Source organism: Ornithorhynchus anatinus, chromosome X4, assembly GCF_004115215.2.
Source record: "Ornithorhynchus anatinus isolate Pmale09 chromosome X4, mOrnAna1.pri.v4, whole genome shotgun sequence".
Taxonomy (NCBI): domain Eukaryota; kingdom Metazoa; phylum Chordata; class Mammalia; order Monotremata; family Ornithorhynchidae; genus Ornithorhynchus; species Ornithorhynchus anatinus.
In genome coordinates, this window is record NC_041752.1 from 3,449,618 (window position 1) to 3,511,678 (window position 62,061).

Sequence of the window (62,061 nt, forward strand, 5' to 3'; positions counted from 1 at the left end):
TCCTGGAGCACAGATGATTTTCGGAGGGCTTTGAGGATACGGAAAGAGATGGTCTGCTGGATGCGAAGGGAGTTGAAGTTCCAGGAAGGATGGAAGGAATAAAACTGCAAAGAGGAATTGAGGAAGGATATAAAATGGATGTTTTGAATGGCAAATAAAAAGCAAACTGTAAACCTGAAGACTCTAAATTTATTTTGAGCAAAGACCGTGTCTACCAACTCTGTTACAGTGTAATAGTAATAGTGGTATTTGTTAAGTGCTTACTATGTGCCAGGCACTGTATTAAGCACTGAGGCGGATACAAGCAAATCGGGTTGGATACAGTCCCTGTCCCGCATAAGGCTCACCGTATTAATCTCCATTTTACAGATGAGGTCACTGAGGTACAGAGAAGTGAAGTGACTTGCCCAAGGCCACCCTGCAGACAAGTGACAGAGCCGGGATTAGAACCCAGGTCCTCTGACTCCCAGGCTCGGGCTCTGTCTGCTACACCATGTTGCTCCCCTACTGTACTCTCCCAAGTGCTTAGAACAGTGCTCTGCACACAGTAAACCCTCAGTAAATTCCAGTGATTGCTTAATCGATTAACAACCTTGTGAGGTTAATTTCTCCTCCCTCTGTTAAATGAAACACTGATTAAGGCCACTGGCAGCATTATATCTAATTGGCCACCTAGCACAACAAAACAACAATTACAAACCCCAGTTCTAACAACGATTCAGGCAAAAACCAACCACAGTCCAAACCGAGGACTGCAACATCTCTTCATTCATTCGTCTTTATTGAGCGCTTACTATATGCAGAGCACTGGTCTAAGCGTTTGGAAAGCACAATTCAGCAACAGAGACAATCCCCGCCCACAGCGGGCTCACAGTCTGGAAGGGGGAGACAGACAACAAAACAAGTAAACAGGCATCAATGGCATCAATATAAATAAATAGAATTATAGATACATACACATCATTAATATAAATAGAATTATAAAATGTACATATATACACAAGTGCTGTGGGATGGGGGGTAGAGCAAAAGGAGGGAGGCGGGGAGGAGGGGAGCAGAGGAAAAGGGGGTCTTAGCCTGGGAAGGCCTCCTGGAGGAGGTGAGCCTTCAGTAGGGCTTTGAAGGGAGGAAGTGTGATTGTTTGGCGGATTTGAGGAGGGAGGGCGTTCCAGGCCAGAGGTAGGGCGTGGGCTAGAGCTCGACGGCGGGACAGGTGAGAACGAGACACAGTGAGAACACTTTTCTAGTCCATCGACCAATCGATCACAATTTATTGAGCACCTACTGGGTGAAGAGCATTGGACTAAGCCTTTGAGAGAGTACGGCAGAGATGGTAGAAACGTTTCCGACGTGAAAATCCAGAAAGAGTATGCTTGTGTAAATGCTTGTGTAAACGAATGGGGAGCCTGAATCAGAAGAAGCTATTTCGTATGGATTAAGAGATCAGTTAGGGGTTAGGAGCAAGTGGGTTGAGCAAAAAGGTCTGTCTGTCTCCCACTCACAAAGAAGCACCTTCAGAGAGTCCAGGTGTTAAACTGGAAGCTGGAAATTTCGGAGAGTCAGTGGTGGGTGTTTTTATCCTCCTTGGTCTCTTTGTCACTTTGTGATTGCCAACCTCCCTGTGTGAACACATACACACCCACAACAGCCTCTACGGGGTGGTTGAGCTTGCTGTTTGCTGATTCTGCTGCTATTTTAGCTTTGGCCTCTTTTTTCGTTATTATTCTATGGTTCTTGTTAAGGGCTTACTATGTGCCAGACATTGTACTAAGCACTGGGGTAGATAGAAGATAATGAGGTTGGACACAGTCTCTGTCCCACCTGGGGCTCACAGTCTTGATCCCCACTTCGCAGATGAGGGAACTGAGGCATAGAGAAGTGAAATGAAATTACCCAAAATTACCGAGCGGAGAAGGGATAGAGCTGGGATTAGAACCCAGGTTCTCTGACTCCCAGGCCCTGTCTCTTTCCACTTGCAGGACTCGGTTGTCTGAAGCCCTGGCTTGCTATGTGGTGTTGATGGTAGCCCAGGGGGAGACTCCGACGAAGCTGCTCGAGGAGTCAGATGGTAAAATCACATCTCCTCCGGGATGACCCAATTTTCAGAGGCCTGTTAAATCAAAAAATCCATCCATAATGTTTGTTGACCACTTACTGACCAAGAGAGAGGCAGCACGGCCCAATGGCAAGAACACGGGCCTGGGAGTCGGAGGACGTGGGTTCTAATCCCGGTTCTGCCACGTGTCTGCTGAATGAACTTGGGCAAGTCACTTCACTTCTCTGGGCCTCAGTTTCCTCATTTGTAAAATGGGGATTAATCCTATTCCCTCTTACTTAGACCGAAAGCCCCGTACGGGACAGGGACTGTGTCCAACCTGGTTAACTTGCACCTACCCCAGTGCTTAGAACAGTGTTTGGCACATAGTAAGTGCTTAACAAGTACCAAATTATTATTATTAACATTATTACTGTGTGCCGAGCATTCTACAAAGTGCTTGGGACTGTAGACTGTAAGTTCATTATAGGCAGGGAACGTATCCGTTAATTCTTTTCTATAGTACTCTCCAAGGCATAGTACAGTGCTCTGTAAATAGTAACTGTTCAATAAATACCACTGATTCACTGATTGATGAGTCCAGTAAAAAGAGAATTAGTAGATATGATTCCTGCCTTCAGATGCTTACAGCCTACTGTGTACTTTGCACTGGGCTAAGCACTTGGGAGAGTGCAATAAAATAGAATTAGGAGATTCCATCCCTGCCTCCAAGGGCTCACAATGTGCAGAGCACTGTACTAAGCGCTTGGGAGAGTCCGATAAAATAGAATTAGTAGACACACCCTTCAAGAGTTTACAGTCTACTGCGTGCAGAGCACTGTACTAAGAACGTGGAAAAAATCAATATGGTAGAGTTGCTAAAATCACATCTCCTCCAGGAAGACTTCCCTGACTAATCACTCGCCTCCCTACTCTAATTCCCTCTCTACTGCCTCACCCACACACTTGAGTCCTCACCCACTAAGCACTTAGATACTCACCCCACCCCAGCAGCGCATATGTGTGTATTTGCATATTCGTTTGCTTCCCCTGGACATAATTTGCTTTAGTGGCTGTCTCCCTGTCTAGATTGCAAGCTCCTTCAGGGGAGAGATCATGTCTATTAACTCCTTCGCAAGCTCTCAAGTAACAGAGCTCTGCACAGAGTAAGGCTTCGCTGAACGGTATCGATTGATGACTGATGGAAGAAGGAATTATTTGGGGGTTGGGATTGGACGTCGGAGACCGACTGAGCCCTCGAGTTCAGCTTGGTGGTGCCAAGACCCTGCTCTCTGGCCCCGGGGGTGGGAAAGACGGGATCCGTGGGCTGACGAGAACGCAGACGTGGTTGGCTTCTCCTGAAACTAGAGGCCCGGGCTCGCTCTAGGCCCGGACTCGCTCTCCTTGAGTGTTTGTACGAAGCGCTGCCCTGCCCTAACTGCTCTGTTTGTGCTTTAGCACTCTGATTTCCTGGTTCAACAAGGAAAAAGAGTTGGCAAGACTTGTAATGCCAAGCCCAGAAGCAGGGCAGCTTCTAAAGACGCAGAGGAGACCAGCGCCCTTGACCAGGGCATATCGTCCAGCACAGGGCAGCCTCCTGCCGAGCTGTGACTGCCTCTCCCAGAGATAAGGGATGCCCCCGGAGGCGTTGGGGGGGGGGGGGTCATACGTAGATGCAGCGTGGCTCAGTGGAAAGAGCCTGGGTTTCGGAGTCAGAGGTCATGAGTTCGACTCCCGGCTCTGCCACTTGTCAGCTGGGTGACTGTGGGCAAGTCACTTAATTTCTCTGTGCCTCATCTGTAAAATGGGGATTAAAAGTGTGTGAGCCCCACGTGGGACAACCTGATAACCCTGTATCTCCCCCAGCGCTTAGAACAGTGCTTGGCACCTAGTAAGCGCTCAACAAATACCAACATTATTATTATTATTCCTGGGAAGAGGAACTCTGGTTGGAGGGTCCCTTCCGTCTCCCCTTCTTCCTCTTCACCCACCTCTCTATCCCCCTTCTGGACCAGGCAGGGGCAGGTGGTGGTCCCAGACTCCGCCGAGGGATAATCACTACAATAATTACAGTATTTAAGAGCTTACTGTGTGCCTGGCACTGTCCTAAGCATTGGGGTGGAAACGAGTAAATCGGGGTGGACACAATCCCCATCCCAAATGGGGCTCACGGTCTTAATCCCCATTTTCACAGATGAGGTAACTGAGGCACAAAGAATAATAATAATGATAATAGTAATAACTGTGGTATTTGTTAAGGGCTTACTATGTGCCAGGCACTGTGTTAAGCACTGAGTAGATTCAAACGAGTTGGGTTGGACAGAGTCCCTGTTCCACATGGGGCTCCCAGTCTTAATCCCCATTTTTACAGATGAGGTAACTGCGGCATAGAGAAGTGAAGTGACTTGCCCAAGGTTACAGAACAGAAAAGAGGCAAAGCTGGGATTAGAACACAGGTCCTCTGACTCCCAAACCAGGGCTCTGTCCACTAAGCCATGCTGCTTATCCCCACCAACCTTTGGAAAATTGTCCCAGACCCTCACCATCATCATCATCATCAATCGCATTTATTGAGCACTTTCTATTTGCAGAGCACTTTATTAAACACTTGGGAGAGCACAATATGACAGAGTTGGTAGACACATCCCCTGCTCACAACAAGCTTACAAGCCTAGAGGGACCTTGATAAACACCTGACTACCCTGTAGAGGAGGGGTGAAGATGATTATTTTTCACAACCAAAGACAAAGCAGCATTTCCTAGTGGATAGAGCATGGGCCTAGGACTCAGAAGGACCTGAGTTCTAATTCCGGCTCCGCCACTTTGCCTGCTGAGTGACCTTGGGCAAGCCACTTCACTTCTTTGTGCCTCGGTTACCTCTTCTGTAAAATGGGGATAAGACTTGCGAGTCTTATGTGGGATATGGACCATGTCCAGCCTAATTAGCTTGTTTCTGCCCCATTGCTTAGTATAGTGCCTGGCACATAATAAATGCTTAACAAATACCTTGGGAAAAAACAAACAAACAAGAAGCCAAGGACAGGGCACTTTACCTAAAGGTGTGTGTGTGGTTGGAAAGGGTAATGTGAGGCTGATAGTCTGGATCAAATCATCTCTTCCTGGCCTTCGTTCATCAGTTAGTGGTATTTCATTCATTCAATCGTATTTATTGAGCGTTTACCGTGTGCAGACCACTGTACTAAGCACTTGGAAAGTTCAATTCGGCCACAGATAGAGACAATCCCTACCCAACACCGGGCTCACAGTCTAGAAGAGGGGAGATGGTCAACAAAACAAAACAAGTAAACAGACATCAATAGCAACATGGAGCGCTTACTAGGTGCAGAGCACTGCTCTAAGCGCTTGGGAGAGGACAGTACGAGAGAATGAGCTGACACGTTCTCTGCCCATAAGAAGCTTTGTTGTGCCTTGGCGTGGGTTGTTGGCAGCCGTCGCGCCCTGGCTGTGATTTCCGAGGGAGCCGCTCCTCAGCTCATGGCCCGGCCATTGTTTAGCACAAGGAGAGGGTGGAGGGTGTCTGAAGGAGAGAGAGGAGGAGGGGGGAAACCCCTTTCGTCCCTTTAAAGGAAGTCTGCCGAGACCCACCTGGAGGAAGAATTCAGGAAGTCGAATCCAGAGCTTCGGAAAGGAGGCGAAGGGAAGATCCAGGCTGAGGAGGTATGCAAATCCCTCAACACCATTCCCTTCCATTCCCTTCCTCTTCCTCCCGGGCTGATGCTGCTGTTGAAGGCTTCTGGAGGTGCCCCACCCTACCCTGGCAGCCGAGTCTCTTTCGGGGACCCAGGCGGTGGGAGTTGGGGGCGGTGGGGGATGGCCACGTGGCTATCACCACCACCCCTGCCCCACGCACTTGATCTGCGCCCTTCCTTGGATTAGCCAATTGAGGTAGAGATAAGATGAGGTCGCCAGTGATGGCGTTGGGCATTCTGAGACTGACCCATCTAGGCAGAGGCGGGGTGGCCAGTGACAGAACTGGGAGGTCCTTGGATCGGAAAATCAAGGTAGAGGTGAAGTGGCCACTGACCACAGTGGGGGATCCTTGGGCCAGCCAATCCAAGCGGTGATGGACTAGCCAGTGATGGCACCCAGCTATCTAGACCGTGAGCCCGTTGTCGGGCAGGGATCAACTCTATTGGTTGCCGAATTGTAATTTCCAAGCGCTTAGTACAGTGTTCTACACCCAGAAAGCGCTCAATAAATACACTTGAATGAATGAATCTGGGACATTAAGTACACATTCTCCTGAATGGAAAGCAGCGTGGCCTGGCGGATAAAGCCTGGGCCTGGGCGTCAGAAGACCTGGGTTCTAATCCCGGCTCCTCCACATGCTTGCAGTGTGGCCTTGGGCAAGTCATTTCACTGCTCTGTGCCTGTTTCCTCATCAAAAAGAAGGGGATTTAATATCCGCTGTCCCTCCTTCTTGGACTGTGAGCCCCCTGGGCCTGTCTGACCTGATTAACTCTTATCAACCCCAGAGCTTAGAACAGTGCTTCACTCATAGTAAGCACTTTAACAAATACCCTAATCATTGTTACAGTAAATTTTGCCAAAGTCCACCGGGACTTTGAGCTTTCTGTTAAGGCAGTAATAATAATAATGGTATTTGAGAAGCTCTTACTACGTGCCAAGCATTGTTCTAAGTGCTGAGGTAGTTACAGGGTAATCAGGTTGTCCCATGTTGGGCTCACACTTTTAATCCCCATTTTACAGATGAGGTAACTGAGGCCCAGAGAGGTTAAGTGACTTACCCAAGGTCACACAGGAGACAAGCGGCGGAGCCGGGATTAGAACCCACGTCCTCTGACTCCCAAGCCCGGGCTCTTTCTACTAAGCCACGCTGCTTCTTTTATGCCTGCCCTCTTCACCCACTTATTTGCTTGAGAGTCTTTGTGTTTCCTTCCCAGGTCCCTCTGATCCAGATCACGGAGTGCTCTGAGCCAAAGTAGAGGGGAAATGAAGTCTTTATCAAGAGGGCAAGGATAATATCTTCCTACTCTATTGTGCTCTTTCAAGAGCTTAATACGACACTTTGGCACACAGTAGGTGATCAAAAAATACCTTTGATTGATTCCAAACTATCACTGGTATTTATTGAACCTTTGCTCTGAGCAGAGGTTCATAGCTCTGGACTTTATTACTTCCCCAACTTTAATTTATTTCAGTGTTCATCTCTCCTTTTATTCGTTCATTCGATCATATTTATTGAGTGTTTACTGTGGACAGAGCACTGTACTAAGCGCTTGGGAAGTACAATTTAGCAACAGAGACAATCCCTGCCCCCAACGGGCACACAGTCTAGGTGGGGGTGAGGGGGTGGGGGATTGTAAGCCCCTTGAGGGTAGAGATTGTGTCAATTAACTCTATTGCACTCTCATTCATTCATTCAATAGTATTTATTGAGCGCTTACTATGTGCAGAGCATTGGACTAAGCACTGGGAATGTACAAGTCGGCAACAGATAGAGACAGTCCCTGCCTTTTGATGGGCTTACAGTCTAATCGGGGGAGACAGGCAGACAAGAACAATGGCAATAAATAGAGTCAAGGGGAAGAACATCTCATAAAAACAATGGCAACTAAATAGAATCAGGGTGATGTACATCTCATTAAACAAAATAAAATAAATAGGGTGATAAAGATATATACAGGCGAGCGGACAGTACAATGCTGAGGGGGTGGGACGGGAGAGGGGGAGAAGGAGAGGGAAAGGGGGGAGAAGAGGGTTTAGCTGCGGAGAGGTGAAGGGGGGTAGAGGGAGCAGAGGGAAAAAGGGGGGAGCTTAGTCTGGGAAGGCCTCTTGGAGGAGGTGAGTTTTAAGTAGGGATTTGAAGAGGGGAAGAGAATTAGATTGTCTGAGGTGAGGAGGGAGGACATTCCAGGACCGCGGGAGGACGTGGCTCAGGGGTCGACGGCGGGATAGGTGAGACCGAGGGACGGTGAGGAGGTGGGCGGTAAAGGAGCGGAGCGTGTGGGGTGGGCAGTAGAAAGAGAAGGGAGGAGAGGTAGGAAGGAGCAAGGCGATGGACAGCCTTGAAGCCTAGAGTGAGGAGTTTTTGTTTGGAGCAGAGGTTGATAGGCAACCACTGGAGGTGTTTAAGAAGGGGAGGACATGCCCAGATCGTTTCTGCAGGAAGATGAGCCAGGCAGCGGAGTGAAGAATAGACTGGAGCGGGGCGAGAGAGGAGGAAGGGAGGTCAGAGAGAAGGCCGACACAGTAGTCTAGCCGGGATATAACGAGAGCCCGTAGCAGTAAGGTAGCCGTTTGGGTGGAGAGGAAAGGGCGGATCTTGGCGATATTGTAGAGGTGAAACCGGCAGGTCTCGGTAACGGATAGGATGTGTGGGGTGGACGAGAGAGACGAGTCAAAGATGACACCGAGATCGCGGGCCCGAGAGACGGGAAGGATGGTCGTGCCATCCACGGTGATAGGGAAGTCTGGGAGAGGACCAGGCTTGGGAGGGAAGATGAGGAGCTCAGTCTTGCTCATGTTGAGTTTTAGGTGGCGGGCCGACATCCAGGTGGAGACGTCCCGGAGGCGGGAGGAGATGCGAGCCTGAAGGGAAGGGGAGAGGACAGGGCAGAGATGTAGATCTGCGTGTCATCTGCGTAGAGATGGTAGTCAAAGCCGTGAGAGCGAATGAGTTCACCGAGGGAGTGAGTGTAAATGGAGAACAGAAGAGGGCGGACAATGGGGATTCACTGTGAGCCCCACGTGGGACAACCTGATGACCCTGTATCTCCCCCAGCGCTTAGAACAGTGCTCTGCACATAGTAAGCGCTTAACAAATACCAACATAACTGACCCTTGAGGAACTCCAACTGTTAAAGGATGGGAGGAGGAGGAGGTGCCTGCGAAGGAGACTGAGAATGACCGGCCAGAGAGATAAGAGGAGAACCGGGAGAGGACGGAGTCCGTGAAGCCGAGGTGAGATAAGGTGTGGAGGAGGAGGGGATGGTCGACAGTGTCAAAGGCAGCTGAGAGGTCAAGGAGGATTAGAATGGAGTAGGAGCCATTGGATTTGGCAAGAAGGAGGTCATGGGTGACCTTAGAAAGAGCAGTCTCGGTAGAGTGGAGGGGACGGAAGCCAGATCGGAGGGGGTCCAGGAGAGAATGGGAGTTAAGGAATTCTAAGCAGCGAGTGTAGATGACCCGTTCTAGGATTTTGGAAAGGAAGGGTAGGAGGGAGATAAGGCGATAACTGGAAGGGGAAGTGGGATCGAGAGCGGGTTTTTTTAGGATGGGGGAGACGTGGGCATGATTGAAGGCAGAGGGGAAGGAGCCACTGGAGACTGAGTGGTTAAAAATAGAAGTTAAGGAAGGGAGGAGGCAGGGACGATGGTTTTTATAAGGTGAGCAGGAATGGGGTCCGAGGCGCAGGTGGAGGGGGTGGCACTTGCAAGGAGGGAGGAGATCTCCTCTGAGGATACTGCAGGGAAGGATGGGAAAGTAGGGGAGAGGGTTGGTGGGGGGGAGGGGAGAGGCGGAGGGGTGACTTTGGGGAGCTCAGACCTGATTGTGTTGATTTTTTCTCCCAAGTGCTTAGTACAGTGCTCTGCGCAAAGTAGACTGTATAAACTCCTTTAGGGCGGGAATCAGATCGACAATGTAGACCATAGTTCATATGTATATAACCGTATATAACTGTAATTTATTTATTTATTTATGTACATTAATGTCTGCCTCCCCCTCTAGATTGTGAGCTCAATGTGGGCAGGGAATGTGTCTACTTGTTATACCGTACTTAGTGCTTTGCACACAGTACTATTATTATTATTATTTTTAAGTGCCATCGTTTCTGATTCATAGCAACTACACGGATATAGTTTCTCCAGAACGTCCTGCCCTCTGCCCTGATCCACGACCCTTCTAATGGTTCTTCCGTTCTCGTCGTTACGGTCTCTATCCATCTAGATGCCGGTCTGCCTCTTCCACGTTTTCCCTGGACTTTTCCTAGCATGAGTGTTTTCTCCAGAGAATCAGTCCTCCTGATGATGTGTCCAAAATATGCTCATCTAAGTGGAGTCATTTGGCCTTCCAAAGACCACTTTGATTTAATTTGCTCCAAAATCCATCTCTTTGCTTTTTGAGCAGGCCATGGTATTCACATGGTAGGGAAGCAGCATGGCTTAGTGGAAAGAGACCGGGCTTGGGAGTCAGAGGTCTGGGTTCTAATCCTGCCTCCGCCACTTATCAGCTGTGTGATTTTGGGCATGTCACTTCACTTCTCTGGGCCTCAGTAACCTCATCTGCAAAATGGGGATTAAGACTGTGAGCCCAACGTGGGACAACCTGATTACCTTGTATCTACCCCAGAGCTTAGACCAGTGCTTGGCATATAGTAAGCACTTAGCAGATGCCACCATTGTTGTTATTATTATTCGCAAAAGCCTTCTCCAACACCATAGTAAGCCCTGGATAAATACACTTGAGTGAATGAATGACTAATTCCACTGTACTCTAGGAAGCACTTTGCACTCTGTTGTGACCTTGGGCAAGTCACTTCACTTCTCCATGCCTCAGTTACCTCATCTGTACGATAGGGATTGAGACCGTGAGCACAGTGTGGGGCAGGGACTGTGTCCAACCCCATTTGCTTGTATCCACCCCAAGCGCTTAGTACGACGCTCTGCACACTGTATTCTCCTCGAGGGCAGGGATCGTATCGACTAATCCTATTGTACTCTAGCAAGCACTTGGCACAGTGCTCCGCACAGAGTAAGCATGCAAATATCATTGACTGGGAGAATCCAATCGAAGTAGTTGACGTGATCCTTGCCTTCGAGGAGCTTACAGTCTAGGGGAGAGAGAGACGCTGAGGTAAAAATATCACACCGATAGCAGATTCATACGGGATAGACCAGCCTGAGGACAGTATCAAACCGGGCAAATGACCACTTCAGGTAAAAACAGCCTCGACTTGGGGCTTCTGGGGACTTGTGATCAGGAAAGCGGGCCACCAGGAGTCTAGCATGTGGCCATTCACCTCAGGGCGGATTCACAAAGAAGCAGCGAGATGGAGACAAAGACCTTCTTTGTGTAACAGCTTCACCTCAGACAGCCTCTGCCTGTTTACCTTACCGTCAGGGCTTCTTCCCACTTCCGCCCCCGGGGGGCTGCTCTGCAGACCTTAGCCCAGCCCTGGATCTGCCTCAGTTTCCTCACCTACACAGTCTGGACCAGGAACTCACCTCGGGGATCTTAGGTGTTGGAGAGGGAAGAGGGGGGGATAAATGCAGAGAGCCATTCAATGAGAGGCCGTCATTAAGGTGTGGTCTCTGTTGAGTAAATTTCCTGGAATGAAAAAGGCAGGGATAGAGGAAAAGCAAGGACAATCAGCCACGCACATAGAATCTCCCTCACACCCCCACACGTGCACTAAAATCACACGCAGGTGCTCGGTCTCCGTCGGAGAGAAGGAGGCGACTCTCAGATGATAAGCAGGGGGTTTCTCTGATGCGGTGTCAGCCGTAGATGGAGATCAGAGAGGTCAAAGGTCCGGGCCGAGCTCTTAGGCCCCAGGTAAGACACGGACTGTTTCCGGCCTGACTAGCTTCTACCTACCTCAGAGCGTAGTGCAGTGCCTCGCACATTCATTCATTCGATCATATTTATTGAGCGCTTGGAAAGAACAATTCAGCAATAACGAGAGGCATTCCCTGCCCTCATCGGGCTTACATTCTCCAGCCCGAAGTGCTGCTTAACAAATACCATTATCAGAGAAACAGAAAAGCAGTGCCTCATTCATTGACTCCAGAGAGGTTCTGCTAACTGGCCTGTTAGAAGCAGCGTGGCTCAATGGAAAGAGCACGGGCTTGGGAGTCAGAGGTCATGAGTTCGAATCCCGGCTCCGCCACTTGTCAGCTGTGTGACTGTGGGCAAGTCACTTAACTTCTCTGTGCCTCAGTTCCCCCATCTGTAAAATGGGGATTAACTGTGAGCCTCACGTGGGACAACCTGATTACCCTGTATCTATCCCAGCGCTTAGAACAGTGCTCGGCACATAGTAAGCGCTTAACAAATACCAACATTATTATTATTACTGTTCTTTTCTAGTTGGAAAGCAGTATGGCCCAGTGGAAAGAGCCCAGGCCTGGGAATCATAGCCCTGGCAGAGCCAAGATTAGAACCCAGGTCCTCTGACTCCCAGGCCCGTGTTCCATCCCCTTGGCCACGCTGCTTCTCAGCTTGGTGTCATCCCTCCCTCCCACGTTCAGCCTCTCCCTAGGCCCCACTGGCTCTTTCTCGCTAGTATTTCCTAGATCCACCCTTTCTCCTCCACCCTTTCCGCCGCCAATCCATTCCCGCCTCTCATCAATCTCCTGCCACTCCCCTCTTTCATGTATTGAACAGGTGACCGCACGGATCAGCTTTCAAAATGCTGATATCGGTTTCTTCACTTACAAACCGCTCCAAATAACTGCTCCAAATAACTGCTCCAAATAACCGCTCCTCCCAGGCTGCTCCAAATAATCGTAATTCACTCAATCGTATGTACTGAGCGTTCACTGTGTATGGAATAATAACGGTCACACTTCCCCCCCTTCAAAGCCCTACTGAAGGCTCACCTCCACCAAGAGACCTTCTCAGACTATGTCTCCCTTTTCCTCCGCTTCCCCTCCCCTCCTCCTCGCCCCGACTTGCTCCCTTTGCTCTACCCCCAGTCAGCACTTGTATATAGATGTGCATACCTATAAGTCTATTTATTTCTATTAATGCCTATTTACTTGTTTTGATGTCTATCTATAATTCTATTTATTTCTATTGATGTCTATTTATTTGTTTTGATGTCTGTCTCCCCCCTTCTAGATGGTAAGCCCGGTAGGGACAGAGATTGTCTCTCTTTATTGCTGAATTGGATTTTCCAAGTGCTGAGCTCAGAAAGTGCTCAATAAATTCGATTGAATGAATGAATGATGATAACAATAATAATAATAATAGTGGTATTTGTTAAGTATCTCATATGTGCCAAACACTGCACTAAGTGCTGGGGTAGATCCAAGATGATCAGATCCCACCTTACCTTGTATCTCCCCCGGAGTTTAGAACAGTGCTCGGCACATCGTAAGCGCTTAACCAATACCATCGTTATTATTATTTACTTATAAATACGACTTAGTGAATGAATAAAAATAGTGGTATTTGTGAAGCACTTACTCTGTGCCAAGAACTACCACACGCTGGGGTAGATAGAAGATATTCAGAATAGATATAGTCCCTGATGGATCACGCAATCTAAGAGAGAGGGAAGGCGAAGTACTTTATCCCCATTTTACAGATGAGGAGACTGAGGCACAGAGCAGTCTGTCGGTCATATTTGGGCAGATCACATCACTTCCCTGGGCCTCAGTTCCCTCATCTGTAAAATGGGGATTAGGAGCGCGAGTCCCATGTGGGACAGGGACTGGGTCCAACCTGATTAACTTGTAACTAAGCCGGTGCTTAAAACAGTGCTTGGCACATAGTAAGCTCTTAATAAGTACCATAATTACTATTATTGTTACTATAAGCTTCTTGTGGACAGGGAATGTGTCTGCTAATTGTTCTATTGTACTCTCCCAAGGGCTTAGTACAGTGTTCTGCACACAGTCAGCGCTCAATAAACATGACTAACTGAATGAATGAAGTCCTTCCTACCCTCAGGCCTGCGGGAACCACCGGCCCACGGCCACTGGTCCAGCATCACGGAAGGCAACGTGTTCCGCGGTTCCCGCGGGTGCCTCCGGCTAGCCCGGGGCCGTGAGTCAGGGGGGCTGGGTGGCGGCCAGCTCGACGTTCCCAGCCCCGTGGAGGCTTCCCTGGAATGCTGCCCGCCCTCGACGGGACATCCCGGGAGCGGAGTGGGCCTGGCGAGCACTGGCGGTCAGAGGGCAGCGCTGCTGAGAATGCGGATGTTGCCCGGCACTGCGTGGCGTGACGGTAGCCCTGGGCCCCGAGGTGGCTAATCAGGTGACGGCCGCGAGCGGCAGATTGAAGAAACAGTATCATGGCCTAGTGGAACGAGCCCGGGCCTGGGAGTCAGAGGATGTGGGTTCTAACCTCGGCTCTGCCACATGTCTGCTCTGTGACCTTGGGCAAGGCGGGTCTCTTCTCTGGCCTCAGTTTCCTCATCTGGAAAATGGGGATGAATACTGGGACAGGGTCTGTGTCTAAACTCATTACCTCATTTCCCATCCGGGGTTTAGAACGGTGTTTGGCACGTAGTAAGTGCCGTAAGCCCCTCCAGACACCAAGTTTGTTGTGGGGCAGGAATGTATCTGTTTATTTTTATATTTTCTTCTCTCAAGGGCTTAGTACAGTGCTTTGCACATGGTAAGGACTCAGTAAAGACGATTGAATGAATTAATGAACGCTTCACAAATACCACGATTATTATCATTAGAAGTGGTAGCAGTATTAATATTATTATTAAGGGCCTGCTCAGGATCCCGATGAAGGCCTGACCCAAGGTCCAGATAATTGCCACTCCTGAAAATGAGAAGCAGTGTGGCCTAGTGGATGGATCTCGGACCAGGGAGTCAGAGGACCTGGGTTCTAATCCCAACTCTGCCACTTGTCTGCTGGGTGATCTTCAAGAAGGCGCTTCACTTCTCTGGGCCTCAGTTTCCTCATCTGGAAAATGGGGGTGACGACTGTGAGCCCCATGTGAGACAGGGACTGCGTCCAACCCGATTATCTTGGATCTACTCCCCCGCTTAATGCAGTGCCATAAAAATACCATAAAAAAATAGGGGGGCTGGGGAGACCCTAGGGAGCTGATCCCCTCTGACCCGGCATCAAAGAGGGGACAAACTGTTCATTACAGCTGTGACGTTACTCTCTGAAAACACCTCTCCAGCCCCACCCTCTCTAGACTTTACCAGCCCAACTAATTTCAAAAGACCTAGGCCCTGGAGCTGCTGGGGAAATCCTGACCCCGCCTATCCGGATGAAAAAAAAAATCACGATTTTTTTTTGCTTTTTTTGGTGGTATTTGTTAGGCGCTCACTATGTGCCAGGCACTGTATAAAGCGCTGTTGTAATTACAAGCTAATCAGGTGGGTCACGGTCCCCGTCCCACGTGTCACCCAGTCTTAGCCCCCATTTACAGATGAGGGCACAGAGAAGTGAAGTGATTTGCCCAAGATCACACGGCAGATAAACGGCGAAGCCGGCATTAGAACCCAGGCCCGTGTTCTATCCACTAGCCCAGGCTGCTTCTCACTAGGCCACGCTACTTCTTGAGTGTTTGTGAGTCTGAATAATTAATGATAATGGGGATATTTGCTCATCAATCAATCAATCAATCAGTGGTATTTATTAAGCTTTTCCTGTGTTCAGAGAACCGGACTAAGCTCTTGGGAAAGTTAAATGCAACAGAGTTGGTAGACATGATCCTGGCCCACAAGGAGTTTACAGTCAACCGGGGGGCAACAGACATTAAAATAAATTGCAGAAGGAGGAAATGCGGGAGTGTGAGGATATGAATGTGAACAGATGATCACTCATTATTATTATTATCATTCAGTCAATAAAACTGATTGATGGATTGTAAGTTCCTTGCGGGCAGGAAGCAGCTACCAACTCTGACATAGTGTATTCTCTCAAGGGCTTAGAACGGTGCCCTGTACACAGTAAGCGCTCAGTACATACTGTGGATTGATGGATTGATTGACTGGCTCAAGATTTCTCCCTACGCCAGGGAAGAGCTGCTTCCCAGCAGGAATCCTGATCTACCGGGAAAGGGGAGATGGGGGAGATGCTCCCCAGTTCCTCACACCAGTCCAGTATTGGCCGGGGTGGGTGTTCCTGCTGAGAAACAGCACCTTCCTGGGGCCAGGCTCTGTATTACCTTGCCCCTTTGGATTGTAATAATAATAAAAATAATATTTGTTAAGGGCTTACTATGTGCCAGGCACTGTATTAACCGCTGGAGTGGAGGCAAGCAAATCGGGTTGCACACAGTCCCTATCCCATTTGGGGCTCACAGCCTCAATCCCCATTTTATAGATGAGGTAACTGAGGCCCAAAGAGTAAAGTGAAATCACCCAAATCAAGGGAGGTGAAGGGAGGGAAGAAAAAGGGGGAGGAAGAGGGGAGGATAAAAGGAGGGAAGAGAAAGAGGGAGAAAGAATAAAAGTAATTGTGGTATTTGTTAAGCGCTTACTATGTGCCAGGTACTGTACTAAGTGCTGAGTTGGATGGATGCCTTCCATGAGAGATGAAGAGAGCAGGAGGGAATTGGGGGAAAAAGAAGAGATGAAGGAAGCTGGTTACTTTTGGCCCACGTCCTGCCTTTAGCCTGGAACAAATCCACCCCTCCCCAAATACCCCAGACAATGACTCTCCCCCCATTCAAAGCCTTATTGAAGGTCCATCTCCTCCAAGAAGCCTTCCCAGACTAAGCTCCACTTTTCCTCATATCCTCCTCCCTCCCGTCTCACCCTGATTTACTCCGTTTGCTCTTCCCTCCGCCCCACACCACTTATGAATATATCTGTCATTTTATTTATTTTGATATGTATCTGATATTTATCTTATCAGAGAAAGCAACGTGGCCTACTGGTTAGAACACGGGCCTGGGAATCAGTAGGTTGTGAGTTCTAATCCCGACTTCCACGCTTGTCTGCTGTGTGACCTTGGGCAAGACACTTCTGCGCCTCAGTTCCCTCATCTGTAAAATGGGGATTGAGACTGTGAGCGTCACTTAGGACAAGGACTGTATCCAACTTGATTTGCTTGTATCCACTCCTGCGTTTAGTACAGTGCCTGGCATATAGTAAGCACTTTACAAATTCCAGAATTACTATTACGATTGTTGATGTCTGTTTATCTGTATCGATGTCTACCTTCCCTCCTGTAGACTGTGAGCTTGTTGTGGGCAGGGATTGTCTCTCTTTACTGCTGTAGGGTCCCTCCCCAAACGCTTAGGGCAGTGCTCTGCACACAGTCAGCGCTCAATCAGCCCGTTGTTGGGTAGGGATGGTCTCTATCTGTTGCCAAACTGTACTTTCCAAGAGCTTAGGGCATCGCTCCGCTCATAGTTGGCGCTCAGTAAATACGATTGGATGAATGAATCAACGCCAGGGAGTCCTCGTCGATCTACCGATGTCCTGGAATGCTCTCCCTCCTCATATCTGCCAAACTAACTCTCTTCCTTTTTCAAAGCCCTGCTGAGAGCTCACCTCCTCCAGGAGGCCTTCCCAGACTGAGCCCCCCTTTCCCTCCGCCCCTCCTCCCCTCCCCATCCCCCCTTCTCCCTCCCTCTGCTCTTCCCCCTTCCCCTCCCCACAGCACTTGTGTATATTTGTATGTATTATTTATTACTCTACTCATTTTGTTAATATGTGTATATCTACTATTCTATTTCCAGCCTGAGCCCTCCCTTTCCCTCCGCTCCTCCTCCCCTCCCCATTCCCCCTTCTCCCTCCCCATAGCCCTCGTGCCTATTTGTATATATTATTGATTTCTCTATTTTATTGATGATGTGCCTCTATTTAGGATTCCATTTATCTTGATGATATCGACTCCTGCCTACTTGTTTTGTGGTCCGTCTCCCACGGTGAGCCCACTGTTGGGCAGGGCTGGATTCCTTCCGTGGCCCAGTGTGGACCTTCCAAGCGTTTAGTCCAGTGCTCTGCACATAGGAAGGGGTCAGTGAAGAGGATTGGATGAATGAAGGAGGAGGTGGATGAATGAATGAAGGCTCCCAGGGGCGGGGCCTCCTCCCGCTCTGCCTCCTGATTGGCGGAGCCTGGGGCGGGCGCTATAAAAGGGCGCGGTGTGAAGGACCAGCCGCTGCCCCCGTGCGGACCTCGGCGGAGACACCAGGTGAGAAGGCAGGGCAGGGCAGGGCAGGGCCGGGGGGCGACGCCGGGGCTCCTTTCCCACCCTCTAACCATGGCCCGGGGCCCGGGAGGGACCGGGAACTGCTTGTGGCCGGGGATCGACTCTCTTTATTGCTGCCTTCTGCTTTCCCCAGCGCTCAGCACAGTGCCCCGCACCCAGTAAGCGCTCAATAAGTACGATGGAATGAATGAGGATCTGGGGACCCACACCCTGCAGGAGCCCCCCGGGGCCGGGGGGGGATGGGGGGACAGGCTGCCCCCCGCCCCCACCCTCCGGACCCTGAAAGGGGAAGTGGGCCTGGCACTTCTCAAGCTCTCAGCAGCAGGGGGGAGGGGGAGCATGGGGAAGGGCGAGTCTGATAATAATAATAATGATGATGATGGTGGTGGTATTTATTAAGGGCTTACTGTGTGCCTAAGCGAAGGGGTGGATGCAGAACAGTGCTTTGCACACAGTAAGTGCTTAACACAAGCCATCATCATTATTATTATTATAAGCAAATCGGGTTGGACACGGGCCCTGTCCCAACTTCATTCACTCAGCTGTATGTATTTCATTCCTTCAGTCGTATTTATTGAGCGTTACTCCCCCTTTTACAGATGAGGGAGTGAGGCCCAGAGAAGCAAAGTGACCCGCCGCAGGTCACACAGTAGACGACTGGCGGAGCCAGGATTAGAACCCATGACCGGGCTCCAGCCGCTCCGTCACGCTGCTTCTCGGGTCTACCCTGGGTGATTCCGGCCGGCGAGCTCAGCCGCTTAGTGAGAGAACAGAAATCCTCCCGGGGCTCCTTTCGGGTGGGGGGACTCGGGGTGTCGATCCTACTTCCGGGATTGTACTCTCCCAAGCGCTTAGTTTAGTGCTCTGCGCACTGCCAGCGCTCCATAAACACTACTGATCATCCCTGAGAGGGTGCAAGCTCCTTCAGGGAGGGGGTCGTGTTTACCGGCTCTGTCGTACACTCCCAAGTCCTTAGTCCGGTGTTCTGCATGCAGTAGATTGGAAGCTCCTTGAGGGGAGGGATTGTGTTTTCTAATTTTACTGTACTCTCCTAAATGCTTAGTTCAGTGTTCTGCATGGAGAAACCATTCAATACGATTGATTGATGAATGGGGAGATCATGCCCAGGAGATCAATTTGGTGGAGGGGGTCAGGGGGAGTCGTGTCCTGACCCTCAGTGATTTATCCATCCACTCTTTCTACTCAGAAGGAGCACGGCGTAGTGGATAGAGCCTGGGTCTGGCAGTCAGAAGGTCATGGGTTCTAATCCCGGCTCTGCCATTTGTCAACTGTGTGACCTTGGACAGGTCACTTCTCTGAGCCTCAGTGACCTCATCTGTAAAATGGGTTTGGAGACTCTGAGCCCCACTTGGGACAGGGACTGTGTTCAACCTCATTTGCTTGTATCCATTCCAGCGCTTAGTACTGTGCCTGGCACATAGTAAATGCTTAACAAATACCACACTTAGCATTATTATTATTATTGTTGTTGTTGTAGGTTGGTCGATTTATGTCTGCCTGGCTTTCCCACTAGAATGCAAGCTTTTTGAAGTCAGGATTCTCTTCTGTCTTCCAAAAATCTTCTGACTTTTGAAGTCAGGGATCTTCCGGGCACATATACGCTTAACGAATACCACAATTACTAATTATTCTTATTATGTGCCAGGCCCTGTACTAAGCGCTGGGGTAGATCCAAGCTAATCAGGTTGGACACAGTCCCTGTCGTGCATGGGGCTCACGCTCATAATCTGCCGATTGGACAGATGAGGTCACTGAGGCCCTGAGAAGTAGACTTGCCCAAGGTCACCCAACAGAAATGAGGCTAGGCCGTCAGTACGCTGCTTTGCACACAGTAAGCGCTTAATAAGTACGATTGGGTGAATGAGCTGGGATTAAAACCCAGGTCCTCTTGTTAATGATGATGATGTTGCTGTTCCCCAGAGTCAGCAGCATGGCGATGTCCAACAGTTCCAAGCTGAGCCAGTCGGTGCGGGAATATTACAGACGCCTGTCTCCACGGGGCAGTGCTGTTAAGGTCACCTACGTGTGGGTCGATGGCAGTGGAGAGGGGCTTCGCTTCAAGACCAAGACTCTGGAACAGGAACCCCAAAACATCAAAGGTACCGGTCGGGGGGTGGTTAGGTTTTTTCGTTTTGCTTTTTGGTATTTGCTAAGCACTTACTCCCCCTCTCGGGGTCGCACCTGGAGTTTCCAGCCCTCTACCAGTCTCGGGTATGAGAGGGAGAGTCAAACCAAGGCCTGTCCGTTCCAGTCCTAGGTTGGCCGGGGGCTAGCGAGTGGCAGGCCATCCGCTACCGGTCAAAACACCCCCGTGCTGGGCAGCAGCGGCACGGGAGAGAATCGAGGGTGGAGACTTGAATTTACTGCTTGGAAGGCAGTGATGGTCAACCGCTTCTGGATTTTGACCAAGAAAATTCTGTGGATCCACTACCAGAACGATTGCAGATGGAGGTGGGGCGTTCTGGTGTTGCTTTGGTTTGGAAATGACTCGACGGCATAAAACAAGACAAGAAGCGCTTACTGTGTGTCGAGCACCGTCCTGAGCGCTGGGGTAGATAGAAATGAATTTGGTCAGACACCCTCTTGAGGGTCGCAGTCTAAGGAGGAGGGAGAACTAATATATTTATATATTGTTCATTCTTTCAGGCAGTCGGTCTTATTTATTAAGTGCTTACCGCGTGCAGAGCACTGTACTGAGCACTTGGGAAGGTACGCTGCAACAAACAGTGACAATCCCAGACCACAACGAGCTCACGGTTGTTGTGAGTGGAGACAGCGGGGGAGACAGACATCGATATAGACATCAGTACAAATAAATAAAATTACAGATCTATACCTAAGTGCTGTGGGGGGAAGAGCAGAGAGCAAGTCAGGGAGATGAAGGGAGTGGGAGATGAGGAAAAGTGGGGCTTAGTCTGGGACGGCTCTTGAAGGAGATTTGCCTTCTTTAAGCCTTTGAAGCGTCTAATACAGTGCTTTGCACACAGTAAGTGCTCAATAAATACAAACGAATGAATGAACTGGTATCGAATAGGGATCCGGGAGGCCCTGTCACTTGCTCAGAGTCGAATCCTCCCCCTGCTCTCCCTCTCTCATTCATTCAATCGTATTTATTGAGCACTTACTGTGTGCAGAGCACTCTGCAAAGTGATTGGGAGAGTACAATACAACAGACTTGGTAGACACATTCCCTGCCCACAGAGAGCTTACAGTCTAGAGGACTGTTTAAATCTGGGTCCAGGGACCATGCAGTTAGGGAATGAGCATTAAGCGAGGTAGGGTCCCACGTTGCAAGACTGACCATCCAACTGGGCAGTATCAGCAAGGTGGGGGAGGGAGACAGGAAGCAATCCCCTAAAACGGCCCAGAGTGATACGTGGGGTGAGTCTGGGCTGGCTGCCTCCGCCTCTCTCTGTACACACGCTGAGCTCCCTGGGTGAGCTGGCGGAGCAGGAGCGACAAATTGCGGGAGTCGGGGTGGGATAACAGGACGTCATCCGTTCGGAGGCGGAACTGGGGTGGGGGGATGGGGCAGTTCTCCTATGGGTGGAGTCCAAAAGGGCACCCCTGGAGCAGCATTCATTCATTCAAATTTATTGAGCGCCCCCTGTGTACTAGGCACTTGGGAGGGTACGCTATATCGGACACATTCCCTGCCCACAATGAGCTTATGGTCCAAACTAGCAGCCGACCCCGGGCCTGAAGGCTTGGGTCTTCCAGAGAGGGGCCAAGAATAATAATAATAATTGTGGTATTTTTAAAAAAAATGTGATTATTTGTTAAGTGCTTACTATGTGTAGAGCACTGTTCTAAGTGCCGGGGTAGATACAGGGTAACCAGGTTGTCCCATGTGAGGCTCACAGTTAATCCCCATTTTACAGATGAGGTAACTGAGGCACAGAGAAGTGAAGTGATTTGCCCACAGTCACACAGCTGAAGAGTGGCAGAGCTGGGATTCGAACCCATGACCTCTGACTCCCAAGCCCGGGATATTTCCACAGAGCCACGCTACTTCTCTCTTTTCCAGGCTGGGGTAGATACAAGCTCATCAAGTTGGACACAGTCCCTGTCCCACATGGGGCTCATAATCTTAATCCCTACTTTATAGATGAGGGAACCGAGGCAGAGAGAAGTGAAGCGACTTGCCTAAGGTCACACAGCAGGCGGCTGGCAGAATCGCGATTAGAACCCAGTCATCCTATCTCCCTGCTCCCTCCAGTAGGCCACACTGCCTTCCGCGCTCCTGAATCCATCCCCTAAGAAAGGTGGTTCCCGGAGGAGTTGGAGGAAGGCGATTTTTTTTTTCCCCTCCCTTCATTTCCCCTGCCTCAGGCATAGCAGGCTTCAACCTGAGCTCCAGAGACCGGCAGTCAAATTTGCAGGCTCCTTGCCTGCTAGTGGGCATGTTAATCAGTTAGTCAATCGTATTTATTGAGCGCTTACCCGGTGCAGGGCCCTGTACTAATTGCTTGGGAGAGTACAATATAGCAATAAACAGACACATTCCCTGCCCACAACGAGTTTACAGACTAGAGGGGAAAACAGACATTAATGTAAATAAATTAGAGTTGTGTACATAAATGCCGTGGGGCTGGGAGGTTAATAAACGGTGATGCAGAAGGGAGCGTGAGAAGAGGAAAGGAGGGCTTAGTCAGGAAAGGCCTCTTGGAGGAGGAGCTGAGTCTTCAATAGGGTAGGTGGAAGGTAATTGGGTTGGACACAGTCCCCGTCCCACGTGGGGCTCACAGTCTTAATCCCCATTTTCCAGATGAGGGAACTGAGGCCCAGAGACGTGAAGTGACTTGCCCGAGGCCCCTTAGCAGACAAGTGCCGGAGCCGGGATTGGAATCCAGGTCCATTCCTGGCTAAACCATCTAGCTGGGGCGGGGGCGGGGGGGTTAAGTGGTTACTCTCTATCGAGCACTGTATAAGCACCGGTGTAGATACAAGTTAATCAGGTCCCACATGGGGCTCACAGTCTCAGTAGGAGAGAGAAGAGGTACTGAATGCCCATTTTACAGATGAGGAAATTGAGGCCCGGAGAAGTGACTTGCCCAAGGTCACACAGCAGAAAAATGCTGGTACCAGGATTAGAACCCAGGTCCTCCTGACTCCCTGGTCCAAGCTCTATCCACTAGGTCACGTTGAGCGCTTACTCTATGCAGATCATTGCACATTGCACATTGATCATTGCAGATCATGTAGGCAGGGACTTGGTCCAATCTTCTTTTATTGTACTTACCCCGGTGCTTAGTACGTAGTAAATGCTTAACCAATACCACCACTATTATTATTATTACTAAGCACCTGGGAGAGTAGTAACTCTATTGGAGACGTTATCCCTATGCCCTCAAGGCCCAGGCAACAGAAGGACCTGGGTTCTAACCCCAGCTCCCCTGCTTATCTGCCATGTGACCTTGGGCAAGTCACTTCACTTCTCTGTGCCTCAGTTCCCTCATCTCTAAAAGGGGGATCGAGACTGTGAGCCCCACCTGGGACAGGGACTGTGTCCAACCTGATTGGCTTGCATCCACCCCAGCGCTTAACAAATACCTTAATTTTTAGAATTATTACTCGTGCTAGGTAAAGCACAATAAAGTTGGGAGAGACGATTCCTGCCCTCAGAGGGCTTGCAGTCTCCTGTTTGCGGAGCACGACGAAGAGCTTGGGAGAGTAAAAAAGGGTCAGTAAGCAGGAAGGAAATTATGCAGAGAAGAAGAAGAAATTGCAGGCCCTTCCTGACCCTTCTGCTGACTGCAGGGTGTGCCCTTAAAAAAAAACCCTGCTTGGAGAGAGAAGTGAAAGGGAGGATGGGAGAAAGTAGGGGGGAGCAGGGCTTAAGGTCACTCAGGGTCAAGGGGTACTTGGCCCAACTTTTAGCCGACCACATCAGAAAGAGAGGGTCAGTTGGGGGCCCCTCCGGAAGGGGGTGAACGAAGCCAGGTATTAACTTCTCTCTACCCAGTGCTTGGCACATAGTAAGCACTTAACAAGTACCGCAGTTGTTATTCTTACCGTCTTTCGGCCCGCGAGTCCGATGGCGACTTTCCTTTTCCGCTCTTCTCCCCTGTTCCCCCCACGCCCGCAGACATTCCGGAGTGGAACTTCGATGGATCCAGCACCGGCCAGGCAGAAGGATCCAACAGCGATATGTACCTGGTTCCGGTGAGGATGTTTCGAGACCCCTTCTTCGGGGACCCAGACAAGCTGGTGCTCTGCGAAGTCCTCAAGTACAACAGGAAGCCAGCGGGTGAGAGGGGGGCGATGCCCGTGTCGGAACAGGTCGGCCTCGGTTACTCGACCGGCGACGTGCCAACCGAAAGGAGGGGAGCTTGGGTTGAGGGGTCTGCGTGGGTGATCCAGAGGCTCGGCCAGAACTAGGCCTCCCATCTTTGGGGGGATTTATCGAGCGCCGGCATTTGGCGCTTTTTGGGTGGGGAGCAGTGTGGCCTAATGGAAAGAGCCCGAGCTTGGGAGTCAGGAGTCCAGGGATTCTAATCCCAGCTCACTCACTTAATTTCTCCGTGCCTCACTTTCCTCGTCAGTCAAATTCATTCAGTCGTATTTATTGAGCGCTTACTGTGGCTCAGTGGAAAGAGCCTGGGCTTCGGAGTCAGAGGTCATGGGTTCGACTCCCGGCTCTGCCCCTTGTCAGCTTTGTGACTGTGGGCGAGTCACTTAACTTCTCTGTGCCTCAGTTACCTCATCTGTAAAATGGGGATTAACTGTGAGCCTCACGTGGGACAACCCGATTACCCTGTATCTCCCCCAGGGCTTAGAACAGTGCTCTGCACATAGTAAGCGCTTAACAAATACCAACATTATTATTATTATTACTGTGTGCAGACCACTGTACTAAGAGCTTGAAAAGTGCAATTCGGCAACTGATAGAGACAATCCCTACCCAAAAGGGATTTTTCTCTTTCTTTCACCTTCTCTCTCTCTTTTTCTCTCTCTTTCTCCTTCTCTCTCTCTTTTTCTCGCTCTTTCTCCTTCCCTCTTCCCCTTTTCCCCTCTTTCCCCCCTCCCCCCCGGCCTCCTCCCCGGCCGGAGAACTGAGCCCTGACTCTTCATCTCCCAGAGACCAACATGAGGTGGAGCTGCAAGGAAGCCATGGACCTGGCACAGACCCACCACCCCTGGTTCGGGATGGAGCAGGAATACACCTTGTTGGGCGTCAACGGGCACCCCTTCGGCTGGCCTGACAACGGGTTCCCCGGGCCACAGGGTGAGAGCGGGCCCAGGGGCCCGTCCCCTCCCCTTGCCCCCGCCCGCCACGCATCCCATCCCCTCCGTGCCCAAGCAAAAGCTAGAAAGACGCCGGCCAAGGACGGAAGCCTCTGTGCCCACCCCATTCTCCCTCCTGGAAGGGTCCGCCCTCCTCTGCCCTCTGAAGAGCCGGGCACAGCACTTTGTAACCTCTCCCAGTCAATCAGTGGCATTTGAGCGCTTCCTGGGTGTAGAGCACTGGGCTGAGCGCTTGCGAGAGGACACTACGACAGCATCGGGAAACCTGATCCCTGCCCTCAAGAAGCTTCCGGTCTAGTCAGTCGGTCGTATTTATTGAGCGATTCCCGCGTGCAGAGCCCTGCCCTCAAGAAGTTTCCGGTCTAGTCGGTCAGTCGTATTTGTTGGGCGCTTCCTGCGTGCGGGGCACTGTGCTAAGCGCTTGGGAGAAGACAACAGGAAGGAGACACATTCCCTGCCCCCAGCGAGGTTACAGTTTTCGTTCTCCTGTCCCCTCCCAGGACCCTATTACTGTGGGGTTGGGGCAGACAAGGTGTACGGGTATGAGATCGTGGAGTCCCACTACAACGCCTGTCTGTACGCTGGGGTCAAGATCTGCGGCACTAATGCGGAGGTCATGCCTGCTCAGGTGGGTGCTTCTGGGTGGGGGCGGGGGGGTCTTCGGCAGCGAGACTGGGACCCCTCCACCCCCAAAACACACACACCCCGGGAGGACAAGGGTGGGGAAGGGGGCTTCTGCCGTAGGGTCGGGGAGAGCACCCAGGAGTCAGGAAAGCCAACGGGGATGGTTTCCTCCAGGCTGGGCCTGGGGAGTAGCTGACACCACCAGCCGGGGGCGCTCTACCTCCCTTACCTAGCCAATCTACTATTATTAATAATTATAACATCATTTAGCATGCATCATTATATTGTTACGATATATTTTATTATACTTAATATTCTAGTATATAGTATATTAATATAATAACATAATGTCCCCATTTGGGACAACCTAATCACCTTGTATCTCCCACCCCCAGCACTTAGAACAGTGCTTAGCACATAGTAAGCGCTTAACAAATACCATCATTATTATTATAGTATATTGTTAGTATAGTATAGCAATATTACAGTAAAATAAAATATATAATAATGTTATAGTATATTGTTAGTATAGTATAACAAGATTAGTGTAATAAAAATATATATAATGTTCGATCAATAATATAGTATAATAATTGTATATTATACTCGTTATCATATTTAACAATATATATTATATCATGTTCTTTATTATACACTTAGGCCACATACTACTAATTAATTATTGATAATGTAGTTGTCAGTAATAATGGTACTTGTTAAGCGCTTACTGTGTGCCGAGCACTAGGGTAGATAAGTTAGGGAAGATAGCACAGTCCCCATCCCACTTGGGGGTCACAAGTGGTCCTGGCCCACCCCCTGCCTCCAAACCAGACCCTCCCTCCCCCAAATCCAGGCTGGTTGGGGATCGGTTATTGCTTCAGACTTCCGTGATTCCCAGGCTACAGAGAAGCAGCGTGACTTAGTGGAAAGAGCATCAGCTTGAGAGTCAGAGGACATGGGTTCTAATCCCGGCTCCGTCGCTTGTCTGCTGTGTGACCTCGGGCAAGCCACTGGGCCTCAGTTACCTCACCTGTAAAATGGGGATTAAGGCTGTGAGCCCCACGTGGATCAACCTGATTAACTCATAACTACCCCAGTGCTTAGAACAGTGCCTGGCACATAGTAAGCACTTAACAAATTCCATAATTATAATTACGGGGGCTAACTCATTCATTAAATCATTTTTACTAAGTGCAGACTGTGCGCAGAGCACAGTCCCTCCCACTGCAGAGAGTGCTTTGCACACAGGAAGCGCTCAATAAATAGGATTGAGTGAATGAATGAGCACAGCGCCAGGATGTAGGTCCGGCCTGTGGAGACAGAGCACTGAACTGGGCCTCCGAGGAGGACGGCAGCGGAAGGGACGGGCCCGGCGGGGAGAGGGGGCTCCTGGGTCCGACGGGTCCCCCCGCTCCTGAGCTCAGGGGGCTCGGACGGACAGTTCGGACCCCGTGGGCAGAGAGGCTGGGGGCGAGGGGACGGGGTCTGCCCGCCCGGCTGACCGTCTGCTCACCCCGGCCGGCGCCCCTCCGGGCAGTGGGAGTTCCAGGTGGGCCCGTGTGAGGGCATCGAGATGGGCGACCACCTGTGGATGGCCCGCTTCCTCCTGCACCGCGTCTGCCAGGACTACGGGGTGGTGGCCACGCTGGACCCCAAACCCGTCCCGGGCCACTGGAACGGCGCCGGCTGCCACACCAACTACAGCACCGAGGCTATGCGGCAGAGCGGGGGGATCCGGTGAGTGGCCCTTGCTGGGGGCGCTGGGGGAGGGGACCCTGGTGGCCTCTGGCCATCCAGTAGAGAGGCCCAGTGATTCCCAACTCGGGCTCTCTCACGGACACGTGGGAGAGAAGCAGCGTGGCTTAGTGGCAAGGGCGTGGGCTCGGGAGACGGAGGTCGTGGGTTCTAATCCCGGCTCTGCCACTCATCAGCTGGGGGGCTCTGGGAAGTCCCTTCACTTCTCTGGGCCTCAGTGGCCTCAACTGGAAAATGGGGACTGAGACAGTGAGCCCCACGGGGGACAGGGACTGCAGCCAACCCGCTGTCCCACCCGGTGCCCGCAGGTTCATCGAGGAAGCCATCGAGAAGCTGGGCCGGCGGCACGCCCACCACATCAGCCTGTACGACCCCCAGGGCGGCCGGGACAACGAGCGGCGGCTGACGGGCCGCCACGAGACGTCCAGCCTCCACGAGTTCTCAGCCGGCGTGGCCAACCGGGGCGCCAGCATCCGCATCCCTCGCCAGGTGGGCCAGGACGGCCACGGCTACTTCGAGGACCGGCGGCCCGCCGCCAACTGCGACCCCTACGCTGTCACCGAGGCCCTGGTGCGGACCACGCTGCTCGACGGGCCCGAGCCGTCCGAGGGCCAGTGACCGCCGGCCGGAGGGCTTCTCGGAAGCGGAGACGACGCCCTCTTCCCATCGGTTCCCTCCTCTCCACCACCCTCCCCCTGTCGCGAGGAGACCAATAAAGGGACGCCGTGGCCGGGGGCCGCCCTGATTCCGTCGATCGCCTGTGGTATCTATTGAGCGCTTCCTGGGTGCAGAGCAGTGTACTGAGCGTTCGGGAGAGGCCAAGCCAACAGAATACGCAAGCACGTTCCCTGCCCATAACGAGCTTGCACTCCAGACCCTCCTGCCCTTTCTCCTCTCCCGCGGCCACCGGAGCTGACCCGCCCGGTGGTTCAGGGGTCCCCCGCTGGACCTCAGCGTCCTTCCCGGCTGGACCTGAGGAGGCCCCCCGATAAAAATAATGGTATCTGTTAGGTGTTACTATGCGTCAAGCACTGTTCTAAGCACTGGAGTAGCTCAGCAGGTTGGACACAGTCCCTGTCCCATATCAGACTCACAGTCTTCATCCCCATTTTACAGGTGAGGTAAACAAGGCACTGAGAAATTAGGTGATTTGCCCAAGGTCACGCAGCAGACAGGTGGCGGGGACAGAATTAGAACCCAGGTCCTCTGACTCCCAGGTCTGGGTTTTGTGGCAGTTTTTTAAATATTAAGCACTTACTATGTGCCAAGCACTGATTATCAACTAGGCTAGGTGGCTAAAGCCAGAGTATGGATGGGGCAGGGGAGTCTCATTCTGCTATCCATGGTGATAATGAACATAACATGAGAGGAGTGTGGCCTAGTGGGACGAGCACAGTCCTGGAAGTCAGAGGAGCTGCCTTCTAATCCCAGCTCTGCCACTTGCCCGCTGCGTCACCTTGGGCAAGTCACTCCACTTCCCCGGGCCTCTGTTTCCTCGTCTGTAAAAGGAAGATTAAATCCCATTCCCTCCTACCTAGACTACGAGTCCCATGCAGGACAGGGACTCTGTCTAAACCGATAACCTTGTATCTACCTCAGGGCTTAGAACAGTGCTCTAGCATGTGGGAAGCACTTGAATATCATAATATTATCATTATTAATAATAGAGGTATTTAATGAGCACCTAAAATGTGCCGAGCGCTGGGATAGATACATGTCTATCAGTCCCTGTCCCACATGGGGCTCCCAGTTGAAGCTACTGTCCTCTCCTAAGCGCTTACTACAGTGCTCTGCCCCCGGTAAACCCTCAATAAATATGATTAAAGCAGCAGGGAGGCCATGCATTGAATCCCCACTCTACAGATGAGGAAACGGAGGCAGAGAAGTGAAGCGCCTTGCCCAAGGTCACGCAGCAGGCTCGTGACAGAACCGGGATTAAAACCCAAGTCCTGTGACTCCCAGGGCTGGGCTCTTTCCACTGGGCTACGCTGTTTCCCATATTGTGGTATTTATTGAGCGCTTTCTGTGGGCAGAGCACTGGGATAAGCACCTCGAAAAGTACAATAGAACAGAGCTGCCTAACCCTCCAACTTTGGGCCTTCAGCCCTCCCCCCTTTTCCCTCCCCACCTCCACGGGAGCGAAGCAAAGAGCCCAGGTTTTGCGGCCTGTGCAAACAGAGCCAGGAGTCCGGGGAATCCGGCAAGTGCTGGATGTTTGGCCGGGAGGATGGGACCCGGCTGAGTCAGTCACAGTCAGGCTGGGGGAGGTCGAGGAAACCCCCCCTCTGTAGCCCAGGCCTCCCCCTCCCCGTACCCTGGAGAAGGCAGGAGTCCCTGATCCCCGTCCCGGGTGCGAGAGACTATGACCCCAACCTTGTGGCTTTCAATATGCACACTTCAACCACCCAATCAACCAGTAGCACTCAGTGCATGCTTCATTCATTCATTCAAGTGTATCTATTGAGTGTTTACTGTGTGCAAAGCACTGTACTAAGCGCTACAATGGAACAACAAGCAGAGACATTCCTGCCCCCGAGGAGTTCCCAGAGGGGGAGACAGAAATTAATGTAAGCGGCATGGCGTAGTGGCTAGAGCCCGGGCCTGGGAGTCAGGTCATGAGTTCTAATCTCAGCTCAGCCACTTGACTGCTGCGTGACCTTGGGCCAGTCGCTTCCCTTCTCTGGCCCTCAGTGACCTCATATGTAAATGGAGATCGAGACTGCAAGTCCCGGGTGGGACAGGGAATGATTTGTTTGTAGTACAGTGTCTGGCACAAAGTAAGCACTTAACAGATGCTGTAATTATTATAAATGAATTGGGGAAATTGGGAATTATAGGGGGCACCTCTACCACTTGACTCTTTCTCTGGAGGCATCACCTGGCACGAGAAGCGGGCGTTGAGGGAGCACTTCCCCCTCCCCATTTTAGCCTGACCTAGAAGCAAGAATCTTACAATTTCTAGGAAAATCGGCAGTGCGGGGAGGTGAGCCGGGGAATCACACGGGGAGAGACATTCTCGCCCGGGGCTCCTGAGAACTCCCTAGTGGCTACTGAGCCCTGCGCAGAGGGATTAGGATCAGGCCTAGTCAAACCGCAAAGTAGGGGGGCTGGGGAGGGGGGAGACGCGTGCTCCGATCAACTGACTTCTTGGCGCAACGGGGTGGAGGATGAAGGCCACGTGAGCTTCTTAGTCACCCAGAGACAGCTGCATCTGGGTTGTTGCAGCGGAGGATTTGGGCAGGACTGCAGCACCAACTGAATGCCCCCTACCCCAACTCCAGCCGGGAGCCCCCCGAGAATCCAAGACCCCGTCCCAGCCCATGGAAGAGCAGTTTGTGTCTTAGGTGTTCTGTGTTCAATTGAGAAAAAGTCCCACGGGTAGATATTTTTAGTAGGAACTATGACTTAGTGTTTTGCTTAGGGTTGAAGTCCAAGACTCCCAGGAGGGGATATTTTCTGCTCCCTTGGCATAATAATAATTATTATGGGATTTGCCAAGGATTTACTAAGCACTGGGGTAGATACAAGGAAATCAGGTTGTCCCACGTGGGGCTTTCAGTCTTAATCCCCCTTTTACAGATGAGGGAACTGAGGCACAGAGAACTGAGGTGGCTTGCCCAAGGTCATACAGCAGACAAGTGGCAGAGCTGGGATTAGAACCCAAGTCCTCTGACTCCCAACCCCGGGCTCTTTCCACTAAGCCGCGCTGCTTCTCTGCTTCACTTTTAGCAGGGAGAAGCATCAGAGTGCGCAATCCGTGGTATTTCCTGAGGGTTTACTCTGCAGATCACTCTACTGAGCGCTCGGGAAAGTTGACAGACATGTTATTGAGCCCTTACAGTGTGCAGAGCACTGTACTAAGCACTTGGGAGAGTACAGCGGAGAAGATAGATATGAGCTCTGTAATATCAATCATTATCAAACCTCTAGACTGTGGTCTCTTTGCGGGCAGGGAATGTGGCCACCAACTCTCTTACACTGTACTCCCCCAACCTCTTAGTCCAGTGCTCTGCGTAAAGTAAGCGCTCGATCAATACGACTGATTGATTGAGTCGCTGCCGTTGTATCTCTCAGCCGCCGGGGCCCCGGGCCAGAGCCCGGGCAACGCTCCAACTCGGTTTCTCTGCCAGCCTCCTCCTGGGAGAGAACCAACTCCTGAATCTCTTGCCTGCTGCTTCCGCTTCTCCCTCCCTGCAGCATCTCTCTCCCGGCTGTATCCCCCCCAGTCCGCTGCTTCTCCCAGCCTAATAATAATCATGGCAGTTGTTAATAAATAATAATAATGATTATGGTATTTGTTAAGTGCTTATTATGTGCTGAGCACTGTTCTAAGCGCTGGGGTAGATACAGAGTAATCAGATTGTCCCACGTGGAGCTCACATTTTTTAATCCCCATTTTCACAGATGAGGTAACTGAGGCCCAGAGAAGTGAAGTGATTTGCCCAAGGTCACACAGCAGACAATTGGCGGAGACGGGATTAGAACCCATGACTTCTGACTCCCAACCCCGTACTCTTTCCACTAAGCCATGCTGCTTCTTGTTAAGCACTTACTATGAGCCAGGCACTGTACTACGTGCTGGGGTGGGCACACACAAATCAGGTTGGACACAATCCCTGGCATTCATTCATTTCATTCGATCGTATTTACTGAGCGCTTACTGTGTGCAGAGCACTGTACTAAGCGCTTGGAAAGTGCAATTGGGCAACAGATAGAGCCAATCCCTACCCAACAACGGGCTGACCGTCTAAAAGAAAAAAATTTCAATGTTTCCGCTCGGTTTCGAACCGCGGATCTTTGGCCCGTTAGGCGAATGTGATAACCACTATACGGAGTCTTAATTCCCATTTTACAGAGGAGGTCACTGAGGCCCAGAGAAGTGAAGTGACGCGCTCAAGGCCACCCAACACACAAGTGGCGAAGATGGGGTTAGAACCCAGGACCTTCTGACTTCCATGCTGCTTCCTGGCCTTCTGCAGCCCCCAGCCTGCTGCTTCTTCCCGCTTCATTTTATTCCTAAAGCGGGGCTAGATTTAAACCGGCAGACCTCAGGGAATAGACGGGGAAAGGGAAGAGGAGGAGGAGGAAGAGGAACACCAGAAATCCCATGAGGTGCTTACCTCCGGACCACTGCAGAGGCGCGCTTGGCTTAGTAGAAAAGAGCCCGGGTTTGGGAATCAGAGGCCGTGGGTTCTAATCCCGCCACTTGTCAGCTGGGTGACTTTGGGCAAGTCCCTTCGCTTCTCTGGGCCTCAGTTACCGCGTCTGTAAAATGGGGATTAAGACTGTGAGCCCCACGGGGGACAACCTGATTACACTGTATCTACCCCAGCGCTCAGAGCAGTGCTTGGCACATAGTAAGCGCTTAACAAATACCATTATTATTATTACCTTGGTGCGCATGTGTGTGTGGGTATGCGTGTAGATAATAATAAGGTTGGTATTTGTTAAGCCCTTACTATGTGCAGAGCACTGTTCTGAGCGCTGGGATAGACAGAGGGGAATCAGGTCGTCCCACGTGGGCCTCACAGTCGTAATCCCCATTTGTCAGATGAGGTAACTGAGACACAGAGAAGTTAAGTGACTTGCCCCAGTCACACAGCTGACAAGTGGCAGAGCTGGGATTCGAACTCGTGACTTCTGACTCCCAAGCCTGGGCTTTTTCCACTGAGATGCATAAATATCAATTAAAGTTGCCTTTCCTCACCACTTCCCTGCAGAGCTCCAAATTCCCCAGGGCCAGCCCCCTTTCCCGCTCCCACCAGCCACGGGAGAGACTGGCACATCCCATTAGCAGCCTAATCTGCGTTTCCCTATTCAATGGTTGCCAGGGCCGCTGTCCCTCGGGAAGCGAGGGAGGAGCTGGCTCTATTCCCGGGATGGGCCGGGAAACCGGTCTGCCAGCTCAGGGATACCGTCCTCTCCCAAGCGCTTAGTTCGATGCTCTGCCCAGGGTAAGCTCTTTAATAAAGAGCTCGGTCGTGGTTATGGGTTCGAATCCCGACTCTGCCACGTGTCAGCTGTGTGACTGTGGGCGAGTCACTTCACTTCTCTGGGCCTCGGTGACCTCATCTGGAAAATGGGGATTAACCGTGAGCCTCCCCGTGGGACCGCCTGATGACCCTGTATCTCCCCCAGCGCTTAGGACGGTGCTCTGCACACAGTAAGCGCTTAACAAATACCAACATTATTATAATTGGTGGGTGTGAGAGGCCCCCTCCCATTCATTCATTCATTCATTCAATAGTATTTATTGAGCGCTTACTATGTGCAGAGCACTGTACTAAGCGCTTGGGATGAACAGGTCGGCAACAGATAGAGACAGTCCCTGCCGTTTGACGGGCTTACAGTCTAATCGGGGGATTTTACAGTCTAATCGGGGGAGATTAGACTGTAATCTCCCCTCCCCTCCCCGCCCCCTCCCCTCAGTGGGCGTGATCCGGGCGGGGGCGGAGTCGCCGTGGGGGAAGCCCCGCCACTAGGGGGCGTGTCCCGTGCGGGGGCGGAGTCACGGTGTGAAAAGCCCCGCCCCTGGGGGGGCGTGTTCTCTTCGGGGGCGGGGGGATTGGTGAGTGGTGCCCCTCCCCTAAGGGGGGCGGCTCCCGTGGGCTTCGGCGGCGGCGGTCGGAGCGTTGGGAGGAGCCGCCGCCGCAGCCGGAGCCGGAGCCGGAGCCGCAGCCGCGGCCGGGCGGGAGCTGCTGCAGCGAGCGGGGCCGGGCCGGTCCTGGGGGGGGTGGTCGGCGGGGGTCCGGGGCCATGGGGAAGCTGCAGCTGTTCGAGATCCAGCTGGCCGACAGCCGCGTCATCTACGGCCCCGGACAGCCGCTGGCCGGAGCCGTCACCGTGCGCCTCGCCGCGCCGCTGCCCTACAGAGGTGAGGGGCCCACGGGCTCTCGGGCCCACGGGCTCTCGGGCCCACGGACGGGCACAGGCCGGCAGAGACGCCGCGCTTCCCTCCCCCCCTCCTCGTTCCCCCGCGGTGGGCGGGGCGGGCCCCTCCTTACCGCTCCCCCTTCCTCTCCCCAGCGGGCCGGCCAGTGCTCCGCACGCAGCAAGGGCTCTGTCACTACGCTTGGATGGATGGATGGATGGATGGATGGATGGATGGATGGATGGATGGATGGATGAAGAGTCCCGCCCGGGACCCCGGAGTTCCCGCTCCCCCAGCCTCCCCCCACCCCCCAGTCACTCGCCCTTCCCTCAGCCTCTCCCCGCTCCCCCTAGCCTCTCCCCCATCCCAGCCTCTCTCCTTCCCCCAGCCTCTCCCCCGAGCTTCTCCCCCCCATCCCAGCCTCTCCCCCATCCAGGGCTCTCCCGCATCCCATCTTCTCCCGCATCCCATCTTCTCCCGCATCCCATCTTCTCCCGCATCCCAGCCTCTCCCCCGTCCCAGCCTCTCCCCCGTCCCAGCCTCTCCCCCATTCCATCTTCTCCCCCATTCCATCTTCTCCCCCATTCCATCTTCTCCCCCATCCCATCTTCTCCCCCATCGCAGCCTCCCCCCCTTCCCCAGCTTCTTCCCCCTCCCCCCAGCCTCTCCCCCATCCTAACCTCTCTCCCTCTGCATCCTCTCCCCCCTTCCCCCCAGCCTCTCCCCTTTGTCCCCTCGCCTTTGGGGTTTCCCTTTACCCCCCCCCCCCCGGCCCTTGGGAACCCGCCCGACCCATAATCATGGTAACAGAGATTTATTGAGCGCTAAAGGTGCGCAGAGCGCTGTACTAATCGCTTGGGAGAGGACAGTGTCACACTAAATGGATTCTGTGTGGGCAGAGCTTTACTGGCCTCTCAGCTTTGCGGGGCTTCCGTTATCCCCCCAACCCCACCCCGGCCCTCGGGAACTCTCTCCACCAATAATCACCATAATAGTGAGGTTTATTAAGTGCTTACTAGGTGTCAAACATTGGGCGGAGCGCTGGCCTCAGTGCAGGGCTGAGATCGCCAACCCCGTGGCGGACAGGGACTGCGTCCAGCCTGATAAACTTCAACCTACCCCAACGCTTAGAACAGTGCTTGACACATAGTAAGACTTTAACAGATGGCATAAAAAAAAAATAAATCGGACACGGTCTTTGTCCTACATTGGGTCTTATGGAGGAGGGAAAACAGAGAGAAAAATCCCCATTTTACAGATGAGGAGACTGAGGCGCCAAGACATCAAGTGACATTCACACGACCCTGTGCTTTTCCATTAATAATTACTAATCATGGTATTTTGTTAAGCACTTACTTTGTCCCAGGTGCTGTAGTGAGCACTGGGGTGGATCCAAGCAAATTGGGTTGGACACCGTCCCTTGTCCCACACGGGGCCTACAGTCTCACTCCCCATTTTCCAGATGAGGCCGCTGAAGTCCAGAGAAGTGAAGTGACTTGCCCAGGGTCAGCCGGCAGGCGGGCGGCAGAGCTGGGATTAGGACCCAGGACCACTGACTCCGAGGCTCGGGCCTTTTCCGCCGTGCCCTGCTGACGCTGCTTCCAGAATTGTTTAAACTCTCTCCCCAACTCCACCCAACAAAATGCCCACCGCTGCCCTCTGTGCCCCCCACCCTGGGTGGGCTGGAGTGGGTGATTAACTGGCCAAGCCCCCTGTCTAAGACACCTCCTGGTAAACTTGGCTTCTTAATCATCCAAGCAGTGGTATTTATTGAGCGCTTACTGTGTGCAGACCACTAAATGCTTTGAGAGAGTCCGGTGCAGCAGGTGTTAGATAATAATAATGTTGGTATTTGTTAAGTGTTTACTATGTACCAAGCACTGTTCTAAGTGCTGGGGTAGATACAAGGTCATCAGGTTGCCCCACATAGGACTCACAGGCTTCATCCCCATTTTACAGATGAGGTCACCGAGGCCCAGAGAAGTTAAGTAACTTGCCCAAGGACAAGCAGCTGAGCCAGGATTAGAACCCACGACCTCTGACTCGCAAGCTCGGGCTCTTTCCACTGAGCCACGCTGCTTCTCCTGCAATCCCTGCCCCCAGTGAGCTTAGAGTCTAGAGGGGGAGGTAGACAGCAGTGTAAATAATCAATGCTGTGGGGTTGAGGGTGGGGCGAATACCAACTGCCCAAAAGGTCACAGATCCCAGTTCAAGAAAGCCATCAGTGGCACGGCAGAGAGGCGGCGTGGCCTAGTGGCTAGAGCCTGGGCCTGGGAGTCAGAAGGTCTTGGGTTCTAATCCTGGCCGTGACACTTGTCTGCTGGGTGACCTTAGGCAAGTCACTTCTCCGGGCCTCAGTTCCCTCATCTGCGAAATGGGGATTGAGACCGGGAGCCCCACGTGGGGCAAGGGACCGTGTCCAACCCGAGCGCTTAGTACGTTTCCGGAATATAGTAAGCGCTTAACAAATACCATAATTATTATTTATCGAGCGTTTACCGGGGGCGGGGCACTGTACTAAACGCTCAGGAGAGGACAGCACAGCGGATTTGGTAGGCACGTTCCCAACCCAGGAGACCTCTCAGTCCCGCTTTGGTGGGATTGGACCGCTGAGGCTGGATTGACCACACCTACACCCTGATTTTTAAGCACTTACTATATGCCAGGCACCGTTCTAAGCCCTGGAGTAGATACAAACTAACCAGGTCCCACACTGGACTCACAGTCTTAATCCCCATTTGGCGGGCAAGGGAACTCTCCCAGCAGCCAAGCGGCAGATGGGGGGATCCGAACCCGCGCCTTCTGCCCCCCAGGCCCGTTCCCTTTCCGCCAGGTCACCCTGCTTCCACACTGCTGCTAGTTGGAGGCCTTAAGCTTGCCGCGTCTGCGCCTTCTTGAACCCGGGCTACGTCAGCCTGTGCCCACTTCCACCTTTGCGTGGGGGAGGAAAGATGGAGCCATGAGGTCTTCAGGGAAATGCTCTCCCGTCCCCTCTTCCCGCTCCTACCTGGAGCAGCACGCGAGCCCGAGGACAGGAAAGCCTTTGGATTTGCCTGAGGCGGGCGAGAGGGCCCGGCTGCCCGGTAACTATGGTTACCCTCTGCCAGACCTGGATGGCTGCCCTCTGGGAGAAGTCATGGGCAATTAGAGTTTTCAGAAACCCCGTGCTCCAACTCTGACTTCCGAGGGTGCTTCCTGGCCTAGTTCTTCAGCCCGCAGGAAGCCGAGGGAGCCGAGGGAGCCAGGGAAGTTTCACTCAGATTGGGCGGCTGGAGAAAGCAAAGTTAGCCTAACCAGTCCACCCCAGGGGACGCAGCTTAGTCCGGTGGTTAGAGCCCGGGCCTGGGAATCAGAAGGGCCTGGGCTCTAATCCCGGCTCTGCCGCTTGTCTGCTGTGGGACCTGAGCAAGTTGCTTCACTCCTCTGTGCCTCAGTTACCTCATCTGCAAAATGGAATTAAATATCTGTTCAGGGTCCCTCTGTCCCCCATTTGGGACAGGGACTGTGTCCAATCTGATGGTCGTACTTAATAAGTGCTTAATAAATTCCATTTCGACAAATTGCTTCCTGGCCATTTCCGGCCCCTGTGGTGTTTGTTAAGCGCTTACTGTGTGTCAGGCACTGTACTAAGCACTGAGGTAGATGCAAGGTTATCAGGTTGGACGACTCCCATATCCCACATGGGACTCACGGTCTTAATCCCCATTTTACAGATGAAATAAGTGAGGCCCAGAGAAGTGAAATGACTTGCCCTATCCAGAAGAGAAGCTGAAGCTTCTGGGTCTCTGCCACTGTTTAAAAGTAGGGATTTCTGGAACTTCAAGTCTCTTGGGGGGATCTCAGATGTAATAATAATAATTGGGTGGGTTTTTTTAATGGTTAAATGCTTACTGTGTGTCAAACATTGTACTAAGAGCTGGGCTTAGTACAGGTCCCACATGGGGCTCACAGTCTAAGCAGGAAGGAGGCAGGTATAGATTCCCCATTTTACAGATGAGGTAACTGAGCCCAGAGAATAGTAATTAATAATTATGGTATTTGTTAACCGCTTACTTTGTGCCGGGCACTGTACTAAGCGCCGGACGTGAAGCTACTTGCCCGGGGTCAAACAACAGACTAGTGGCAGAGCCAGGATTAGAACCCAGGTCCTTCTGCCTCTCAGGCCCAGGCTCTGTCCGCCAGGCCACACTGCTTCTCTCACCCAAAAGTTTTCGGGAGAAAGTTGTCTTTTGCGGCCGGTGAGGATCCCGGGACGTCCACCGCCTTTTGTTATGGGATGAGACGGATTGAGTTTCTTGGATTGTGGATTGTGGGGATCTGAAACCAGACCCAAAGATCCTGCACAATAAAGAGGCTTAATTTTTTCATCTTCCCCTTTCCTGGTCACTTTGTGGGCAGATGCCCTCCCTGGACTAGCAGAAATCCAAATTAAGGGTGTGTAGACACCCGGGGTGGTCAGGGGTGGGGCATCCCTAAGAGGGAAATTGTGTCAAGGGTGCAGCTGCCTCTCTGCAGTTTTCCAGGTTTCCGGGAGAAGCCAGTTGGAGAGTTCAATAGAGTAAATAGGTGTGATTCCCAAACCCCAGGGAGTTTGTAGTCTACTTTTTTTTTAACTGGTATTTATTAAGCGCTTACTATGTGCCAGGCCCTGGTTTAACTGCCGCTGGGGTCGATACAAGATAATCAGGTTGGATTCAGTCCCTGTCCCGTGTGGGGTTCACCATCTTAATCCCCATTTAACAGATGAGGGAACTGAAGCACAGAGAAGTGAAGTAATAATAATTGTTATTATGGTATTAAGTGATTATTAAGTGCCAAGCATTGTTCTAAACATGTGGCGGAGGCGAGATTAGAACCCATGAGCTTCTGACTCCCAGGCCCGGGCTCTATCTGCTATGCCACGCTGCTTCTCGTCCATCAAGGAGTTCCTGGAGTCTCAGGCAGATCCCCTCCACCCTCCGAGCCCAGCTGGGTTTAGAAGGGGGCACCTGGCTGACGCGGTGATGGCTTGTGGGTGTGGAGTTGGAGCGGCCAATCCACCGGGACACTGGGTGGAAGAAAACCAGTTTGTTTGGGCCCTGGCCCAGTTCCTTAAATCCTCCTTCTCCTTCTGGCATCTCCTAAACTCTGCTGTTGGTCCGGTGAAAAGAACACAGGGTTGGTCAACGGGTCTCGGTGGGTCTGGCTCTGACTCCTCGAGTCGGGGAGGGCCAACGGGGCCGTGACCTCAGAGGGGAAGGTTTCCGACCGCCCAAGAGTCGCCCGGGCCGTTAGGCGAGACGGACGGGTCCGACAGGAATCCCGAAAATCTGCTACCGTGGCCACGGCCTGCTGGGTCACGGAGGCCCGGCAGCGGGGTGAAGCTGAGGTCACGGCGCGACGTGCAGCGTCCCTGTCCGCCCCCCGCTTTCGTTGTGCTCTGGGCCCTAGCAGTAACACGACTGGCACCGGGGAGAGTGGGCAAATAGGCCAAGAATCCCATCCTTTTTTATAATGGTATTTCTTAAACACTTGCTTTGCCAGGCGCTGTATGAAGCGCTGTGGTAGATATAAGTTAATCGGGTTTGACACAGTCCCTGTACCACATGGGGCTCACGGTCTTCATCCCTATTTGATGGATGAGGGCACTGAGGCCTGGAGAAGTGAAGGGACTTGCCTAAGGTAAGTGGCAAGTGGCGGAGCTGGAATTAGAACCCAGATCTTCCTGACTGCCAGGCCTGGGCTCTGTCCACTGGGCCGTGCTCCTCTCAGATTCTCTTTCCCCAAGACTCAGGTCCGAGGCCTCTTGGAAAGAGTACAGGGCCTGGAAGTCAGACGACCTGGTTTCTAATCTAGGCCCTGCCACTGGCTTGCTGTGTGACCTTGGGCAAGTCATCTCTCTTCTTTGGGCCTCGGCTTCCTCATCTGTACCTGTGTTCCCTTAGACCGTGAACCCCTGTGGGACACCCTGATTATGTTGTATCTTCCGAGCGCTTAATTAATACGGAGCGCTTGGAAAGTACAATTTGGCAATAGAGAAAGACAATCCCTGCCCACACCAGGCTCACAGTCTAGAAGGGGGGAGATTTATGTAGCTCAGACCCTCTAGGCTCCCAGCCTCAAGAAAGGCAGGGCTTGGGGAGGGAGCTTCACCTTGAAGATGGAACTTCCCTGCTTGCTTTAGAGGTTCATAGTTGGCCTTTCCACCCCAAGACTCTTGTCAAAATGGAATCCATTTCGATCGATCAATCGTATTTATTGAGCACTTTCTGCGTGCGGAGCCCCTTCCCCTTTATTCATTCCCCCTCCCAGCCTCATGGCACTTACGTATGTATCTGTCGTTTTTTAATATTAATGTCCGTCCCTCTAGACTGCAAGCTTTTTATGGGCAGGAAATGTGTCTGTTTATTGTTCTGCTGTACGCTCCTGAGTGCTTAATAATAATGGTTCCTGTTAAGGATTTAGTGTGTGCCAACCACTGTTCTAAGCGCTGGAGTAGATACAAGGTAGTTAGGTTGGACACAGTCCCTGTCCCACATGGGACTCACGATCTTAATCCCCATTTTACAGATGAAGTCACTGAGGCCCTGAGAAGTGAAGTGACTTGCCCGAGGTCACATAGCAGTCTTATGTCCCAAGTACTGTTCTAAGTGCTGGGGTAGAAACAAAGTAATCAGGTTGTAGGTTTGGTAGACACTTTCCCTGACCACAGTGAGTTTACAGTCGAGAGGAATTAAATTCCAACATAATCTCTCAGCAGTCAAAGCTCCTGCCGATTTCTGAGCGCCTGGCGTTTTTCAGAGTTTCATTTTAAAATGAAGAACTGGTTCGAAAAAAATCATTTAGGAAACAGGTCGCCAAAAGAGCTGTCCGTCGTCTGTGGGTGGAGATGTCGGTGCCTGGGTGGGCTCAGCTAGGTATCCGCACCGATGATTCCGGTTTCACCTGCCCCTTGTCCCCTCCTACCTCACCTCCTACCTCACCTGGCTGCTCTCCTACTCCAACCCAGCCCCCACGCTTCGATCCTCTAATGCCTACCATCTCACTGTCCCTCCATCTCGCCGCCAACCTCTCGCCCACATCCTGTCCTCTGGCCTGGAATGCCCTCCCACCTCATATCCGACAGACAATCAGTCTCTTCCGCTTCAAAGCCTTACTAAAGGCCCATCTCCTCCAAGAGGCCTTCCCTGACTGCACCCTCCTTTCCTCTTCTCCCTCTCCTTTCTGCATCGCCCCGACTCGCTCCCTTCATTCATCCCCCCTTCCCAGCCCCACAACACTTAGGTCCAGATCTGTCATTGATTTATTTATATGAATGTCTGTCTCCCCCTCAAGAATGTAAACTTGTTGTGGGCAGGGAATGTGTCTGTTTATTGTACTCTCCCAAGCACTTATAACAGTGCTCTGCACGCAGCAGGCGCTCAATAGATAGGATTTGAATGAGTGAATGAACCTGCGGCGTTGAGGGGTCTCAGCCGTCGATGCTTTCTCCTCTTGGGATAGGAGTTGCTGACATCCAATTTTTCTAAACCTAAAATGGAAACAGCAGCAAACTGCCGAGCCTCCGATTGGAGCATTAGGGAGTTCTTGTTCTGCCCCCTGATTAAGAAGAAAAAAGAATCAGAAGAATAATTGTGGTGCTTTAGCACTGGGTTCCCAGCGCTACACTAAGCACTGAGTTAGAATCAAGATGATCAGGTCCTGCACTGGGCTCATGTGGGGAGGGAGAACAGGTGTTTAATCCCCATTTTACATATGAGGAAACTGAAACAGGCAAGTGATTTGCCCAAGGTCACACAGCAGGCACGTGGCAGAGCCAAGATTAGAATTCCCCAACTCCCAGGCCTAAGGAGCAAATGTCCCAGCTGTCTGACATTACTGAGCCCTTACAGTGCGTTCACCGTGGGGGAGTACAATGTAACGGAGTTGCTTGACGTGTTCGCTGTCCACAGCGAGCTTCCAGTCTGATGGGAAGGAGCAGAAGGTTTGAGTGTGGGTTCAGCGCCCTTTGAAGGGAAGCCACTTCCTCTTCCATTTTGTTTGCGTTCGCTTCCTAATTGGCACCAAGGGTCTCCCACTGGACAGGGTGGAAACGTTTCCAACAAGCGACTCTCCCTAAGCAGGCTTTTACAGATGGAGTGTCTGAATCTCATCCCCCTTGAATCCCGCTCGCTCCTGGAATTTGGCCTGTCGGGCAGCAAAGGCCTCGGGTGGGAGGGGCCGGTTTGGGTTCGGCTTGAGCCTGTCTAGCTAACCTAAGAGGCCCAGAACAAAGAAGCTGACTCAATTCTGACGTGCTTTTGGGTGGGGACTTTCCTGTGTCTCCTTATCTGTGCTGTCTATCTGCCGGATATTTACTGCTTTGGGAGCTAGAGGAGGGCAGACTTTCCCTCCCGATCCTCCCTTTCGCAGTTGCTCTGACAAAGTATTCATAAGTATCTGTGAGAAAATGGCCTGGTGGAAAGACCCCGGGGTCGGGAGTCATTGGGCCTGGGTTCTAATTCCGGCTCCACCACTTCTCTGCTGGGTGACACTAGGCAAGTCACATCAGTTGTCTAGGGCTCAGTTTCCTGTGAAGTGGGCGTTCTGTTTTCTATCCTCCTTTGAATGTGTGGGGCAGGGATTTTGTCCAACCTGATCATCATCTCTCTAGTCCGGTGTTTAGTACAGTGCTTGCCTTATGGTTCTTAACAAATACCTTTCATTCATTCATTCAATAGTATTTATTGAGCATTTACTATGTGCAGAGCACTGTACTAAGCGCTTGGAATGTACAAATCGGCAACAGATACAGTCTCTGCTATTATCATTGTTTATTGTGGTATTATGTGCCAGGCACTGTACTAAGCACTGGGGTAAATATAAGCTAATCGGGTTGGACACAGTCCCTGTCTCACATGGGGCTCCCCCTCTTGATCCCCACGGTACAGATGAGGTCACTGAGTCCCAGAGAAGTGAAGCGACTTGCCTAAGGTCACAGAGCAGACATGTTGCGGAGGCAGGATTAGAACCCAGGACTTTCTGACTCCCAGCCTCCGGCTGTGTCTCCTAAGCCACACTACTGGTACAAACCAGTCCCTCTAGACTGTGAGCTCATTATGGGCAGGGATCGTCACTGTTTATTGTTGTATTTTACTTTCCCAAGAGCTTAGTAGAGTGCTCTGCACGCAGTTAAGTGCTTAATAAATACGATCGAATGAATGAAAACCAGTCCTGGGCCTTTTGGGCAAATCCAACAGGCCGACCAAGGTCACTCCTCGGGTGAGCACAGGTTCGGCCGAAGCTGGGGAGCGGTGGGAGAGGTCTCGCATTGAATCCTTCCTTCCCCAACGCACCCCCAAAGGTGAACTCTATGGCCTGGGAGCCCCCCATTGGAGCCCGTGGGAGAGTAGGGGAGGAGGAAGCAGTGGCCGGGAAGGACGTCTAATAGGGGCGAGAAAAATGGCAGCTGCTAAAGCAGCTCCACCTCTCCTCAGATACCTAAGATCTGTTGGACAATTCAGCGGCGTTGTCCAAAATAACAAACAAAAACACACTATCTGGGGCACTGCGCAGGGCTCCTTCTCCACCGGCCCCCTTCCCAGCTGGATTGGGAACGTGGCCCGGGAGACCAGCGGGAGGACTTGCAAATGTTGGAGTGGTTTTAGGGATCAAAAACCCTCTCAGCCCTGGTTCCCCTCCCCACCAGCTGTATGGATGTGCAGCACAAACTCACACACACACACTCACCCTTTGTCATTCCCTTTTCCTCTCCCCAGCTGCATATGCACACCCCACACAAACACACACCCTTTCTCAGCCGTTTTTCCTCTCCCCAGCTGGATATATACACACACACCACCTACACACCCTTGCTTAGCCCCTTTTCTTCTCCCCAGCTGTATTTGTGCACCCCAAACGCTTACCCTGCCCCCCAACATCCTTTTTCAATCCCTTTCCCCACACCTATAGAAGGTGTCAGCTCACGGTGAGACATGGAGTGGGTGGGGGGCGATGAGGAAAGAATCAGTCGGGTCTCAGTCTCCTGAGCTGCAGGAGGGCAAAGGCCACAGGCTGTATTGTCCTCTCCCAAGTGATCTGCACCCGGTAAGCGCTCAATAAATACGACTGGATGAATGAATGATCCAGCAGTGGGTGACTGACTAAGCTCCCCCCTTTCCTCTTCTCTGCGGTTCCCCCCTCCCAGCCCCGTGGCACTTCTGTCCATATCTGTCATTTATTTATTTCTGTTCTCGTCCGTCTCCCCGCCTCTAACTGTAAACTCGTTGTGGGCAGGGGATATGTCTGTTTCTTGGTACGTTGTCCTCTCCCAAGCGCTTTGTACAGTGTTTTGCACACAGCAGGTGCTCAGTAAATACTAATGAATGAATGGGTGGGGGGATTCTCTCCTTCCCCACTCCCGCCCCGGTGTCTGGAAAAGGAGGAGACTTGTCTGGGGAATAAAGGCCTCTTTGTGGGGTCGAGGAAACCAGAGCCTTGGCTCCCGGCAGCTAGTTCGGCCCCGTACCGCGGGTGGGGCGGACCGAGAGAGGCTCCTTCTTTCCAGCCGGCCACGGGTGGGGCACTGGGGTGACCGGCTAGCCACACGGCCCCTCCAGACACTCCAAGCGCTCTCCTCTCGGGTCAGAGGTCGGGCCTTGTGGCCTTTGGCTCCCGGGGCGGAGTGACCGGCAACTGGGCTTCTGGGCCGCGGGGCGGGGTGTTCCCCCCCTCACGGAATCTGGAAAGCCAGGAAGGAGGGAGGGGGAAGAATATTCCTTTGCGTTTTCTCCGGGAGGCTGAGGAATGCAGAACAGCCTGATGGAGCACCTAATGATGATAATCGTGGTGGTATTCGTTAAGCACGTACTAAGATCCTTTTTGGCAGGGAACGTATCTGCCTACTCTGTTACATCGTACCCTCTCAAGCACTTAGTACAGTGTTCTGCACACCAAGTGCTCAATAATAATCATCATCATCAAGGTATTTGCTAAGCGCTCACTATGTGCCAAGCACCGTTCTAAGCACCGGGGTAGATACAGGGTGATCAGTCGTCCCACGTGGGGCTCACGGTCTTCATCCCCATTTGCCAGATGAGGTCACTAAGGCACAGAGAAGTGAAGTGACTTGCCCAAGGTCACACAGCAGATGAGTGGCAGAGTTGGAATTAGAACCCATGTCCTCTGACCCCCAAACCTGGGTTCTTGCCACCAGACCATGATGTGCCAAGCCCCTCACTAAGCGAATCACATTTATTGAGTGCCTGTTTTGTGCAGAGCACTGTACCAAGTGCTTGGAGAGGTCAGAATGGGAAGAGCACGTGATTGAGCCTCAGGAGACCTGGGTTCCAATTTCGGCTCAGCCACTTACCTGCCAGGTGACCTTGAATAAGTCATTTTTTGATGTCACTGTGCACTGGACTGAGCACTTGGGGGAGTTCCAAAAGAGATGGAAATCCTTGCCTCAGGGAACGTGGAGTTTATTGTGTACCCTGGGTACCTTGGCCTAAGCTCCCGGAAGAGCCTCACAGAGTAGGTAATAATAATAATTCTGGTATTTTACAGATGAAGTCATTGAGCCTCAGAGAAGTTAAGTGACTTTGGGAAAGTCACACAGCTGACAAGTGGCAGAGCTGGGATTGGAACCCATGACCTCTGACTTCCAAACCCGGGCTCTTTCTACTGAGCCACGCTGCTTCTCCTAGTCCCTATCCTGCATAGGGTGCTCAGTCTCAATCCCCATTTTACAGATGAGGTAACTGAGGCACAGAGAACAATAATAATAATAATTGTGGTATTTGTTACACACTTACTATGTGCCAGGCACTGTTCTAAGCGCTGGGATAGATATAAGATAGTGGGGTTGGACATGGTCCCTGTCCCACATGGGGCTCACAGTGTTAATCTCCATTTTACAGATGAGGGAACTGAGGCCCAGAGAAGTGAAGTGATTTGCCTAAGATCACACAGCAGACGTGGGGCAGAGCTGGGAGTAAAACCCACGACCTTCTGACTCCCAGGCCCGGACACCATCCACTAGGCCATGCTGCTTCTCACAGACATGGAGCTTACAGTTTACAGTGGTCATTCATTTAATTCAGTGGTATTTACTGAGCACTTACTATGTGCAGAGCACTGTACTAAGCATTTGGAATGTACAATTCAGCAACAGATAGAGACAATCCCTGCCCAACAACAGGCTCACAGTCTAAACGGAGGACTGAGCTCTTGGGTTACAATTAGGTCGGGCACAGTCCCCGTCCCACACGCGTTCTAAGATGGAGGGAGGACAGGGATTTTTTTCTCCCCATTCTACAGATGAGGAAACCGAGGCCCAGAGCGGGTATGTGACTTACCCAAGGTCACCCGGCAGGCAAGGACTAGATCCCAGACCTGGTGGTCCCGCTCCCCAGGGGGAAAAAGGCAGGGGAGGAACCAGGTCTCTGAGGGGAATCCTTCCTCCCTCAGCCTCTCCTGACCGAAGCTTTGTCCCGCAGCCATCAAGGTGACCTGCATGGGCTCCTGTGGAGTGTCCAACAAGATCAACGACACCGCCTGGACCGTGGAAGAGCCGTATTTCAACAGCACACTCTCCCTGGCCGACAAAGGTTAACTCCCGCCGAGGCCGGAGGGGTTGGGAGGGGTGGAAGCCGGAAGCAGGCCGCCGAGGTTTATCCACAATAACTGCGCTCTTTGGGAAGCTTATGTGCCGAGCACTGTCCTAAACACCGAGGTGGATGCAGGATCGTCGGGTCGGGCACAGCCCCTGCCCCGCGTGGGGCTCCCAGCGTAAGGGGCAGGGAAAACAGTGTGGTCTAAGCGGGTAGAGCCCGGGCCTGGAAGTCAGGAAGACCTTGGGTTCTAATTCCGGCCCCGCCACTTTTCCGCTGGGTGACCTCGGATGAGTCTACCAGAGATAATAATGATAATAATTTTGGTATCTGTTAAGCGCTTACTCTGTGCCAAGCACTCTTCTAAGCGCTGGGTAGATACAAGGTAAACAGGTTGTCCCACGTGGGGCTCACAGTTTTGCGTTTTTCTTTTTAATCCCCATTTTACAGATGAGGTAACTGAGGCACAGAGAAGTTAAGTGACTTACTCAAGGTCACACAGCAGAGAAGTGGCGGGGCCGGGATTAGAACCCACGACCTCTGACTCCCAAGCCCAGGCTCTTTCCACTGAGCCGGGATGACCAGATACAACCTGTCTCCCTCGCGACTCAAAGCCTAAGGGTGTGAAGGGAGGGTGGGTACTGAGTCCCCCTTTCACAGATGCAGAAATTGAGGCACGGAGAAGTGACTCGCCCGGCGGCATGCAGCTGGGGCCTATAAAGGGCAGCTATGTACTGACTGCGGTGTCTGGACTAGACCACCGTTGAGTCAGCCAGTCCTATTTATGGAGCGCTTCCTGTGTGCAGAGAACTGGACTAAGCGCTTGGGAGAGGACAATACAACAATAAATGAACATATGCCATGCCCACAGTGAGGAAGAGAAGAAAAGATTAAAACTTGTAACTTCCCCGATTCAGTTTCCTCCCTTTTTGGTGAGGGTAGCCCATGGCCTAGTGGAAATAGCCCCGACCTGGGAGTCAGGCGACCTGGATTCCTAATCTCGGCTCCGCCTCTCGCCTGCTGTGTGACCTTGGGCACGTCACTTGACTCGCTTGTGCCTCGATTTCCTCATCTATAGAATGGGAATGAAATACCTGTCGTCCTCCCCTACCCTTAGGCTGTAAAACCTTGACGTGAGACAGAGGCTGCGTCGGCTCGTACTGTATGTTCCCCAGTGCTTAGCACAGCGCTTGTCCCGTAGTTAAGGCTTAATATCACAGTTCTTATCGCCGCTTGTCAGCTGGGTGACTTTGGGCAAGTCACTTAACTTCTCTGTCTCAGTTACCTCATCTGGAAAATGGGCATTAAGACTGTGAGCCCCACGTGGGATAACCTTATTACTTTGTATCTACCCCAACGCTTAGAACAGTGCTTTGCACGTAGTAAGCATTTAACAAATGCCATCATCAACATTATTATCAGCATTATTATCGCCGCTCGGGGCACAGACCAGGGCCGAGGGGTGGGTAGGGACTGGCTGAATTTGTCCCGAGGAAGTCTGCTGGCTGCTCGGTTTGAGTCCTACCCAGCAGGGTTCAGTTGTATTTATTGAGCGCTTTCTGTGTGCAGAGCACTGTACTGAACGCTTGGGAGAGGACCACGCAACAATAAACAGACCCATTCCCTGCCCATAACAGTCTAGAGGGGTTCCTCCAGGGACCTCGTGACTCGGGGACGCTACGCAAGCACGGCAAACCTGTTTTCTCGGTTCTGCCCCTTGGCCCCGGGCCAGGGCTAGTGACCTGTGCCTGTGACTCTCACACAATCAGGAAGCGGTGCTCTCTGCCCAGCCGGGGGGGGGGGGTGTGTGTGTGTGTGGGAGGGGCTGGTGACACCGGACAGGTGACGGAGAATGAATCACCTGTTGCCTTCCGGCATCAGTCAGCCGATCGGATTTATGGAGCGAGCGCTTACTGGGTGCAGAGCGCTGTACTGAGCACTCGAGAGAGTACCCTATGCCGATATGACCGACGCATTCCCCGCCCTCGTTGAGCCGCGGTCTAGAGTGGGAGAGCATAAATGAATACACGAGGATAAATAAATAAATTACGGATAAGGACTTAAGTGCTGCGGGGCTGGGAGGGGGCGCGATGAATGAAGGGAGCAAGACAGGGTGACGCGCAAGGGAGCGCAAGAAGAGGAGAAGGGAGCTTAGTCGGGGAAAGCTTCCTGAAGGAGACGGGCCTCCAATAAGACTTTGAAGAGGGAAGAGTAATTAAGAAGATATGAGGACGGAGGGGATTGTCGTCATCCGTGGTATTTATTGAGCGCTTACTACGTGCGGAGCTTGGGGCTAAGTGCCTGGGACAGTACGATACAGCAGGGTTGGCAGACACGTTCCCTGCCCACAACGGGTTTACTGTCTAGATTTCCCTAAAAATCACTTTTTTTGGCTTTTCTGGTTCCCCATTTTTAATAATAGTAATAATAATAATTGTGGTATTTGGAAAGTGCTTGCTATGTGTCAAGCACCGTTTGAAGTGCTGGGGTAGATATTAGTTAATATAATAATAATGGTATTTGTTAAGCGCTTACTCTGTACCAAGCACTGTTCTAAACGCTGGGGGAGATACAAGGGAATCAGGGTGTCCCGGGTGAGGGACTCCCCATTTTTTACATAGTCCCTGTCCCACATGGAGCTCACAGCCTAAGTAGGAGGTTGGGGGGACATTGGGAATGCACATTTTACAGATGAGGAAACTGAGGCCCTAAGAAGTGAAGCGACTTGCCCAAGGTCACCCTCCAGGCAATTGGCAGAGCTGGGAGTAGAACCCAGGTGCTCTGATTCCCAGGCCTGGGCTCTTTCCACTAGGCCGTGCTGCTTCTCTGAGCTAAGAACTGAGGTAGATGAAAGATAGGTTGGACTAATCCGTGTCCCACTGGGGCTCAGGTGGGGAGAGAAAAGAGGTATTTAATCCCTATTTTACCTGTGAGGAAACTGAGGCAGAGTCACCCAACAGGCAGTTGATGAAACTGGGATTCCAACCCAGGCCCCCAATCTTCCGGCTCGTGCTGGCTCTTGCTGAGAGGTAGTACGCCCTGAGAGAAAGAACTCCCAAGCATTTAGTGCAATGCTGTGCACTGAATAAGCACCCAATCAATCTATCACTCATATTTATTGAGAGTTTACTATGTGAACCAAGCGCTCCATTGGTACAAGATAATCAGATCGGACCCAGACCCGGTCCAACATGGAGTTCACAGTCTAAGGCAGAGGGAGAACAGATAGAGAAGTGGATAGAGCACGGGCTTGGAAGCAGAAGGACCTGGGTTCTAATTCCGTCTCCGCCTCTTGCCTGCGGTGTGACCTTAGGCAAGTCACTTCACTCCTCTGTGCCTCAGTCACCTCATCTGTAAAATGGAGATTAAGGTTTGGAGCCCCATGTGAGACAAGGACTTGGTCCGACGTGATTATCTTCTATCTACCCAGCGCTTAGTACAGTGACTGGTACATAGTAAGTGCTTAACAAATACCATAAAAAACTTCACTATTTTTGGAAGAGAGCAGGGGGTGAGGAAACAGTACTGTGAATGTAAAAGCTGGGGGGACCTGGGCAGTATTACTCCTTCCCCGAAAAAGGCAGCACAAGCCTCCATGGGCTGCACTTTCTAGATCATAAGCTTGTTACGAGCAGGGAATGTGTCTGTTTGTTGTTGAATTGTACTCTCTCAGTGCTTAGTACGGTGCTCTGCACACAGTAAGTTCTCAATAAATACAATTGAATTGAATTGAATAGGGCTGAGAGGAAAGGAGGGATAGTTTTGCTACCTTCAAGTGACCTCAGCCATTTCCTAGCTTGGCCCTAGAGTCTCTTCCTTTAAAACGGGGAGGCCGGCTCGTATCCCGGCCTTGATTTCCCCGTCCCGAGTTGGCGGCCATTCCCATAGGGGTCAGGCCACTGGCTCTCCCTCAGCCGCACGGCACTCACCTCCACATCTGTCATTTCTTTCTTTCTATTAGCGCCTGTCTTCCCCTCTACACTGGAAGCTGGTTGTGGGCAGGGAATGTGTCTGCCAGCCCTGTTGTCTTGTACCTTCCCAAGCGCTCTGCACGCAGAAAGCGCTCAATAGATAGCCCCGACTGATTGGCCGAGAAGCATCCTTCCGCTCGCCGATCCATGTCTGGCCGGCCTCCGAGGGGATGGTAGCCAGAGCGGACCGCCCGCTGCTTCTGGGGTTCGGTCCACCCCCTCCTCCCAGCACCCCGAGATCGCCCGCGAGCATCCTCCCGTAGTCGGGCGGTACCAACAGACCCTCCGCCCAGCTGGGCCTCGGAGGGACGCAGCCCCTCCCGTCTCTCCCGAAACCGCCTCGGAGGGTTAAAAATAAGAACCCTGTGCTATTTGAGGAAACCTTTTAAACATACAGAATGCTCAGTTTCTAAATGTGCGGCCCCAAATGTTAGCTTGAGACCTCGATCACGAGGCCGGAGCCCGTGGGAACTGGCGAGGCCTGGCAGGGTGGCTTTTGGCTCAGGGCTTTGGAAACGGGCAACAAGGAGCTGAGGCGAAGTGGTCTGGCTTCTGCAGCCGACAGTCATCACCGTGGTATTTGTTAAACACTCGCTGTGTACTCAGCGCTCGGTTGACATAAGGGGTTAGCAGCTAGAGAGACGAAATCGTCCCACCCCCCACCCCACAGCACTTTTTTTAAAAAAATTATATATAATTTAAAGACATGGACAGAAGCAGCGTGGCCCAGTGGATCGAGAACGAGCCTGGGAGACAGAAGAACCTGGGTTCTAATCCCGGGTCTGCCACTCGTCTGCTGTGTGACCGTGGGCAAGTCACATCACTTCTCTGGGCCTCAGTTCCCTCATCCATAAAATGGGGAATAAGACTGTGAGCACGTGTGGGACAGGGACCGGGTCCAACCTGCTTAACTTGTATAATAATAATAATGGTATTTGTTAAGCGCTTACTATGTGCCAAGCACTGTTCTAAGCACTACCCCAGAGCCTAGTTCAGTGCCTGGCACTGAGCACGGTGTAGTGGATAGAGCACAGGCCTGGGAGTCGGAAGGTCATGAGTTCTAATCCCAGCTCTGCCATTTGTCTGCTGTGTGACCTGGGGCAAGTCGCTTCACTTCCTCCGTGCCTCAGGTCCCTCATCTGAAAAATGGGGATTGAAACTGTGAGCCCCACGTAGGACAGGTACTGGGTCCAACCTCTTTTGCTTGTATTCACCCCAGTGCTCAGTACAGTGTTTGGCCCATAATAAGTGCTTAACAAATACCACAGCTGTTGTTATGATTAAGCGCTTAACAAATACTGCAAAAACAAAAATGTGTGTGTTTGTCCCTTTGTGTTTGCAGGGACACTGTCGGCTGGGGAACACACCTTTCCCTTCCAGTTCCTCCTACCAGGTAAGTCCCAAGGTGCTGTGGAGACTCCCCTGACACCAATCCTACCCTTTCTGGCCCCTTTTCCCCAGACCCTGCCAGGGGAGTCGGGGTCATACAAGGGAAGAGACTATGTGTTCTTGAGGTCAAAGAACTTAGAGAAGCAGCATGGTGCAGTGGCTAGAGCAAGGCCTGAGAATCAGAAGGTCAAGAGTTCTAATCCCACCTCTACCACTTGTCTGCTGCGTGACCTCGGGCAAGTCGCTTCACTTCTCTGGTCCTCAGTTCCCTCATCTGGTAAATGGGGATTGAGACTGCGAGCCTCACGTGTCTAACCCGATTTGCTTGTATTCACCCAAACAGTAAGCGCTCAATACGTACGATTGAATGAATGAATGAATCCCTTGGGGCCTCACACTAAAAATAAAAAGGGGGAGACCGTAAGCTCCTCGAGGGCAGGGATCCTGTGTACCAACTCAATCAATTGGTAGTATTTATTGAGCTCTTATGGCATGCAGAGTCCAGTACATCAGCATGCGCAAACCCGTTCGCTGCCCATAATGAGTTTACAATCTAGAAGGGGAGACAGACATTAATATGAATAATTGCGATGAGAGTGAGGGGGGAATCAGTAGGAGGGGACTTAAAGGAACATGGAGAGGGCGCTTAGCGTGCTCCGTTGTAAATTCATTGTGGGCAGAGAACATATCTGCTAATTGGGTTTTATTGTACTCTCCCAAGCCCTTAGAACAGTGCTCTGCACATAGTAAGTGCTCGATAAATAGCACTGATTGATCCTGTCCTCTCCCGAGCGCTTAATGCGTGCAGAGTACTGGAGAGCTTGGTTCTGTATTCTGCGTTCAGGAAGCACGCGATAAATACCGCCGATTGATTGTTTGACAGAGGGTTGGCCCTCCCAACCCAAGGTGAGAGTTTGGAGTGTCCCTCCCCTTCCTTCCTCCAGCCACGGCGCCGACGTCATTTGAAGGTCCATTCGGGAAGGTCATCCACCAGGTGCGAGCAGTGATAGACACTCCGCGCTTCTCCAAAGATTACAAGTGCAACAAGGTCTTCTATATCCTCTGTCCCCTCAACCTCAATGACATCCCCGATATCGAGGTGAGGGGGTTGGGGAGGTGGGTCTGGGAGGGAACAGGATCCATCTGCTTGGTTTCAATCGTTTTAGGGGAAAATGAAGGATCTAGAACTCTCTTCCAGGAAGAGCAGCGTGGCCTAATAATAATAATCATTATTATTATGGTATTTGTTAAATGCTTACCATGTGCCAGGCACTGTACTAAGCGTTGGATAATGGATAGAACATGGGCCTGGGAGTCAGAAAGATGTGGATTCTAATCCTGGCTCTGCCACATATCTGCTGTGAAAGTCACCCTGTGAACTTGGGCAAGTCACTTCACTTCTCCGTGCCCAAGTTACCTCATCTATAATAATAGTAATAATAATGATAAACTGTCAGCTCGGGTGGGTAGGGAATGTGTCTGTTTATTGTTGTATTGTACTCTCCCAAGCGCTTAGATCAGTGTTTTGCTCACAGCAAGCACTCAATAAATACAATTGAATGAATTGATTGAATGACTGGTGGTGGAGATGGGATTAGAACCCAGGTCCTTCTGATTCCCAGGCCCGTTCTTTATCCGATAGCTTACACTGCTTCTCCATCCATAAAATGGGGTTTAAGACGGTGAGCCCTATGTGGGACGGGGACTGTGACCAACCTGGTTATCTTGTATCTTCCCCCTTGCTTAGTACAGTGCCTGGCACATAGTAAGCGCTTAACAAATACCATGAAAATAACTTTTAAAAATAAAATAAGAGTGTCCGACCAGCTTCTCCCCATCCGCTCTGGGTCCCCAGAACCCCAACACGGTGTCCACGACCAAAAAGTTCTCCTACAAGCTGGTGAAGAGCGGGAGCATCAACCTCAGCGTGACCACGAACCTTAAGGGCTACGTCGTGGGACAGATCATCCATCTCCAGACGGACATCGAGAACAAATCGGGGAAGGACACGGGGACGGTGGTGGCCAGCCTCCTGCAGGTGAGACGCCCCCAACCTCCCACAATCCCCCCACCTCCCAACCCCTGCACTAAGGCACGGATCCTCAGCCTGGTTGACCACTCCCCGAGGATGGCAAGATGAGCCGTCAATCGATGATATTTATTGAGTGTTTACTCTGTGCCCAGCACTGTATTAAGCGCTTGGAAGTGAACTGTAGAACAGAGTTGGTAGACACGTTCCCTGCCCACAGCGAGCTGACAGTTTAGAGGGGGAGACTGGTCAGTCAATGGGTGGACTGAGTGCTTAGTCTTTCCCGGTGGACTTAGCGTGCCCCATTTTATTAATAATGATGATAATAATAATAGTACTTGTTAAACTCTCACTATGTGCCAAGCACTGTTGTGAGCACTGGGGTAGCTACAGGCTAAATCAGGTTGGATACAGTCCCTGTCCCCCGTGGGGGTCACAGTCTCAATCCCCATTTTCCAGATGAGGAAACCGAAGCCCAGGCAATTTAAGTGATTGGCCCAAGGTCACGGAGCCGGCATTAGAACCCAGATCTCCCGACTCCCAGGCCGGCGCTCTTTCCGCTAGGGCCCCCTGCTTCTCCAGGCCTTGCTCCGTCAATGGGGCAGGCTGTGGGAGGCCCTTGACATCTCTCGCTCTCTCTTTCTCTGTGTCTCTGTCTCTCTCACACCCCCTCGTCAGAAAGTGTCGTACAAGTCGAAGCGCTGGATCTATGACCTGCGGACCATCGCGGAAGTGGAAGGGGCAGCGGTGAAGGCGTGGAAGCATGCCGAGTGGAGGGAACAGATCCTCGTCCCCGCCCTCCCCCAGTCCATCCTTCAGGGCTGCAACCTCATTCACATCGACTACTACCTGCAGGTAGGACAGATGGCCCGTCCCTTCTCCCTCCCTTCCTTCCCGCCACACTCCTGCACGTGCCCCCAGGCGACGATGCCCGCCTGAGGGAATCCTGGGGCCGGGCAGGGTGTGGGGCGGTCCCGGGCTGAGGGAATCCGGGGCCCGGGCTCCCGTCTCTGTCCTCTCCCTCCGCCAGGTGTCTCTTAAGGCTCCCGAGGTCTCCGTCTCCCTTCCCCTCTTCATCGGGAACATAGCGGTGAACCGGGTGCCCGTCAGCCCCTCCCGGCTGCCGCTCCCCGTCCTGCCCTCGGCACCCCCGGAGGACGAGGACGCGGACGCGGCCGGGGGCCGCCCCGCCATGGACAGCGTCTCCATCTCCACCAAGAGCCACTCGCAGCAGCGGCCTCCGCCGCCGCCCCTCGGCCCCGCGCCCGGCCCGAGCTCCCCGGACCCCCGGCTGGACCCCGAGCCCGGCGGCTCCCCCGGCCGCCCGCCCCTCTGCCTGTCCACCGGGGCCACGGTGCCATATTTCGCCGATGGGACGGTGGTGCCGGTGCCCACGGCCGGCTCCCTCATCCTGCCCCCCGAGTACAGCACGTGGGGTTACCCGTACGGTGAGCCGGCTCATTCATTCGTTAAGTTCATTCGGTCGTATTTATCGAGCGCTTACTGTGTACAACGGGCTCACAAGTCTAGAGGGGGAGACAGACACTAATATAAATCAATAGATTAAATGAACAAATTACAGAATGTGAGGTGGGGGAAGGAGAGTAGGGGGTGCTTGGAGTCACACCGTGTGCCCATAAATCAGTCGTATTTATTGAGTGCTTACTGTGTGCAGAGCACTGTACTAAGCACTTGGGAGAGGACAACGGAACAATAAACAGATATGTTCCCTGCCCACAACGAGCTTACGCTCCTAGTTGAAGCCTTTTAGTCCCTAACTGAGTGCTTTGGGAGTAACTCTGGGGCTCCTCGCTGACCGCCCTGTCCCGGGAAGAGGTGGGGGAAGGCGGTGGGGGTTGGAGCGGCCTGGTGGGGAGACTCCTCGGCGGTCTCAGGGTGGCGCCTTCTAGTCTTGTCTGCCCCCGAGCCCCCCCGCTGCTCTGCCAAGTGCCTCTGCCCAGGGAGGGGATGGCCGAGGGAGAGATGCCCCCGCTAGCATCAGCACGGGAAGCAGTGTGGCCTAAGGGCAAGAGCCTGAGCCGCTAATTCCGTCTCCTCCACTTGTCTGCTGTATGACCTTAGCCAAGGCACTTCACTGGGCCTCGGTCTCCTCATCTGTCAAATGGGGATTCAGACTGCAAGCCCCATGTGGGACATGGACTGTGGCTTTTACCTACGCCAGCGTTTAGTACAGTGCCCGGCACATAGTAAGCACTCAAGTACCATTAAAAAAAAAGCAAGGACTTGCCTGGGATACCTACCCCCATGCCACCCTTGCCATGCCCTCAACCCAGTCGTCCTCGGTGAGGGGCTTCACCACCCAGGCTCTTCCTAGTTGAGAAGCAGCATGGCCTAGTGGAGAGAGCTTGGGCATGGAAGTCAGAAGGACCGGCTCTGCTGCCTGTCTGCTGAGTGACCTCGGCCAAGTCACTTTACTTCTCTGGGCCGCGGTGACCTCATCTGTAAAATGGGGATTAAGGCTGTTAGCCCCATGGTGGGGAGAAGGACTGCGTCCAACCCGATTAGCTCATATCTACCCCCGTGTGCGTGGCACATAGTAAGTGCTTAATAAATACTATAAAAATAAAAAGAGGCAGCCACGGCCCCTCAATTTAGGTTTAGCGGTTGGGGATAGTGTTCTGGGAGGAGAGGAGGAGCCCCCAGAGCAGACCGTCAGAGTCTCTTGTGTCCTGTGGCTTCTCCCTTTCAGAAGCACCGCCTTCTTACGAGCAGAGCTGCAGCAGTGCCAATTCAAACCTGAGCAATGGAATCTAGCACCGGCTCCGGATGGACCACCCACCCCCCTCACCCAGCCTGGCCGCCTCGAAGCTTTTCAGCGGCCTCCCTCCCACCGACCCCCTGCGCTTCTCCGATGACTTTGGCCCCGGGGCTGGCCGTGAGGCCGACCCGGCCAAGGTGGCGGGCAGGGAGGGGAGAAGAGAGGCCGGAGCAGGACCGCCGGCCCCTTTCCTTCTCCTCCCCGGCCTAGGTCGCGCGCGGCTGCCTCAACTTCCCGCCCGGAACCCGTGCTGACGTTGATTTGCCGCTTTCTCTCGAAGCGCCCACGATGCCTTATCTGAAATGCTACTGATTAGTCTCTCTGCTAGAGGTGGTGGGCAACTGGGCTGGGGATGGGAGCTCCTCCCCCTCACTTTTGTGGAAGCTTTAATGGTGCCCCTGGCCCACACTGCTGCCCATCCACTAGCAAGGAGATTCCCCTGGGGCTGGGCGCTGGGACAGCCGCTCTCTTCCCGGGACTCCCACCTAGCCCCCGACTAGGACTGGGATCCTTTCTGGGTGCCATACTCCCCCCGGGTAAGGGATTTTGAGGGGCTGAGGCGTTGATCCCGCTGGGGACGGAGCCCAGCCTTGAGCTGAGAGGAGAACTGTGGCTTCCCTCAGAAGCCCTTGCTCCGGGAAGCCGCTTATGGCCAGGAGGCCTGGGCTGTCTGGTCTCTCGATGCTACTGGCTTGTGGCCTGCTCCGGCCTCTCTCGCCTGCCCATCCTGGGGTATCTCTGGCTCTACCTCTCCTCTCACCCGAAGTCTGTTTTCTGGATTCTCAGCCCTCCCTCCTTGTCTCTCCTCCCCTCGGTTCCCCCCCAACAGCCCCGGTGCTTCTGCCCGGCTTTTCTGGTCCACCGGGAGCGTTCCCGACCCCGGATCTCTGACCCCTCAGGGGAAAGGCAGGGACGAAGGCCAGAAGGATTTCTGTCTGGGGCCTCCCTCTGCTTGCCCCCTGTCCCTCTCCACCCCCTCCTCACTCTCTCCCTGGGCACTTGACGGTGTTGGATGTAGGAATCAATGGGTCAGTTTTCTCTTCCTGCTTCCTCCCGACTGCCCCCGAGCAAGGCAGGGGGTGGGAGGGAGGGCCCAGGGATGGGCGAGGGGCAAGGAGGGCAGAAGTGGGCTGAGGGAAGGGATCAGAGGGAAGCTGAGGTGAGTCAGATTGGGGGGCAGGGGCATCCACCCTAGGATGGACCCCTGCTGTTCTTGCAATAATGTCTACTGCCCCCCTCCTTTGTCACGCATGCTCACTCCCAAACACGCGCACACACACATATATGAAAAGATACATATAGACAAGCATACTCTCACAAACATACTCACATATCCACCTATCTGTTCTTTTCCCTGGGCCTTGTCTAGGCCTGTTGCCCTTTCGGACTCCCACCTATACACATACATCCATATTCATCTATACCCACTTGCGGGGTGTTCCCTCCCACAGGGTCGGCTCTGCAGGGTGGCGGGTTCTGGGGTTTCACCTCCCGTCGGCCTCTCCTCGGAGAGGGGACGGGAAGGGGAGCTCCTTGCTGAAAAACGCGACTCTTTGAGCCTCTCTGTTTTCTTGACCTAGCGGGTGGCTGGGAGAACAACAAGGCCCTGTGGGTTTTAAGAAAAGGGGGCTGTTGTCCTCCCTGTGGAGTCAGGGAGCGAGATCCTCTCTTTCAGCCCCACCTTCTTAATAGCACATCCTTCCCCCTACTGCTTGGGCAAGCCCCAGCTCCCTCTTGCCCCCTCAGACTGCAATCCAGTGAGAGGGGGAACCTCTCCTTTCATTGCCCTGAGCTCTGTCTCTATCTCTCCCACCTCCCGGCTTCTCTCCGCAGCCAAGCTGAAACCCTCTCTGATCCATCCTCTTGCCTTCCCGAGCCCCCGGATCAATCCAGGGCGAGACAGGCTGCCGTGTGGAAGCTCTGGATCAGGAGAGAATCTGCCGATAATGTAGCGCTTCCTGCCTTGGCTGTTACTTTCTGTTTGCTGTTTCCTTTCTCTGCTATTCCCTCCTCTCCAGGTGGTGTGGGTCCTGCTCTGAGGTTGAGCTTCACACTCTGGCGTTTTTTTTTTTCCCCCATTGCTGCTTAGGTCTCTTCTTACATTCCTACCTTCTTCTTTCTCCTCCCATTTCCCACGCTAATAAATAATCCTCCCCTAAGTGCTGAAAATATTCTCAAGCCCTCCTCCCCTGGCCTCAAGGAGTTTGCAATTTAGCAGGGGCCTTGCTGTTCGTTCTTGATGGAAATAAGCGTGGTTTGACTTAGAGTTTGAGTTGCAGCCTGTCCATCTTTCCTTGCATTTTGTTCTGGGTGGGCTTCTGCTACTATTTGCTTAGGCCAGTTAGGGAATAATTGATAGGCCTGCTTTAAAAATGCCCTTTCCCTCAAGGGGTGCAGTCAGAGTGGGGTAAGGGGGTCTTGCTTTTTTTCTTCTCTGGCTGTGGGTCTGGGTTTGGTGTTCCATGTGAGGTTTACAGGGTGGAAAGAGAGCAGACTTACTGGGGTTTCCACTGTGCCCGGGCATCCTACGACTGGATGGCATCTCTCTCTCAATATCCATGGGCATTTGATTGCTGCTGCTAGGTGACTCTGCCCTCCTTAATATGGCCTCTGCCCCTCCCGCCCCCCGTCCTTGTTTATTGATGACATTCTCACTCCAACTGCCTCTGTTTCTCCACCTTTGGAAGGGATCACCCGTCCCCAACCGATTTCACCTTCCCCCTTTCCTCTCTCTGCCCCCGCCGCCCACCTACCAATGCACCCCCTTAAAGCTGGGATCACCACCCCATCTGTTTCTCTCCTGTCGTAGGGCTTCCATCTCTCGGAGACTACACCTCTCTCTGGGATCTGTATTTTTTTTAAACTAAAGAATGAAGGAATTTTTTTTAAAACCTCAGTGACCTGAGTTACCGTCTTCTTCCTCCTCTCCCTCTACCACCGTATCTACTTGTCTTTCCTCTGTCTCATCCTCTTTCCCTTCTTCTCTTCCTCCTCCACGTCCTCTGCCTCATCCACTTTCTCCTCCTCTCCCCCTCCTCCTTGTCCTTTTCCTTCTCTTCCTCCTCCTCTTCTCCTTACCCCCATACATCCATGGGGTGAGGGGCAGGCATCCCCAGAGAAGGGAGGAAACCCACCAAGAAGGAGAGCATCGCTCTATGCCGGGGAGGGAGGGAGGAGCCATGGACGTGAGCAACCTCCAGCCCCTCCTGTGTATTTTGTACGCTGGTTTCAGATTCGGTTCTTTGAGTCACAGCTTTGGTTTTGTATCGCACCTCACCGTCTCTACGGCTTCTGATTCTGGCACTATTTATTATCCGACGAAATGGTTTTTAATGGCCACCGCCCCCGCTCCAGTTCTGAGCCTCCGTCACCAAATGGAACAATCAACCTGAAGATTCTAGGTGTAAATAAAGTTCTTGTTTTCTAGTCCTTTTTTAAAAAATGGTATTTGTTAAGCGCTTACTACGTACCAGACGGTGTGCAAAAGTGTTGGGGTAGATACAAGGTAACCAGGTTGGGCACAGTCCCACATGGGGCTTACGGTGGCTTCGTGGAAAGATCACGGGCTCAGGAGTCAGAGGACGTGGATTCTAATCCCGCCTCCGCCGCTTGTCTGCTGTGTGACCTTGGGCAAGCCACTTAACTTCTCTGTGCTTCAGTGACCGCGTCTGTAAAATGGGGATTAAAGCTGCGAGTTCCAAGTGGGGCAACCTGATTAACTTGTATCTACCCCGGTGCTTAGAACAGTGCTTGGCACGTAGTAAACGCTTAGCAAATACCATAATAATAATACAGATGAGGGAACTGAGGCCCAGAGAAGTGAAATGACTTGTCCGAGGTCACACAGCAGACAAGTGGCAGAGCCGGGATTAAAACCGATATCCTTCTGATTTCCAGGCCCGGGCTCTAGCCACTTGGCCACCCTGCTTCTCATATCTTGGGCTTGGGGAGACGGGGGTGGGGCCGTGGTCTCCAGAGGGGGAGTCAGGTCCCCGACACTGGCCACTGACGATCTGAGATCTGGAGGATCTCCCGGCCGTCACCACCTGGGCAGGTCAAAGGCCCGGCCCAGTTCTCGGGGACTTTTCCACCTCAGCTCCGACCCTCTCAGAGCCTGGCCCACCTTCTTCAAAAATGGCTCTCCGCCTTGCAGAAGGGCTCTCTTGTCCTCTCCCAAGTGCTTAGCGCAGTCTTCTGCTCTCAATAAGCGCTCAGTATATACTACTGATTTGGGGAAGTCTCCTGCCAGGGCAGGGGACTGAGGATGAATCTTGATTTGGTTTAATTTACTTTTTTTGTCCTCACCTTTCCTCCCTCCTACCTCCTCTTCATTCCCTCACTACTTTCAATCACCCTCGTGCCAGAGGAGGTTCGTATCCTCTATCCCTAATTACCCGATGGGCACAGGACAAGAAAGAGGTCAATCAGTGGTATTTACTGTGCACTTACCATGTGTAGAGCACTGTACTAAGCGCTTGGGGGAGAAGCGACCCCCACGTCTGCAGAAGTTTCTAATCTGCGATTTCTAATCTAAATTTCTAATCTACAAAGCAGACAACAGGAACACTGAGAGACTGAGCCAGGAACACGTCTACCAGCTCTGTCATATTATACCCTCCCCATTTGGGGGTCACCCAAAATAACATAATAACATAATAATAATATAATAGCTCACACTCTTTCCTTGGGACAACCCAAAGGCATCAGGCTGGCTGGACTTCATTATTAGGTGTGTGTGTGTGTGTGGTTGTGAGGATGAGGGTACCTGTGGATTTTTATTGCATGTGTGTGTATGGTTGTGATGAGCGTACTTGTGGACTTTTATTGTGTGGTGTATGTGGGTGAGGAAGGGGTACGTGTGGACTTTTATTGTGTGGTGTGTTTATTGTTGTAAGGATAAGGGTATGTGTGGACTTTTATTGTG

At 52.3% G+C, this 62,061-nt stretch overlaps 2 protein-coding genes across 2 annotated transcripts; both read left to right on the top strand.

The window, feature by feature from the left end:
* Positions 1-17,827: 17,827 nt before the first annotated feature.
* Positions 17,828-28,281, top strand: LOC100093029 (glutamine synthetase-like). The gene is made up of 7 exons (XM_029054418.2): positions 17,828-17,863; positions 19,823-20,001; positions 23,991-24,152; positions 24,984-25,130; positions 25,651-25,778; positions 27,312-27,511; positions 27,838-28,281. The coding sequence occupies exons 2-7, from the start codon at positions 19,833-19,835 to the stop codon at positions 28,145-28,147; spliced, it is 1,116 nt and encodes a 371-aa protein (XP_028910251.1). The 5' UTR covers positions 17,828-17,863; positions 19,823-19,832; the 3' UTR covers positions 28,148-28,281.
* Positions 28,282-34,263: 5,982 nt separating this feature from the next.
* On the top strand, positions 34,264-60,563 carry ARRDC1 (arrestin domain containing 1). The gene is made up of 8 exons (XM_029054484.1): positions 34,264-34,403; positions 46,856-46,966; positions 52,283-52,333; positions 53,274-53,428; positions 54,185-54,367; positions 55,037-55,213; positions 55,389-55,806; positions 57,069-60,563. The coding sequence occupies exons 1-8, from the start codon at positions 34,286-34,288 to the stop codon at positions 57,131-57,133; spliced, it is 1,278 nt and encodes a 425-aa protein (XP_028910317.1). The 5' UTR covers positions 34,264-34,285; the 3' UTR covers positions 57,134-60,563.
* Positions 60,564-62,061: the final 1,498 nt, after the last annotated feature.

Coding starts and splice junctions, on each gene's coding strand:
- LOC100093029 (XM_029054418.2), top strand. CDS start 19,833: ATGGCGATGTCCAACAGTTCCAAGCTGAGCCAGTCGGTGCGGGAATAT. Junction 24,153..24,983: donor GTACAACAGGAAGCCAGCGG/GTGAGAGGGGGG, acceptor TTCATCTCCCAG/AGACCAACATGAGGTGGAGC. Junction 27,512..27,837: donor CGGCAGAGCGGGGGGATCCG/GTGAGTGGCCCT, acceptor CGGTGCCCGCAG/GTTCATCGAGGAAGCCATCG.
- ARRDC1 (XM_029054484.1), top strand. CDS start 34,286: ATGGGGAAGCTGCAGCTGTTCGAGATCCAGCTGGCCGACAGCCGCGTC. Junction 52,334..53,273: donor CTTCCAGTTCCTCCTACCAG/GTAAGTCCCAAG, acceptor TCCTTCCTCCAG/CCACGGCGCCGACGTCATTT. Junction 53,429..54,184: donor ATGACATCCCCGATATCGAG/GTGAGGGGGTTG, acceptor CTGGGTCCCCAG/AACCCCAACACGGTGTCCAC.